The 70,250-nt window shown below is 54.4% G+C and overlaps 2 protein-coding genes across 9 annotated transcripts in view; one reads left to right on the top strand and one right to left on the bottom strand.

Annotated features, from left to right (window-relative positions):
* The window catches only part of PPP2R2C (protein phosphatase 2 regulatory subunit Bgamma), a 244,447-nt gene extending 231,893 nt beyond the window's left edge, over positions 1-12,554 (top strand). For all 7 annotated transcript variants that reach the window (XM_032135887.2, XM_058429969.1, XM_032135886.2 and 4 more), the window contains 2 exons: positions 3,827-3,918; positions 9,542-12,554. In XM_032135887.2, the coding sequence (XP_031991778.1) occupies positions 3,827-3,918; positions 9,542-9,833 (384 nt within the window). In that variant the 3' untranslated portion in view covers positions 9,834-12,554. The remainder of the gene's footprint in view (positions 1-3,826; positions 3,919-9,541) is intronic.
* Positions 12,555-29,684: 17,130 nt separating this feature from the next.
* WFS1 (wolframin ER transmembrane glycoprotein) lies at positions 29,685-64,520 on the bottom strand. Of its 2 annotated transcripts, none has more exons than XM_032135883.2 (8): positions 64,356-64,520; positions 56,811-57,047; positions 45,917-45,999; positions 43,963-44,107; positions 41,683-41,853; positions 41,073-41,153; positions 37,830-37,978; positions 29,685-32,290 (listed from the first exon to the last, which is right to left on the bottom strand). In XM_032135883.2, the coding sequence occupies exons 2-8, from the start codon at positions 57,040-57,042 to the stop codon at positions 30,479-30,481; spliced, it is 2,673 nt and encodes an 890-aa protein (XP_031991774.1). In that variant the 5' UTR covers positions 57,043-57,047; positions 64,356-64,520; the 3' UTR covers positions 29,685-30,478. The 2 variants fall into 2 exon arrangements, with proteins under 2 accessions (XP_031991774.1, XP_031991776.1); XM_032135885.2 differs by having other exon boundaries at positions 56,811-57,043.
* Positions 64,521-70,250: the final 5,730 nt, after the last annotated feature.

The raw sequence follows: 70,250 nt of genomic DNA, 5'->3' as shown, positions 1-70,250 counted from the left end.
TGAGGAAATCCGGCAGCTCATCCCCACACGTAGCTTGGCAGAGGGCCGGAGCGCTCAGTCTTGCCTCACAGGCAGCTTCAGATGTCCCTGAACAAGGCCTGCGGTCCAGGGCCCAGGGGCCTCAATTCCAGGGTGGAGAGAGATGTGGGAACAGAGATGAGCATCAGGCTGGGCCCCAGTGGAGTGTGCAGACGATAGCTTCCCTCCCCACTTCCCGGGAGCCTGCATCGGAGCTGTACCATTAAAGTGGGTTAAGCGTTGCCCTCCCAGGGTGCATCCGTAAGCAGTGCACGCAGAGGGGAACTGAGCACCTGTTTCCTTCCCAGATCCTCAGCACAGGCCTGTAAGCCCGGAGTACAGGTGAAGCCCAGGCCCTTCTTGGACAGTATTATTTATTATCTTGCTATTATCATCCATTCAGATATGTTAGGGGGTAGACAACAAAACTCATGTGATGTTAAAATAAAATGTGGACTTGAAAGAAATGTGGGATGGCTTCAAAGCTGGTTCCAGTTAGGTGGGGAGATCAGGGAGGCTTGTTGGAGGAGGTGGCATTTGTGCTGGGCCTTGAAGGATGAGTAAGATCTGGCCGTGCAAACATGGGTGGGAAAACACCCCACCAGAAACCCCAGCTGTTTCCTCACCGTGTCATTCCTCACACACGGGGTGCCACGTGCTTGACATCTGTCACCTCCATTCCTTACTGCATGGTGACAAGGAGCCATCATCCTATTTGGTGGAAAGGGAAGCCGGGCGGCACAGGCCCCACTGGGAACAGGTGCAGAGCTCAGAGAGTGGGCTGCTCTGATCTGACCTGGGCCCCAGAGGAACAGCGCACGCTCCTGGAAGCCACACACCCACAACGACCACTATGGGGACCGCCCGTTTGTCAGCCACATGTGTTTACTTGAGTTCTTGCGACTGCCCCAGCTCCTCCATCAGGCCCCCTCCTCACACTGCACACCCCAGGCAGGACTCAGCCCTCCTCTGTCACTGTGGGAATGGCAGAGACCCCAGACTAGGAGAGGGACAGGATGAGCCCGGCTCAAGCCTGCAGGAGCAACTCTCTGGCTCCCTCTGGAGGCAGCTCCGGGAAATGAACATTTCCAACCCCCTCCGGCCCGTTGTCCGGTCACTTAACCTCCATCCCTGTGGTCAACGAAGGCCCATGAACCCCTGAAACTACATGGAATGTGTTCTATGGGCATTTTCAGGGGGAGGGGGACACAGCTTTCCGAAATTCTCATGAAGGACCCCACGAAGGAGGGGAATGACTGTTCTGGAGCGTGAGGCCCTAAGCTGGGCACTTGGCATCTGGCCCAGCTGACCTATTGATGCTAAAATAATAGCAATAACTACATAAAAGCAGCACAACAACCAACATTTTTTGGCTTATGATGTGCTAGAGATTGTGTGTAGCAGGACTGCGTTCGGCTGGTGTGCAGAGCTTAACAAATCGGGGCTGTTTTTCTCCCACCACAGGGAGTCTGGAGAGGGCAGTCCAGGAAGATGGGGGGGCTCCATGACCCCGGCAGCGCCACAGTGGTTCCTTCTGTGATCCAGTCCACCATCATTTGGGCGTTGGTTTTCCACCCTCACATGTGGTACCTCATGGTGGCAAAGTGGCTGCCATACCTCCGAGCACTTTGCCTACATTCCAGGCAGGAAATAGGAAATGCGCTAGATCTCACCCCTGGGGTCTGTTGCGTGTTTCACTGTGATTGTAAAATTTTCCCCAGAATGCTTCTCAGAAGACTTCTTACACCTCATTGTCTAGAATGGGTCCCTGGCAGCCACCACAGTGGCTGGGAAAATTAATAGTTTAACAGCCTCTGTGGTTGAAGAAGGCAAGGGTGAAGGGGCTGGGGACGGTTGTTGAATGAGCCACGCTGAGGTAAGTCCGTAGTATACTTTGCCTCATCTAAGCCTCCCAGCTGTCCTGGGAGGTGGGGCCGGTATTCTCCCCAACCCATTTTATTGGAAGGCAATTGAGTTAAATGGCAAATCTGTGACAGAGCCAGCAAGCAGCGGACCTTAGATTGACATTCAGTCTTTCTCCAGAGCTCTTCCTCACCCTGCCACTAGAGGGCAGAAGATGCTTAGTGCACGGGAGAGAGATCAGCATGCGCATTTGGACGCGTGCATCACCAAGGCTGCTGGGACTGAGTAAGGAGGACACACAAAAATGCAGAGCCGGGGGTGGGACATGAACACTAAAACCTGCTGCCATTCATCCCCCTTGATTTTAGTTGTTACACATACTGAGCCAGTACCCTGTGCCCAGCACAGTGCTAGACCCTGGGCCCAGAGATAAGGAAGAACCTTGGCCTCACCCTCAAGGGTCCCAGACAGACAGGAACACAGTGACCCTCAGCATGGGGGGGCTGCAGCCCAGGGGCCCAAGGGGAAGGCAAAGGTCACCAGGAGGACACGGGGGCTGGAGAGGGATGAGCAGGGCCCCAGGTGGGAGTCAGTTAGCCTTGTCTAACCATCCTGTCTGCAGTGAATAGCAGGCCCCTCCACCCAATCCTGCTTCCCCTAGTGCCACTCTGTTTTCCTGTGTAGCTCTTACCACCATATTAGTCAGATGGCTCAGAGAAACAGAACCAACAGGATGGGGATAGAGACCGAGAAAGAGAGGGAGATTTGAAGGAATGAGCTTACGTGGCATGTTCTAAATCTGCAGAGCAGGCCGGCAGGCTGGTGACCCAGGGGAGAGTGACTGTGCGAGCCCACAGGCATCTGTTGGCAGAATCCCCCGGTCCTCAGGGAGGTCTGTCTTTGTTCTATCAGGGCCTTCGACTGATTGGACGAGGCCCCCCACATGACGGAAGGCAGCCTGCTTTACTCAGTATATCAGCTTAAATGTTAACCTCCCCTACAAAATGTCTTCACAGAAACACCAAGTATCTGGGTACCATGGCCCAGCCAAGCTGACACACGAAATTGACGTTCACACCACCCTTCACATTTTCTCACATTTTCTGTGTTCATTGGAGTTGTTAATTTCAACTCCTGGGAGTTGAAACCAGGCTCCATGGCACCCAGTTACCTCCCCTTCCCCACCCAGAGGGCAGAGCTCATGCCCTGTTGTCCTGGCAGCTCCAGCCCCAGCAGAGGGCTGGCACTCATGAGGCCCTCCAGGTATAGGGCTTGTAGGACCTGCTGCAGTCAGGTGGATGCGGGTCATGGGGTGTCACCATCTCTCCTGTGGGGTACGGGAATCCTGGGGAAGGGTCCTGGTCAGCCTCTTAGAGGCTGTGTGACCCTGTGAGCTTCAGTGCCTCGTGCTGTGGATGGATGAGAAACCTGTGTGGGTTCCCTCTTCCCCTTTCGTGATGGCCGTCACCCTGTGTTCTCAGTGATCATTACCCTCAAAAGGCCTGCCCTGCACTTAATCCCAGAACCACTGTGAGGTTCGCCCTCTCATCACTTTAAGTTTGAAGAAACCGAGGCTCAGAGAGGTGAAGTCACTCGTCCAAGATCACACACCTGGGAGGGCAGACCCAGGATCTGGACCCCAGGCAGTCCTGGCCCCTGTGCTGTGGGTGTTCCGTTTGTCACAGTGTACTCTGTGCCCTGGTGCTGTTCCCATCTCGGACCACAGCTCGGAGGTCAGCCATGTGCCCGGTCGTGGGCCTCCCGATGAGATGAGCAGGGCTGTGTCGGGCTGTGTCAGAGCATTCAGACCCCCGATGAGATGAGCAGGGCTGTGTCGGGCTGTGTCAGGTCATGTAGACCCTCGCTGCTCTTTGCAACCCTTCTTGTGGAGGGGCTGGGACGGTCGGGGCTCCCCGTCCACTCACCTCATCCCTTCTCCCACCAGGTCCACGACTACCTTCGGAGCAAGCTCTGTTCCCTGTATGAGAACGACTGCATTTTCGACAAGTTTGAATGTGCCTGGAACGGGAGCGACAGGTAAGCCCTGACCTCAGCCCGCACCTCACCTCACCGTAGGGAGGGTTTCTCCCCTGCAGGAGTCTGGGCTGGGATCCCGGTGACCCGCAGCATGGGGCTACTCAGCCTCAATGGGTCCAGGTGTCTGGGTGAAGCCCACGCTCTCCAGAGCAGGTCCAACTCGCAGCGCTCAGATTCAAGCAGTGGGACATGAAACTTTTCTTCATCTTCTGTCACTGAACCTCACAGCCACGTTGGTGTCTGCCCTATGGGCAGTGGTGGGAACATATTTCGTTAATTCAGGGTCCCCAGTGATGTGCTCCCCTCTCCTAGCTTGTCAGGGGGGAGGGCTGTAGTCCAGCACCTGGTCACCATCATCCACCCACGCCTGCATGCCCTGAGACAGCCCTGCGCCCCTGTGGCTTTGACCATCGGTCTACTCACCCCTCCTCCCATCACCACTGCTGTCTCCCTCTCTGCCTGGTGACACCCCACTCAGGCCCGCTGAAGCTCGGGGGCTCCTCGGAGCTCCTGCACCCTCCAGGGCTTGTCACAATCCACAGGTCCAGCCGTCTCTCAACCCCACCTGCCTGGAAAGTGGCCCCCCAGTGCCAGAAGTGAGTTCCTGTGTCTCCCTAGCCTGGGCTCAGCCCAGGGCAGGCATGGACAAGGGGGCCGTGGCAGGGGCCCCTCACCTGACCTCTGTGTCTCTTCTCTGGGATTATTCCTCCATTCTGGAGGTGGGAAAATCCCTCTTCTGCCCTCCCAAATCACATCAGCTTTGTGCTCAGGGTCCTGCCGGGTGTAAGATTCTGAAATGGACAAGCCTACTCTCCATCTGTGCGTTTCGAGCTCAGAAGCTGAGAGGTGGCCTCTCAGTGTCTCCTACAGCTGCTTCCTCAAGGAGAAGATGCCTCCGAGTCCAGCTGCCCAGATCCAGAAGTGGGTCTCCAGGTGACAGACAGTGCGGAGATAAAGACCACATTGGCTGCTAGATCAGAATACCACCTGTCAGGAGCCTATGTACTGTCACCTCCTCCCCGCAGTCCTGCCCAGTGTGGTGGGCAAGGAGGGTGGAGTGAGAGCCAGCAGCCCTGACTCAGGTGTCAACTGGTAGGGGGGTGTCCACCCTGTGGATGGCATCAGTCACATGACAGGTCTGGGCTCTCCCAGACCTCTGAGGGTGGCCGGCACTATGGTGGTCATGTGAGAGCTGCCGCACTATGACTCCCTGTGGCTCTGGGCACAGCGCTGGGACCATCAGGGTTGGTGTGTGGGATAAGGGGAGGGCTGGACATGGCATGGACAGGACCAGGAGGGAGCCCCCTGGAAGCAGGGCTGGATCCAAGTGGGGGGCCAAGCCATTGTGTCCAGAGAAGGAGATTTCTGAGAGAGCTGCCAACATCCTGGAGCTCCCCCAGCCCTCAGGGGTCTCCGAGCAGAGCCCGAGCTCAGGCGAGGGGCCGGCATGGTGATCACAGGGGGCCACTAAAGGATGCTTAGAAAACCAGGATGGAGGCCTGGCCTGGGGCTGGGCTGGCACAGCTGGGTCAGCAGGACACAGGACCTTCTCTCTAGGTCCTGCCCCCAGATAGATCCCAGACACCCCCAGCAGACAGGGCTCCTCCCATGCTCCTGAGCTGCAGGCCCTGACACATTTGGGGTTCCCTGGTGCAGTGGGTCCCAAGAGGGTCTATCCAAATCGGACGAGAGGGACCTGCAGCTGTAAAAAGCTGATTCCAGCTTTTATGTGCGTTTTGCGGGGTAGGTCCCCGCTGGCTGCGACCCACTGCCCGTCCTTCCTTCAAGCTGCCACCAGGGGGCACCCGCAGCCAGGTGATGCCTGCTCCCAGGACTGGAGAAGCCACTGAACTCCCCTAGGCTGACAGTGGTGTCCAAGCCTGGGCTCTCCTGTCCTGCCTCCCACCCGCCACTTCCTGCGTGCATTTTACACGCCAGCCATGCCCTGTCCTAGTGGTCCCCCACCCGCCTCACTGTCTCTCGCTCCACACCTGGCTCTGCTCTGCCCGGCTGGAACCTCTGTCCTTGTTTGCCTCCCACAATGGGTGGGGTGCCCTGGGGGGCTACTATGACTCAACCTGTTCTGAGCCCTTCACTGGGGACCTCAGGTGTGTCCAGTGGCTGTGGATGTTTCTAGAAGGCATAGAGGTGTGCCATCTCCCACTTCACTTTGAGCACTGTTCTGAGAACAACATGCCCCATGGTCAGGGGTCCCAAGATAAACAGACCCTAGGTCCTGCCTTCCAGGGGCTCAGAGGCTCAGGAGACAAGCAAGGATTCTCCCCAGGTTCCCACATCCTTGCAGACCAAAGCAGACTCGAATCCTCGCGGGCTCCCAGTTGCTGCCCTCGTATTCCTGGTGACCCCCTCTGACAGTTGGCCCGGCCCACAGAGTGCCGCTGCTGCCGCACGCACAGTGGCTGCCCGATGGCCCCTGCCGTAGGGCTTCCTAGCACCGGCAGAACGCGGATGGGCAGCGCGCTGTGGAGAGGCAGCACCTCTCCTGCTGGACTCTCTCAGTTTCTGGTCCACATTCTACCCCTCTCCACTGTGTGCTTGAGGAAGCCCTTAAGTCAGCTCAGCTGGAAAGTGGTTCTAGGAAACTGTGGCTTTCGTGGCCACTTTGGGGATGAGACCATGTGTGATGCCTTCAGCAAGATCCCAGTTCGTAGGGGCAGGGGTGCCGCAGTGATCCTGCGTGGACTATCCTATTGGCAGGCCTGCCCTTCCCCTGGTTACCCACCTGGAGGAGTCCCTCAGACCCTCCCACAACCGGCTTCAACGCCCCCTCCTCCATGAAGTTCTCCTTGATTTGTCCTGCCTCGGGGGAGGGATTTGTGCCAGCCGAGCGTGCTCGGGTGCAGGAGTCAAACACACCTACACTTGCTCTGAGAAGTCCCGGGCAAGGCTCCCCCAGGGGCTCATGCTGTATCCCTAGGGCTGTTTTTTTCTTTCCGGCCGTTTTCTTCTCTCCATGCTTCCCCACCTCGGCACCTCCCTGCTTCTTCTTACACACTGGCCTCTTCCTCTCCCTCTTCTGAGATGACCCCCAAATCATTCCCCTTTTCATTTTCCTCAGCCAGCCAACCCCTCCCAGGGACTGTGTAAAACTCTCATGGAAGGATTTGATTGGCTCTGTGTGGGTCACTTGCCCACTTTTTGGACCAATCAGCATGGACAGGAATATCACATGCCCCAGTTGGCCAGGCCAGGGGGCAGGGAGAGCACTGTGATTGACAGCTCACAGGGACAGGGAGTGCAGTGGCGCGATCTCGGCTCACTGCAACCTCTGCCTCCTGGAGTCAAGCACTTCTCCTGCCTCAGCCTCCCAAGTACCTGGGATTACAGGCGCCGTGGGTGGCAGGGGCAGGAGCCTTTCTTTCCCCAAAGGAAAGAGGAGTGGAGCACTGGGGCTGAAAGCAGCTGGCATTGTGGTCCCACATGCAGATGAGGCTAGGAGAGGTGAAGCAGCTCACCTGCCCTTTTCCCTGTTAAGGGAACCTTCTGGAATTTAAGAAACCTGCATGAATGTGAGGAATGACTCTCATGGTGCTGGGGCCTGGTGTTCTAGGATGAGAGGGGCCCCTCCCTCTCCCCCAGAGCACGTGTCAGCTGAATTCCACACCCGAACAGGGGGAGGATCAGGAACTGTGTGGGTTGCAAATGACTTTAATTATGTCGCTCTCCTTCCGCTAAATGGATCAGAAGAGCCAGCATTGTGTGAAATCACCCAGGTTCATTCTGTGAACTGTTCCCTGAAGAACAAAGGGGGCTGCCTCCTCCCTGTGTCGGCGCGGGGAGTGTGGCCTCCCCCAGTCAGCCTGTGGCGCCTGGGCAGGGCCCTTCTGTGGGACTCGTGCACCTGGCCCCCTCGCATGCCGCTTCCCTTGTCCCAGGCTCTGAGTCACATATAAAGCGGGTGCGGCTTTGGTCACATGGACAATTAGGATCGAGGAGTACCTGGTAAATAACAAGAGGCAAAGTGCCTCAAGCCCAGCACAGTGCGGGGTGTTCAGCCTACGTCCCCTGATTCACGCTCACCAGGGGCTGCATTCCCTTGCTGACCCCAGTTTTTATAGAAAATTAAGATAGTGCGCTTGTCAGGGTAGGGCAGAGCTGGGATCCGGACCCAGGTGGACCCTCCTGACCGCAGTGCCTGAGCTCACGTGTGAGCTTTTGTCCTCTGTGCATAACCCCTGGAGACCCAGGGATCCGCCTGGTTCTGTCACAGAGCAGGGTCACCCTCAGGAAGCCCAGCTCAGCTTCCAAAAGGAAACAGGATTTCTTCTCTGAAGAGCCTTCAGCAGAACAACTTCTTTATGGTCGCTTTTCGGAACACCCTCTTCCTCCCCAGTTACCTCACACCCCACAGCTGCTCCAGGGCCCTGCAGAGGCCAAACCCCAAAACCCTCCCTCTGGGCGCAGGCCCACAGAGCTGTGCTTTCTCTCCTGCCTCTTACTATGTGGATGAACTTATCCTTCCTCCCACCGGCAGGAACCCCTTCTCCTTAGGAGCAGGGAGAGCAGAGAAATGGTGTGGAATTCTCTTTAGCGGGACGGTGAGGGCAGTGAGCCCCTGCACATCAGCGCTGCTCGCCCCGCCCCTCATGGCAATGCATGTTTGTTTATTCACCCAACTCCTCGGGACAGGCGGGCCCCTGGAGGGAAGCAGGGCCTGGTGGTTTTCTGTCCCAGCTGCTTCCGTGTCTACCTCCTGCTGTGGTCGCACAGTCCGTTTGGAAGGCCAGAGCTTTCTCTCCTGGACTAACAGAAATTACAGGAGGGTATTTTCTTTTCTTTTTTTTTCGAGACGGAGTTTTGCTCTTATTGCCCAGGCTGGAGTGCAGTGGCGCGATCTTGGCTCACTACAACCTTGCCTCCTGGATTCAAGCAACTCTCCTGCCTCAGCCTCCTGAGTAGCTGGTATTACAGGTGCCCACCACCATGTCCAGCTAATTTTTGTATTTTTAGTAGAGACACGGTTTCATCATGTTGGCCAGGCTGGTCTCAAACTCCTGACCTCAGGTGATCTGCCTGCCTTGGCCTCCCAAAGTGCTGGGATTACAGGTGTGAGCCACCACGCCTGGCCAGGAGGGTATTTTCATGATGATTGGGGCAGAGCATAAAAAGGATCTTAGCTCCTGGCCCCAAAGTCTGCGTGTTGGTGGCCGCTGACATGTGAGGGGGTATAAGAGACCCCAAGAGACAGGGGAATAGAGGCAGCTATGGGTTCCCTTTCCAGGGAGTGATGGCCCTGTAGGCTCTGGGATTGCTTTCTTTTTCATTTGTTTGTTGTTTTGAGACAGAGTTTTACTCTGTTACCCAGGCTAGACTGCAGTGGTAAATCACAGCTCACTGCAGTCTCTGCCTCCCCAGGCTCAGGTGATCCTCCTGCCTCAACCTCCCAAATAGCTGGGACTACAGTCATTTTTAATTTTTTTTTTGTAGAGGTGGAGTCTCGCTGTGTTGTCCAGGCTGGTCTTGAACTCCTAGGCTGAAGCGATCTTCCCACCGGGGCCTCTGAAAGTCCTGGGATTGTAGGCATGAGCCCCCACACCTGGGCTTATTTCTTGAGAAGAGGCTTGTGTTTCTCCTCACCTGACGCCTCTCCTTCTCCCACCAGCGTCATCATGACCGGGGCCTACAACAACTTCTTCCGCATGTTCGACCGGAACACCAAGCGGGACGTGACCCTGGAGGCCTCGAGGGAAAGCAGCAAGCCCCGGGCTGTGCTCAAGCCACGGCGCGTGTGCGTCGGGGGCAAGCGCCGGCGTGATGACATCAGTGTGGACAGCTTGGACTTCACCAAGAAGATCCTGCACACGGCCTGGCACCCGGCTGAGAACATCATTGCCATCGCCGCCACCAACAACCTGTACATCTTCCAGGACAAGGTAAACTCTGACATGCACTAGGTATGTGCAGATCCCGGCCCCTGCCACCCAGCCTCATGCAAGTCATCCCCGACATGACCTTCACGACAGCAATGCAAGGAGGGGAAGAAAGTCACGGCACTGACGAGGACAGCTGCAGAGGTGGCAGTGTGTGGACACAGGAAGCTTGGGCCCCCATCCCTGCCCCAGCTTCCCTGGGCCAGAATTGTGTTTGGCAGTAATTGTCTGTTTAAAAAAATAAAAAGGAAAGGAAGCGTTCACCGCCACAAATCATAAAATGGACATGACTGTGGAGTCTTACAGTTCAGGGTTCTTTCATTCACGTCCCTTCCCGTCTCGGTCTGCGGTCTTTACCACATCAATAGGACTTTTTATGCGTCCGGGTTAATATTTCACTCCAGTGCGTCCTGTTGCGGGGGCCGGAGCTGATGGGAGCTGCTTCTCCCCCATGCCTCACTGGTCCCAGATCAGGGTTCCAGCGACAGATGATGAATCTCAAACGAGCCGGCCAGGGGTTCTTTTGGTTATAAATGGGGCAATTCGCCCTGTCTCAGAGCTGATGATCTCGCCTTTGTTTTTTGGATGGTGAATTCGTGCTGAGAATTTGCAGATGCAAGCTCCTCTCCTAGGTCTTCTGAACGTCTTGAAACATCCCAGGTCCCAGGTCTGGTGCGGTTTCCCGAGAGGAATGGAGTGGGGTTTGTCTTCTGTGTGCCTGTGTCTTCATCTGATTCACCTGCCATTTGCTGAGCTTCTGCTGTGTGCCGGCCGTGGTGCTCAGCCCTAGAGGCAGTTGACTTACCCCCTGCAGCCCTCCCTGCAGCCTCACCCTTCAGCATTCACTGGGCACCTTCCCGGAGCGGACACTGACTCCCATGCACGATTTTTTGGAATCTTCCTCCTGACTGTGAGGTGGGTGTTCATTCATTTCCTCCATAAACACCAACTTCTTGAAGCGTGCCAGGCTCTGGGCTGGATGCTGGGGATAAGCGGGAACCCTTAGGATCCCCTCTGTCCACGAGAAGAAACTGAGGCTCTGAGCAGATGCACAGGTCACCCATGGCAGATGCCATGCAGTGGTGTCAGGAACCCATCCGGGTCTTCGCACAAGGTTCTCTCCAGTCCATCTCCTGGGTGGCTCGTGTTAAAGCGACATTCGAATGGAAGGTTTCGAAAGGAATGCCTCTTTGTCTTGTGAAGTAGGACATGGGAGACTTGGAGATGACAAGGGTCCGGGAGAACTTAGATGCAGTATGGAAGATGGAGAAGACCCCCCGGAGCTCCTCGCTCTGCTTGGTGGCTTCAGGAGTGTGGCCCTCCCCAGGGCTCCACTTCGCCCTGGGCTTGCACCCTCCTTGAGCCAATGCACTGAACTGCCTTTGAAAGGAAATTGCATGTTCTGACCATTTTAGGATACCTTTACTTTAAGGACCACACAGCCCCAGAGGACACGTCCCTCGGGAGCTCTGCCCCTCTGACAATGAGGGCCACAGAGACGGTGGTGTTTCCATGGTAAATGCTCCTGTTCTGGTGATACCAAACCTGCCCACCCCCCTGAGTCGTCTTTGCTCATGGACTCGCGGCAGAACCACGTAGTTTGGCATTTTGATTCAGAAAGCGGGGAGCAGAGACCCAGCCAAATCCAACCTTTTTTTTTTTGGTTTTGTTTTGTTTTTTACAAGATATAACCCAGGAAACAGACGCAGCTGAGGTTATTCTCAGTGGATTACAGTATACTTTTGTGTGTGTAAAAGCACAAAGTGCATGTGTACTCACTTCTGGCCATATAACATTTACACAGGGAAATGGATCATTGATTTTTTTTTAATCAACGTGAATGAAGAATGTTTGTTTATAGATCACTATAAAATCCAGTTGACCTGGACAGTATTATATGTACATATCTATTCTAATTAAATTTAACAATCAAAGGATTGGATTACTTTTTTCCCCCTTGTAAAGAGGTTCGAGAATGTGGTCAATTGTATAGATAGCGTGTTAAAGCCAAAACCCAGCTCTGAGGGCCTTACCCATTACTTGGATATTTGCTACGATCCATCTCCCTTTGTGAGTCAAATGTTAAGAGAAGAAACTTGTATTTGCAGCTAGAGGTTACTGTCACAACGTAGATCTAACATTTACCATCTTCAAAGTACGAATCTTACATGTTCTTCAAAAGGAGGTCTTAATACGGTTCCTAGTTCCTCACTTCTGTTTTAAACTTTGGGTACCAAACCAAAAAGGAGAAAAAAAGAAAGGAAAAGATCTTCTTTGAAGAAAAGTGTGTCTCTGGATCCCTGGAAGATAATGATGTCCAAAGCAAACTGTGAAGATAAAATGTGTGTTAAGGAAAGGTGTCGGGGGGAGGGACAAAACCAGAAACGGTGGAAGGACCAGCGTAATAGTCACAGACTTGCATCCTGGCTCTGCTTACATTTCCTGGTATTCTCGAATGTACGGGCGTTCACATAGTCATTGTGAAGTTGTTGGAGTTTCTTTGGTTTTGTTTTTAATTTAGCTCTTCTCTGAGGACGAAGCTCTTGGTGGTGGTGGTGGTGGTGGGGGTGGTGGTGTGGGATACATGGTGGTCAAGTTGTCAGCTCTCATCAATTTGGACTCTGTAACTCATAGGTGCATTCTTTTTTTCTTTGGTGTCTCACAAATTACCCAATTGTTGAATAAAACTATAAATATGTTAATACCAGCTTTTTCCAATAAAATAACAAATGTTACATCAAAAACGAGGCCCAGAATGCTGTTTGTTTTTAGTGAGTCCAACCTCATGGAGGTGGAGCCCATCAGGAGGCAATACAGTCGGTGGGGATGCCCATGGGCTTTGCACTGGGAAGCTGGGTTCGCATCAAGGGTTTGCTTCCTCTAGCTCCTAATGCAGCTCTTAACTTTCCCTAGCTCTGAATTCATCACTGAGGAAATGGAGCTAATAAGACTGCCTATCTTGTAGGTTTGTGGTGGGAGAGGAAGGGCAAGATTAACTTGGATAGTGCAAAACACAGTGCTTGGCACATGACACTCCGTAATGATAGTTGTCTTGTTTTGTCTTGCAGCAGGTGTGCATAGCCCATCATCATCTCCACACACACTCACACTCTCCATGAGAATATGATACAGATGAGGAAACGGATTCAAAGAGGTTAAAGAATTAGCTCACAATCACACAGGTAGCATATAACTCCTCATCCAGTGCTCCCCCACAGACATGCCTGAGGGTCCCAGAGAATGGAAGCCTGGGGGGAGAGAAACCACAGGGTACCTGGATTCTGCAGGAAGCCAGAGAGGCCCCGCCCCACCTGCCACAAAGGCTGAGCTAAACAGGGTAAGTGGGTAAGTGCCCCACGCATGCCTGGGTTTTCCTGCACTCTGCCCGGAGCCAGGCCCTGCCTCTGGCTTTCAAGAGGGAATTCTGGGCTTCAGGCTCAGCAGGAGGAAGGCAGGTGCTATTCTGTGGGTCTGCTGGCAGGGGCTTCATTGGCGCTCAGTTCCACAGCTCCAGGACAGAGCACAGGGAGGAGGTGGCCGCTTCCTGGCTGTGTGTCACTGGCCACTCACTAACCTCTCTGACCGTGTGTGTACATAGAGGGAGCGCATGCCGCTCCTCCTTAGCACTGTGGGGTGACTCGACTGAACCCCGCAGTCCTGCTGTGCTGGAGGTCACCCGGCCCCTACAGGGAAGGGATGTCTCGTTGAGGCTGCACGCTTTCCTTTCTGCAGAGCATGGGGGTTGCTATTGTTATACCCATTGTACACATGGAGAACAGGAGGCCTGGAGAGATGAGGTAATTTAACTGATACCCAAGTTAGTAGAATTAATAAGTGGAGGGGTCAGGATTCAAACCCCAGGGGTGGAAGTGGCAGGCATGTGCGGAGGCCCCGGGTGGTGATGGATCCTGCAGCCTCAGCCTCCCCAAACCCAACTTCAGCCAACATTGACTGATTGCCAGCTCTGGGATCTTGCAGATGTGATTAAGGTCATGGACCTGAAGATGGAGTTTAGCCTGGATTATCCACGTAGGACCCATCTAATCACCCAAGTCCGTGAAAGTGTAGAACCGTTCCTGGTTGTATTGGAGATAGCTGTAGCAACAGAAAAAGGCTCAGAAAGGCATGACATGAAGACTCGACCAGCGGTGCTGGATGTGAAGATGGAGGAGGGGGCCACCAGCCTAGGAACACAGGCAGCTTCTAGAAGCTGGAAAAGGCAAGGAAACAGATCCTCCTGGGACCCTCCGGAAGGAACCAGCCCTGCCCACACCTTGGTTTCAGCCCAGTGAGGCCTGTGTCAGACCTCTGACCTCCAGACTGGAAGAGAATAAATATGCTCTTTTAAGCCTCTCAGTTTGCGGTCATTTGTCATGGCAGTGCCAGGGACCCCATATCCCTGGGCACCTTCGTCCTGGTGACAAAGCCACCCCTTTAGGTAGGGATTTTCCCTGCTCACAGGCAAGGGCCCTCGGGAGGTCCACAGCATGCAGGGAAGCAGCAAAGCAGGGCCTGTAGCCCTGGTGGCACCTCATTGCCTTTCTTGAGCAGGGCAAGGGTAGGGCTCTTTCCTGGGGGGCTTCTGGTGATGGTTTATGGGGCTGCAAGGGACAGAGGGGCAGCCAGATGGTGGCAGAGGTAGTGAGCAGGGCTTCTAGAGGGCCAGGTGTGTGAGGGCTGGAGCCTGTGGAGTGGTGGGGAGCTGGCCCCTGGCCAGGGGCAGCTTGGCCTGCTCCAGTGGGGTCTGCACACATGGATGGGCTTCCACTCCACACCAGACCCTGTGCTCAGAGCTGTGGCAGGCAGAGGTGGCCTTGAGAGGGCTGGGAGAAATGATGCTCAATGCTCTTCCTCCTTGGACATCTCCGGAGCTCGTCTCTCCCCAGCCCTGCAGGTACTGAGGTTCCCGACACCCACTGGGCTAGGTCCGGGGCTTGGCGGGGCACCCCTGAGTGACCTGCCCTCCTGCCTGACCTGCCCCCCATGTCATTCCTAGTATTCACAGGGGACACACCAGGCTGTATACGGAGGCTCATCCATCCACACAGCCACCTGGTCAAGAGGATTCTGTGATTTTTCCACACATTTTATAAATAAGGAAACTGAAGCATGAAGAGGTGGGTGACTCCCTCATGGCCACAAACTGTGAGTGTTGGGGCCAGGGTCTGACCGCGGGCAGCGTGTCCACAGAGCCCCAAGGTCTTAATTACTAAACTGTGTCCTGGACCTTCTGGCTACCTGGGGGGCTTCAGGTCTCGGAAGGTGACATTCTGGTGTGTGTTTTCCCAGCCGCTGCTCACACCTTTCCCCTCCTGAAACCAACTGTGCGCCCTTTGCTCCTGAAAAGCCTCCTGAGCTGGGAGCCTCAATTCCTCCTGGCCCCACAGCCCTCGCTCCTCTCCATCACAGCCCGGGCCCCCTGGCACTGGCACGGAGCACGGACACGGATGTGAAGCCAGAGACCATCATTCACTCACTACCGTGTCCCTGGTGCCCTGCACAGTCCTTAGGGACTACTTACTGAGCGAGGTGTATGTGGGCTCAACCCTGGGTCCCCTGCAGCAGCCCAGAGAACCCTGCTCAACACTGCAGATCGAACACCCTCACTCCCACAGGCTCGAGAGTCAAAGAAGGGATCGAAACAAAGAGAATAGGAGCCGGACCGTGGCCTTGAAGATGGGAAGCAAGAAGGCACGTGGGGGAGTGGAAATGGCTTAGAGACTCAGAGAGCAGAGCCCAAGCCTGCGGTGGGGGCATCCACAAGGCAACTGGTTTGCATCATAGAACCCCAGAAAGGCTCTGGGCCTGGAGGCACCAGGGACCTCTGAGGGTGGGGAGCAAATTGAGGTTTTCCGAATGTCTTCCTCAGCAAGCATCCCTCTCCCACCCCTGCAGAAGGTGGGAGGTTCATTCCCCAGCGATTGTGCCAGAGGCTGCTGGGACCAGGACCCCAGGAAGACCTGGCGGCAGGCAGCCAACTGAGAACGGGTCACACCCAACCCACCCACACCCCGGGGAAGGTTAAAGGCCCCCTCACTGGGAAACTGGCCAGCTGGAGAGAAAACACCTAGGTTTGGACACTTGGAGGTCCCTTGAGATACTGCTCCATTGGCCAGACACGGTGTCTTACCCCTGTAATCCCAGCACTTTGGGAGACCAAGGCAGGCGAATTACCAGTGGTCAGGAGTTTGAGACCAGCCTGGCCAACACGGCAAAACCCTGTCCCTGCTAAGAACACAAAAATTATCCAGGCATGGTGGCATGAACCTAGAATCCCAGCTACTCGGGAGGCTGAGAGGGAGGAGAATGGCTTGAACATGGGAGGTGGAGGTTGCAGTAAGCCAAGATTACGCCACTGCACTCCAGCCTGGGTGACAGTGAGACTCCATCTCAAAAAAAGAAAAAAAAAAAGGTACTGCTCCACCAAAGCCTCCAACTGGGAAGCTGGCAGTTTGACACGCATCCCCACTCTGCCACAGGCACACAGAGATTCCAGGCAGCTGCTGAGATAGAAGCAGACAGCCCAGAATGCCAGACACTCAAGGACAGCCCTGCTGTGGAAAACACCAAGACGAAAACAAGCAAACAAGCAAAGAGGAAGGAAAAGAAGCTGCAACCTTCAGCTACAGTGCCAAGTGGAATACAGTTTTCAAAACTCTGATAATGGATATCTGCATAGAGATAAGAGAATATGGAAAACGTAGCCAAGGAAATACGTGAAGACTCTAAGGAGACAACCATGGAAATTAGAAGCATGATTGCAAAAATAAAGATCTCTGCAAAGATTGGAAGATACGGTTGAGGAAATTTCTCAGGAAGTAGAACAACAACAACAAAAAAAATCAAAGAGAATCCCAAAGAAAATAGGTGAGAAAAAGAGATAACCTCGGCTGGGTGTGGTGGCTCACACCTGTTAATCCCAGCACTTTGGGAGGCCAAGGCAGGCTGATCACTCGAGGTCAGGAGTTTGAGACCAAGCTGGCCAACATGGTGAAACCCGTCTCTACTAAAAATACAAAAATTAGCCGGGCGTGGTGACGTGCACCTGTAATCCCAGCTACTCGGGAGGCTGAGGCAGGAGAATCACTTGAACCCGGGAGGAGGAGCTTGTAGTGAGCCGAGATAGCGCCACTGCACTCCAGCCTGGGTGACAGAGTGAGACTCCATCTCAAAATAAATAAATAAATAAACAAAGCTAACCTCCTCAAAGAGGCCTCAGCACACAGATAGGAGTTCAACAAAGAAAATGGAGGAAAGAAAATATTCAAAATTTTTCTGACCTGAAGAATCAAACTTTGCAGATGGAAAGAAACTACAGTGCCCGGCACAATGGTGGAAAGCCTACCCACTTCCAGGGTCATCGTTTTGAGGATCAGAACTCAGGGAGACTGAGAACACTGTAAACAATGGCTTAGGAGAATCAGAATACGTCTTCAGGCTTCCCAGCAGCAATAAGGGGAGGGAGTGCTGCTTTCAAACTCTGAGAAGAAATTCTTGGACCTCGAATGCTGGCTATGACCCTTCAAACTATTGATTACACCTGAGAGGGAAATGAAGACTTTTTACCCACGCAAGGTTTTGTACCAGTTAGCTTTTGGTGTGTAATGAAACACCCCAGAATTTAGTGTCTTCAAAGAAAAAAAGAGTAAACATTGACTATTTCTTACAATTTCGCCTGTGGGCTGGGAGGCAGAGCTGAGGATGAATGTTTTAGAACGGCCTCACTCACAGGTTTGCTGATTGGCTCAGGGCAACACAGATGCTATCAGCAGGCATCTCTCTCACCCAGCGGGCTCTCCCAGGCCAGCCCTGTGATCACCCCAGTTGTTACCAGAAAGCGGTCTCAATCCAGACTCAAGAGAGGGTTTTTGGTTCTTGCACAAGAAGGAATTCCAGATGAGTCCACAGAATAAAGTGAAAGCAAGTTTATTAAGAGAGTAAAGGCAAGAAGGGATTGCTACTCCACAGGCAGAGCAGGGTGTTCCCAAGAGCAAGAGGAGGAACGCATGTGCCTTAGGTACAGTGCTTGTTTATATATAAGACAACAAAGCCACAAAATCCTGGGAGAGGTGTGCTCTGCTACTAGGGCTGGTGACTAAGGATTGTTCATCTTTGTGCAACTACTGCCTTCTGCAAGAATCTTTAAAGCAAATTTTTTTTTTTTTTGGACGGAGTCTTGCTCTGTAACCCAGTCTGGAGTGCTGGAGTGCAATGGTGCGATCTCCACTCACTGCAACCTCCGCCTCCCAGGTTCAAGCACTTCTCCTGCCTCAGCCTCCCAAATAGCTGGGATTACAGGTGCCAACAACCATACCTTGCTAATTTTTTGTATTTTTAATAGAGATGCATTTCACCATGTTGGCTAGGCTGGTCTTGAACCCCTGACCTCAGGTGATCTGCCCACCTCAGCCTCCCAAAGTGCTGGGATTACAGGTGTGAGCCACCGTGCCCAGCCACCAAACTTATTTTTAAACTAAGAATGCTTTTGTTCTTAAGGTATCAGGACATCAGGACATTTCCTGGGTCTGTTAAGTCCGGGGTCTGTTGGGTAAACATTGTTCACTTGTTTCCCATCTGTAAATCTCCTGTTGACTAAGAATGCCTAACCTCCTGGGAATGCAGCCCAGCGGGTCTCAGCCTCATTTTCCCAGCCCCTATTCAAGATGGAGTCACTCTGGTCAAAGTCTCTGACACTGGAGCCCCCAAGGTCAGTAAGATAAGCCCCAAGGCACACTCGCTTCTCAAGTCTCTGCTTGTGTCACATTTCCTGTCGTCCCATGGGCCAAAACAAGTCACAGGACCAAGCCCAGGTCACCGTGAGGGGAGATGACCCAAAGGTATGGACCTATGGTGGGAAGTTTTCAAACTGGCTCCCATTCACGTAAAGGCAATTTCTCAGGAAGTCGCTGGAGGGTGTGCGCCACTAACACGAAACCAGGAAAGAAGGAAACACATGAGGCAGGGACTCCTGGTTGTCCCTGACATCTGACCTTCCCTTCGTACGTCGCATTGGAGTTGTTATCTGGACACAGGGTCATCCCTCAGAGCCAGGTGGGGCCAACAGCGAGGACACGGAAGTGATCTGCTCCAGGCACTGCTGTAAGAGGGGAGAAGCCTGTCTTTCACCTGCCCTCCCATCCTAAAGGCTGGCCCGACTGTAGACACAGTGCTGGAAGTGTAACCACCCAGTGGGTTCACCTTGCCCACTACCTGGACAGAACCGATTTATCAAGACAGGAGAATTGCAGTGGAGAAAGTAATTTAGGCAGAGCCGGCTGTGAGGGAGACTGGAGTTTTATTATTACTCAAATCAGTCTCCCCAAGCATTCGGGGATCAGAGTGTTAATTTTAATTATAATTAATTAATTTGGAGACAGAGTCTCTCTCTGTCGCCCAGGCTGGAGTGCAGTGGCATGATCTTGGCTCACTGCAACCTCCACCTCCTGGGTTCAGGCGATTCTCCTGCCTCAGCCTCCCGAGTAGCTGGGATTACAGGCACCCACAACCATGACCGGCTAATTTTTGTATTTTTAGTAGAGACGGGGTTTCACCGCCTTGGCCAGGCTGGTCTCGAACTCCTGACCTCAAGTGATCTGCTCATCTTGGCCTCCCAAAGTGCTGGGATTACAGGTGTGAGCTAACGCGCCCGGCCGGGATCACAGTTTTTAAAGACAATTTGGTGGGTAGGGGCTTGGGAAGTGGGGAGTGCTGATTGGTCAGGTTGGAGATGGAATCATAGTGGGTTGAAGTGAGGTTTTCTTAATGTCTTATCTTCCTAGGTGCAATGGTAGAACTGGTTGAGCCAGATTACTGGTCTGGGTGGTGTTGGCTAATCCATCCAGCGCAGGGTCTGCAAAATATCTCAAGCACTGATCTTAGGTTTTACAATAATGATGTTATCCCCAGGAGCAATTTGGGGAGGTTCAGACTCTTGGAGCCAGAGGCTGCATGACCTCTGAACTGTGATTCTAATCTTGTAGCTAATTTGTTAGTCCTGCAAAGGCAGACTGGACCCTAGGCAAGAAGGGGGGTCTTTTTGGGAAAGGGCTGTTACCAATTTTGTTTCAGTCAAACCATGAACTGAATTCCTTCCCAAAGTTAGTTTGGCCTATGTCCAGGAATGAACAGGGACAGCTTAAAGGTTAGAAGGAAGATGGAGTCTGTTAGGTCTGATTTTTTTCACTGTCATAATTTCCTCGGTTATAATTTTGCAAAGGTGGTTTCAGAAGCTGGAGCAACTAGTTTAGATCTCAAGATAGAAAATGTGGGTCAAAAGAGAGAGAGAGTGACAAGAGAGAAGAAACCTGCCTGGAACCAGCACACTAGCCTAGGCCACCTACTCAGATGGTGACCTGAGAGAGAAATACAATTCTGTTTTGCATAAACTGCTGTACTGGGGGGTCTCTTTGTTATAGCAGCCTAGCCTGTTTCCTAGCTAATCCATCTGGGATCCCAGAAACAGGGATACCACGGAGGAGAGACACAAAAGGACCCCCCCAGGTGACAGTGAGGGAGTCCCCAGGGTGACGGCTGGGTGGTGGGCCTAGAGAGTGAACAGTCCAGATTGACACAAGAAGATGGAAATTTCCAAACAATAAATCTACGGGGCTGGGGAAGCAGAAATTGAGAGCTTATCTGATAGTTTTAACACATTGAGAAGAATTTTCTATTTTTCACAAATGAATTAGTGATCAATGTGGAAAAAAACTAGACAAACAAAAAACTAGATAATTATTAGGCACAGCGTAAACAAAAAGTAATCATAAGCCGGCCGCGGTGGCTCACATCTGTGATCCCAGCACTTGGGGAGGCCAAGGTGGCTGGATCACCTGAGGTCAGGAGTTCGTGACCAGCCTGGCTAACACGATGAAACCCTGTCTCTGTGGTGGCGTGTGCCTGTAATCCCAGCTACTTGGAAGGCCGAGGTATGAGAATCGCTTGAACCCGGGAGGCGGAGGTTGCAGTGAGCCGAGATCATGCTACTGCACTCCAGCCTGGGAGACAGAGTGAGACTCGGTCTTCAAAAAAAAAAAAGAAAAAGAAAAGAAAGAAAGAAATGTAATCATAGTGCCTTCCGTGGCCCAGCTGTGAATCCTATTCACACAGCATAGAAATGATGGACACTGATTTAACAGGACACAGTGAGATGGTGATACTGGGAAGGTGGCTTGTCCATTAAAGTCTCGTCGAAGGAGGCCAGAGGGGCCATATGAGAGATGATTTTTCTTTCATGGTGTCTACACATATTATCTCAAACTGGAAAATCAGAAATAGCATATGAACATGTTATTCCAAAACATGGAGGTAATTAGCAGAAGAAACAGCCGAAAGGGGTGGAGGCCGTTCCTCTGAGGCATGGCAACTAGGGGTGAGAGCAAAGGGATAGGGGCTTTAAAAACCATGAGCATTTAATTTAATTTAAAGAGACAGGAAGCGAAGATGTTGCCGGAAAGGGGTCCCAATCCAGACCCCAAGAGAGGGTTCTTGGATCTCGCGGAAGAAAGAATTCAGGGCGGAGTCCATGGAGAAAAGTGAAAGCAAGTTTATTAGGAAAGTAAAGGAAGAAAAGAATGGCTACTCCATGGACAGAGCAGCCCAAGGGCTGCTGGTTGCCCATTTTTATGGTTATTTCTTGATGATATGCTAAACAAGGGGTGGATTATTCATGCCTCCCCTTTCTAGACCATATAGGGTAACTTCCTGACATTGCCACTGCATTTGTAAACTGTCATGGCGCTGATGGGAGTGTGGCAGCAAAGACGACCAGAGGTCACTCTCACGGCCATCTTGGTTTTGGTGGATTTTGGCTGGCTTCTTTAATGCAAACTGTTTTATCAGCAAGGTCTGTATGACTTGCATTTTGTGCCAACCTCCTATCTCATCCTGTGACTTAGATGCCTTAACCATCTGGGAATGCAGCCCAGTAGGTTTTAGCCTCATTTTACCCAGCTCCTATTCAAGATGGAGTCGCTCTGGTTCACACACCTCTGACAGCCCTGCCGTATGACCCCACCCTGGTGGGTGGGGTGGAGAGTGTGAGAAGGGTTCAGGGACCGGCAGAACCTGAGCTGCGCTGGCAGGAGATGGAGATGCCTCCAAACCAAGGGGTTCCTGGGTGGAACATGCTCTGCTCTGTCTCCATTCTGGAGCAGGGTTTGCTGATGACAGTCCCTGCACTTCCTCAGGCCCCTGCTTACCTAGCTGCCCACTGGAAGGGAGCGTGTCTTGGCCATGCCCAGCACAGGAGCCTTGAGAACTGGAGAATGAATGGATGATGGACTAAATCCATAAATTCATGAATGATTGAAGGAATGAATGGCTCCATGAATGAATGATTGTGTAAATGATGGTGTGATACTTTATTTCTCAACAAATCATAGCCGTCCTGAAAAGCAGATCTTTATAATCCTGATCTCACAGAGGAGGCAACTGAGGCTGGAAAAGTTAGGAGGTGTGCCCAAGGCTCATCCTATACGACAGTGACCAGTGTGACCACTGATTGAGACCTACTGCGTGCTGGGCCTTGTGTCGCACACTTTGCACTCTATTGTATTCTACATAAACCCGTGAGGCAGGTCCTATTATTGCTCCTGTTCTAGAGGTAAGGACCTTGAGTTTCAGAGAGGTTAGGGAACCTGCCCAGGGCCACACAGTAAAGGCAGAGGCCAGGCTGGAAGACGGGTCTCTGAAACCTACGCGGTCACAGGTTCTGGAGCTGGGGTCTGGCCCCATTCAGTCTTGACCCCAGTGCCTCTGTTCTTCCTCCACTGATATCGCGAGGCAAAGGGTGGTGAACTCCACGCAGCCCGCAGAATCTAGGGAAAGTTGTAAGGTTCCTATTGGTACCTATATTAGGGTTCTCCGGAGGGACAGAACTATAGGATCTATGTGTCTACGAAAGGGGGTTTATCAGAGAGAATTGACTCACACGATCACAAAGCAAAGTTTCATGATAGGCTGTCTGCAAGCTGGCGAAGAAGGAAGCCAGTAGTGGCTCAGCCCAAGTCCAAAAGCCTCAAAGGTAGGGAAGCCGACAGTGCAGCCTTCAATCTGCGGCTGAAAGCACAGATTTCGGCAAACCACTGGTGTAAGTCCCAGAGTCCAAAGGCCGAAGAACCTGGAGTCTGATGTCCAAGGGCAGGAGGAGTGGAAGGAAGCATCCAGCATGTGAGGAAGATGAAGGTGGAAGACTCAGCAAGCCAGCTTCTCCCACCTTCTTCCGCCTGCTTAGTTGGAGCCTCGCTGGCAGCGGATTGGATGGTGCCCACCCACATGGAGGGTGGGTCTGCCTCTCCCAGTCCACTGACTCAAATGTCAGTCTCCTCTGGCAACACCCCCACAGACACACCCAGAAACAATGTTTCACTAGCTATCTAGGCATCTCTCACTCCAATCCAGTTGACACCTAACAGTAACCATCACAGTACCTATCAGGACTCATTCTTTATATGCTACAAAAAGTTCCTGCGTAATAACTTCTGCTACTTTTGCTGAAAGAAATCCAAACAGCCTCGAAAAGGGGACAGTATCCTTGACTTAAACTAAACACAAAGCCCTCCTTGGTTTGGAAATACCTGGAGAAACTTGCCCCTTGGGTCTGAGCAGCCGTAGAGCAAAAGCAAGGGCAGTGATGGTGAGAGGTGACAGCATACTGGCAGCCCTTGCTCGCTCTCGGCGCCTCCTCAACCTCAGCGCCCCCTCTGGCCGCGCTTGAGGGGCCCTTCAGCCCGCCGCTGCACCGTGTTAGCCCCCTCTCTGGGCTGGCCGAGGCCGGAGCCGGCTCCCTCAGCTTGGGGGTAGGTGTGGAGGGAGAGGCGCGGGCGGGAACCTGGGCTGCGCGCTGCGCTTGCGGGCCAGCGCGAGTTCCGGGCGGGCGGGGGCTCGGCGGGCCCCGCTCTCGGAGCAGCAGCCCAGCGCCGCCAGCCCCGGGCAGTGAGGGGCTTAGCACCCGGGCCAGCAGCTGTGGAGGGTGCCCCGGGTCCCCCAGCAGTGCCGGCCCGCCGGCACTGCGCTCGAATTCTCGCCGGGCCTCAGCTGCCTCCCCGCAGGGCAGGGCTCCGGACCTGCAGCCCACCATGCCCGAGCCTCCCATCGGCCGTGGGCTCCTGCGCGGCCGAGCCTCCCGGACAAGCACCGCCCCCTGCTCCGCGGCGCCGGGTCCCATCGACCGCCCAAGGGCTGAGGAGTGCGGGCAGACGGCGCCGGATTGGCGGGCAGCTCCACCTGCTTCTTCTATGCAGGATCCACTAGGTGAAGCCAGCTGGGCTCCTGAGTTTAGTGGGGAGTTGGAGAACCTTTATGTCTAGCTAAGGGACTGTAAATACACCAATCAGCACTCGTGTCTAGCTCAAGGTTTGTAAATGCACCAATCAACACTCAGCACCCTGTGTCTAGCTCAAGGTTTGTAAATGCACCAATCAGTGCTCTGTGTCTAGCTAATCCAGTGGGGACTTGGAGAACTTTTGTGTCTAGCTCAGGGATTGTAAACGCACCAATCAGCACCCTGTCAAAATGGACCAATCAGCTCTCTGTAAAACAGACCAGTCAGCCCTCTGCAAAATGGACCAATTAGCAAGATGTGGGTGGGGCCAGATAAGAGAATAAAAGCAGGCTGCTGGCGCCGGAAGTGGTAACACGGTGGGGGTTCTCTTCCATGGTATGGGAGTTTGTTCTTTCACTCTTTGTGGTAGCTCTCACTGCTGCTTACTCTTTGGGTGTGTGCTGCGTTTATGAGCTGTAACGCTTGCCGTGAAGGTCTGCAGCTTCACTCCTGAGCCAGCGAGACGAGGAACCCACCAGAAGGAAGAAAACTCGGAACACATCCGAACATCAGAAGGAACAAAGTCCAGACACGCTACCTTTAAGAACTGTAACAGTTGCCGCAAGGGTCCGTGGCTTCATTCTTGAAGTCAGGGAGACCAAGAACCCACGAATTTCAGACACAATGGGGGGCGCGAGCCCTGCTGCAGGGCCATACATTTTTTTTAATTTCCTCCCGTCTTCCCCCCGGTTCTGAGAGGAAGGTGCTTTCACCTGCACTGTTCCCATGAGGAAACGAGGCTTCAGGAATCTGACAAAACTTCCAAAGTTCCATGGCCGCAGGAACCAAGGTTTCGATAGCCAGACTTCTCAGCCCCCTAGGTGGAGAAGCAGGAGGCATGACAGATGAGGGTGAGAGTGCATGCCAGGTCAAGCCGAAAATGCGACAATGCCACATGGTCTTTTCCACTTAGCTTAGCTCCAGGATGCCTTTGAACAGTGTTGCAGCCCCGTGGGCAGAAAATTGCACTTGCCTCAAGCCTCATTAAAGCAAATCGAGTCAGAAGGGATTGAAACACCTGGAAGAAATAACGATGGATTCAAACAAGGAAAAGGTGTGGGTCCGTCCCTTTTCCTGGCAAATCCAGCGGCCTAGGAGACGTCACAAAAACATTCCAAGGCTTCTGAACTTTTAAAGAGGCTAAGGATGGGGCCTGCCAGGTACAGGATGGCCCATGCAGGTGGAGACGCAGCCACAGGATACCTGGGTTTCATCGCAGCCTCGTCACCTACCAGTGTTGGGACTGTATCAGTTATCCCGAATTTAACAGGCTAAAGCCACATTCATCATCTTATACTTGTGGGGGTCAGGAACCCAGGAGTGGATTCACCAGGAGGTTCTGGCTGGGGAGTGTGGGCAGTGGCAGCCATCCCTGTTTCCAAGTGCACCGTGTGGCAGCTGGCTTGGGGCTCCAGGTCCTCGAGGTGCGGGCTTCCCCACCCAGAGTGACGGATCCGAGAGAGAGCAGCCGAACTGAAAGCCACAGCCTTTTGTAAACAAACCTCAGAAGTGACATCTCGTCACTTCTGCCATATTTACTGGTCACACAGACCCATCCTGCTACATGAAAGGAGCAGCAGGAAGGTGGCGGGGACTACTGGGACCATCTTGGAGGCTGCCACAGACATCCAAGGTGAGTTACCGCCCTGCTTCGTGCCCGGGTCCCCCTGGATAAAGTGGGGACAATAACATCACCCTCACCAGGTTTTCGAAAGCATGTCCACAAAGCAGCCACCAGTGTCTGGCAGGCGGTAGGTGTTCTGCAGGGAGTAGTCGGCTGCCCCACCCAGCTCTGGGCCCCAGCTCCCTCCTCTGATGGGGCTGGTGTCCTTGGGGCTCTTCCAGCTCCAGCAGAAATGGGGAGCGGGGTACCGGGTCACCTCACTGCCTGGCTTGCTGGGCCAGGCGCTCGGCCCTCAGCCCCAGTTATACGCTTGGTCTCAGCCGGGGCTACCCAAAACGCAGCACCCGAGTTCTTCCCATCTTTGGGGGTGGGATTCAGCACAGGACCCTCACTGTCCTAAAGAGACAGGTTATTCTGTGACTAAAATAGGAAGAAAAGGGCCTTTCTGGCTAACGGCAGGAAAAAAACACATCTAGTTAGAGGAAAGCTAGATAGCTGACTGATTTGATCACTTCTGGAAGGAAAGAAAAGGGAACCCGAGTCTTTTCTGTTTTGTTTGTTTGTTTTGTTTTGTTTTGTTCCCCAGGCTACTTTCCAAAGTCACTGTAGAAGTTCAACACTTTAGGAACAACAATGGTTTGCCAGCCTCCAAGGTGTGGTTTCCTAGCAACTGGGAAGCTTTTGGGCTCCAAATGATTGATCAAGTTATGAGTGACTCAAGCAACAGCAAAGTCCATTTAGAAAAACAACAAAGCACCTTTATCTTTACCTGGGTGCTGTTAGAATTACGCGTGGGGCCCACACAGTCAGATGACATCATGAACCTCAGACAAACTGCAACAGGCAGCAGCATTCAGGGATAACAGGCAGGGAGCAGGAACCCAAAGATTTTCCAGGAGACATCTCAGAGAGGGGCTCAGGAGCCATGCAGAGGGGTGGGGGCGTGGGAATCTGGGACGCTAGAGCCCTGTCAGTGGCCCAGTCTGACGCTGTCACTCCAGCTGTGTCTCTCTGGAGGCTGCAGGCGAGAACCATCTCCTCACCTTTTCCAGCGTGAGAGATGCCCATGTTCCTTGGTTCATGGCCCCTTCTCCCATCTTGAAGCCTGCAGGGTGGCATCTTCCAATCTCTCACCCTTACTCTCCAGCCTCCCTCTTACAAGGACACTTGAAATTACTTTGGGCTCTTCTGGATAGGAAAGTCCAGAATCATCTCCCCAGTAGCAAGGTCTTTAACTGAATCCCATCTGCAGTGTCCCTCTTGCCATGCAAGGGGACACACGAACAAGATTTGGGGATTAGGACCTGGATATCTTTGGGGGCTGCGATTCTACCACCCACAGTCTTCACGATGGACATGTCTATTTTGCAACAGCCGCCAGGATGAGAGAATGCATGGTATGTGTCCAGCATATGGTGGGTGCTCCATTAATGTTGGTGAAACTGGGCAGAGCATCACAGCGCTCACGGTAGATGACTAGCATTTTTCTCTACCTGCCATTGTGCTTTATTCACTGACTGGTACCTGGTTCATCTCCCCACAAACACCCCTCCCAGTGGGGCAGGGGCTCTGTTCATTGCTGCATCCTCTGTGCCAGGAAAGAGTGAAGCACACAGCAGGTGCTGAATGTTTTGAGTGAATGAGTGTTCATTTTCTTTGTCATGAAGAGGAAGCACTATTTATCGGATAGGGTCCTGGCTGTCAAAGTGTGCCTTCCGGAAACCGAGCTGCCGGATGAGATGTGTTGGGCCACGTGGCTGTTTAGTAGCCCTGACACCCCATCCTGCTGATGGGGAGCTGGGGTGTTTACAGGATTCTATCCTCAGGTGGCAGACTCGAGAGAGACAGGTCCTGCTTCATGGGCGTCTGCAGAAATGTGGGTTTTTGTCACCTCACTTGGGAGTGCACTTGCATGATGTAGGATTAAAAAAAAAAAAAAAAGGAAAAGAGCATTTGAATAATTAGACTGTGAATGACTGGTCTTTAACAGCATATCCAAAGGACGCAGAGAGGTCTTTCTGATGGCTTCACTACCCAAGAATGGACAGTGAAGGCCCCCTGAAAGAACACCCTTGGGGAGCTGGGCTTCCGGAGGGCTTGGAAACTGGTGCCAAACCCTCTCCTGGCACTTGAGATGGCACCACCCAATTGGGTCTTTCCTGACTCATTCTCTCAAATGCTACTACCTTGTGGAAGCAAAGTGAGACCCTGCCCCCGGTCCCTCCCTGGGTGTCCTACAGCTCCATGGGGTGATGGCCCAGACCAGAGCAGGTGGCCGGGACGGGGTGTTAAATAACGGCTGTTCCTGCAGATGGCAGGTTCTTTCCTGGGTGGGGTGGTTGGGGGGGCCTGGGGAGCCTCTGTAAAACCCAGAACAAATGTGGAGGCTGCAGTGAGCCGAGATAGCACCGCTACACTCCAGCCTGGGTGACAAAGTGAGACCCTATTTCAAACAAACAAACAAAAACGGTGTTGCTAAGAAGTTTTGAAAACCACTAACCTAGCCCAGACTTTCCATTTTACAGATAGGGACACTGAGGCCTGGGGACAGGTGTTAAATGGTGCCTGGTGGCACAGGGGTTTGTGGCAGAATGAGTGGAACCCGGGACCATGCCCATTCTGGACTCTGCCCAAAAGACAGCACCACTTCTTCTCCAAGCTGCGCGCCTCTGCTGGTTGGTTAGAAACTAGTTGTGGGTGCTGAGTGGCAGCATAGTGGCCCAGGGGAAGGGGACAGGCAGAGCTCCGTCCCTCCTGCTCTGCTATGTGCCATGTGATAATGTGCTAATGGGCTATGGCCTCCACTCTGAACCTCGGTGTCTTCTGTAGATGGGGCATGTTGGAGCATCGTCCTCATCCAGGTGTTGTGAGGGAGATGCTGTGTTGTCATCTTTGTCCTCTCGGAAAGCATCAGGCGACCTCCCTCCTCTGCACAGTCAGTGGGGATCCTGGGGGCAGAGTCACAGGGCGAGGGCCTTCCATGGCCTCACAAATCCACTGGATGGGGAGAGGAAATGGGGCTGAACTCCAACCTCATCTCACTGCCTGGGAAAGAAACCCAGGGGCGAGCACATGGCTCGGAGTGATGACACCTCCTGAGCCTCTCGTGTGGTTTCACCCAGCCCCTCCAGGCAGGACAAACCAGGATGAGAGGACAGTGTCGGGGTGTAGCTGCCACCACCCAGTGTCGTCCGAGGAAAATGGAGCAGCCACATCCTGCACGGCAACACCAGGTGACCAAGCCAGAGCGTGTGACCGCTCAACGCTTCCCACCCACAGCAGAGGTGAGGCCTGGTGCCCAGCAGAGAGCAGCCCAGCCTACGGGGGACAGGAGCAGGTACAGGCCATGTCCTCAACCTCAGGGAAGACAGCAAAGACCCAAGGGGCTGGGACAGACACAGGCTGCCCAAGAGGGGTGAGGTTTGCTGAGGGGCCCGCAGCTGCTCGGGTACCCCCACATGACTAAAAGTTCTGATTATAATCCCATGGGGTCATCACTGCAGGTTAGGGAACACAGGAGGTGGTTTCACAACACACTCCCGCATGGGCAGCAGCCCCCACGCCATCAATCACCTGTAGGCTCCACTTCATGGGTAACTGGAATTCAAAGATAATTATGACTGTGCACTTTCCGCTCAGTAAGATGTGAGGATGGCTGGGCTGACACTCCATGGTCACCTTCAGCACAGGTGTCTCTGCACAGGCAGCCCATGCCCAGGCCACCCCACAGTTACGGCAGATGCCCCAGGGGCCCCTCCAGCTGGAGGTGAAGCCAGGGTCTGGCTTTGGCAGGAAGCCGTCAACTGTGAAATGTCAACCTTGCTCTTTTATAACTCAAATTGCACTTGCATTTCATTCAACAGGAGTGCAGGCTCTACTGATGCTCACGCACGTACAAGAAAGACTTCAGTAAAGAAAGGAAGGAAAGCACTGCAGGTTCCACCAGAGGATTTTATTTCAGCCACTCGGGACCCTGGCTTTCTGCTCCACGGCACTGAACACAGGTTCTTCTGAGCACTAGCAGGTACCTCCCCACCGCCGCCCCCACAGGGTTCTCTGTTTCCCAAGTCCTGATGGATTCAGACAAGACCCTCACAAATTCACCCACTACCTGCTGGACAAGGAGGGTCAGGAGGCAGCCTGTGGTGCTGAGCTCAGTGTGACACTGCCAGTGCGCCGCCTCCCCCAGCCTCTGATGGGGCCGGGCCTTGACCATGTGACAGGCTCAAGCTGCCGTGCACATCCCCCAGGAAAGGGGAAGAGCTGCTAAGGTTCAGCAGTGACCAAAGAAATAAGAATGCTACTGTGGAGTTGACACAGATGCTTATCTGGTTCTTCAACCAACAAATCCAACCCGAAAGTAAGAAAGAGGCAACAGGGTGCTTGAAGGTGGGGGAGGAGAGGGAATCTCATCTGTAAAGTGCTTTTTGAGACACCGGAACCTCCTAGTCTAGCCTGGCACACCCACATCACTCGGAAAGGTCGGGCTCGGGGTGGAGATGGCATGCAATTCCCAACACACTTGGCATTCACGGTGGACAGAGCTACACAGCAGCCTCCCCTTTGTCGGGGTCCACGCAATCTACACATGGACACAAGGTCTCTGCAGCCACGGTCTGCACACGTGGGCACACATGGCACTGGTGCACGCCTGTCGGGCTGGGGCCACACTGGGGAAGGGCCTCACGGCAACATGCACTGGAAGCTCCTCGTGGCGGACCTTCCTCAGGCCGCCGACAGGAACGGGAAGAAGAAGAAGTCGAAGGCGAACTTCACGGCGCCATGCACGGTGCTGCGCCAGTCGTGCTCGATCTTCACGTGCCGCCTGGTGGGCGAGAGCTGGGCCATGCAGTTGAGGCAGCTGATGGCCTTGAGCTCGAAGACAGGCCACTTGCTGCCCAGGCGGCCCTCCAGGATGGTGCTGAACTCGATGAGGCTGCCCTGGCGCAGGCTGAGCAGCACGCTCTTGAACTCGCTGCTGGCCCGCAGCACGATGTCCTTGGTGACGTCGTCCTCCTCGCGGCTGCGCGAGCCGTCGGCACCGCTGCTGAACGGCATGCCCACGGTGATCTCAAACTTGTAGCGGTCGAACTTCTTGATGTGGCAGGGGTGCTTGGCCAGCAGCTTAAGGCGACAGAGCTCCTCCTCGGCCGTGGAGGTGTTGCCAGGGCTGCAGGCAGGGTAGGCCTCGCCGTAGAGGCAGCGCATCCAGTCGCCGATGAAGAACGGGAGCATGTTGATAGCAGACTCGGCGCTGTTGTCGATGTCAGTCACGCGGACGTACTTGAAGCGGCCGGTCCACGTGACCCTGTGGCCCTCCAGGTGGCTGCAGAGGATCTGGGTGCGCGCCATGTTGGTCTCCTTCCAGGCGCGTGGCCCGCACAGCACACCATACTGCTGCCAGGTCAGTGTGGAGTTGTAGACCTTCATGCCCTCTGAGCGGTACACGTAGAACCAGCAGAACAGCACGATGGCCGTGAGCCACACCAGGATGAGCTTGACCATGGAGCTCCGCGTCAGGGACTTCACCATCCCCACCACAGAGAAGCTGGCCTTGGTCCACCAGCGCAACAGCAGGGGCACACTGCAGACCGCCACGGTGACTGCGATCTTGGTGAGCTCCAGAGACACGAACCACCGGGCGAACTGCAGCACGCCCACCAGGGCCAGGCCGGCCACCAGGATGGGCAGGGCAAAGAGGAAAAGGAAGTAGCCGATGGAGGCGCGGAGCAGCCCCAGGCCTGTGGACTCCAGCAGGATGACCACCGAGAGCTCACACCACATGAAGCACACCAGGTAGGGCACCAGGTAGCAGTAGGTGCCCTTGAAATTCCTCAGCTGCGCCATGCGGAAGAAGAGGTAGAGCAGGTAGACGTAGAGCAGGCAGGGGACGCTGACGTTGAGGACGACCAGGTGGCCGACAGGCACGGTGATGAAGGTCTGGCCAAGGACCTTCATGTAGGGCCAATTCAGGGGCATGGAGGGCAGCAGCGACAGCAGACCGGCGGTGACCTCGGTGGCCAGGGCCCTGCGTGTGTAGGGCTCCGCGTGGGTGCTCAGGCTCAGGTAGCTGGTCACAGTAAAGAAGCCGGCGATGACAGCCAGCTCCGAGCAGGGAATGCAGTCCTTGCTGGCGATGGGGAAGGAAAAGATGACAAAGAAGACAGAGAGCAGGAAGTGGGCATAGGGCTCCAGGTGGTTCCAGCCGAAGTTGACCTCGGCCTGCTCCACATCCAGGTTGGGCTCGAAGCGCAGCAGCAGGTCAGTGAGGGTGCGGAAGTTCTCCCAGGCCTTGCTGTCCTGGAACACCTTGAGGGTGCAGATCACCATGGAGGTGAAGGACAGGTAGAAGATGACCAGCGGGATGAAGAAGGCGAAGAAGTCGATGGTGAGGTTGCTGATGATGAAGAAGAAGATGAGGGCGTTGATGTGGTGCGTGGGGATGATGGTGGACAGCCAGTGCATACCCGCCCTGGAGGCCATGTCAATCAGGTACTCCTTGATCTCCATGATGGCGTGCAGGGGGTACTTGACTACCTGGGGGAAAGATGGTACATGGGAACCAGGCTGGGACAGGACCCCCACTGCTCCCATCTCACGCCTCCCTCTGACCACCCTGCCTCTGGACAAAAGGAACACGCACCCCTGCGTTTTCCCATTACCAGCCCCATCCTAGTGGCCCTCCCCACGCTCACGGTCCCTGTAGGCCCTCCCTCTTCTGGTCCTGGAGCCCCCGCTCTGCCCCATGCCTGGCTCCCCACCTTCTACCAGCATGACTAGATGCATGGGTGCTTCTCTCCCTGCAAGACCTCCAGCACCTGGAGGGACCCACGGGGCTCCCCACTTCCCTCCCCTCAGGGTCACCCACATGAAGAGATGACAGAGCTCTGAGGTGCCTGTCTGGGAACTGGTTTGTGACCCAGCTCTGCCCTGCAGCAAGGACGTCACCTCCCTGAGCCTCCATGAAGGGAAATGGCGATTTTTATGAGGCTGGGCTGTAGGAGGGGAAGCCGCAGGCAGGCCCGGGAGGGGCGGCAGAGCAAGCGTTAGGGAAAAGGAGTTCAGTGCAGACACAGGCAGAGGGGCCAGCACCCCTTTCCCAGCAAACACACCATTCAGCTGCATGGGGTGGCCGGGTGAGCTGCCCTCCCTGTGGCAGGAGACCCTGAGAAGCAGCTTCCAGGCCACCTTCTGCCCCTACACACACGTGCACACTCACACAACCCACCCCTACACACATGCATACATTCACACAACCCACCCCTATACACACACATTCACACACACAACCCACCCCTACACACATGCATACATTCACACAAACAACCTACCCCTATACACCACCCCTACACACACCACACATTCACACACACACAACCCCCCTATACACACATATTCACACACACAACCCACTACACACACATATTCACACACCATGCAACCCACCCCTACACACATGCATACATTCACACACACAACCCACCCCTATACACACATATTCACACACACACACAACCCACCCCTACACACATGCATTCACACACACGCATTCACACAACCCACCCCTACACATTCACACATGCAACCCACCCCTACACACATGCAACCCACCCCTACACACATGCAACCCACCCCTACACACATGCATACTCACCCCTACACTCATGCACACAGTCCTACATGTGCACCCACACACGCACACCCACCCCTGCACAGTGCACACTCAAGGGCACACCCACTCCTACAGTGCACACCCACCCCCACATGTGCACCCTCACACATGCACACCCACCTCTACACATGTGCACACCTACCCTACACGTGTGCACCTACACATACACACCAGCGCACCCCCGCCCCCCATAGTGCTTACAATAGGCACACAATCCCACACAGTCACGGCCAAAGGCTGCCTTCCCTCGACCTGTGGGTCTTGCTCCCCTGCTCTACATGCAGTGCTAAGGTCAGAAAGAGCTCTTGGCCTTCACCACAGCCAAGAGGAGCAGAGGGCTGAGGGAGGCACGCTGGGAGCAGCCTCAGGATGGGGTGACGCAGCACTGCCACCCAGGCCCGGCCCCCATGCCTGCCTGGTCTGTGCAGAACTCAGAGGCCCTGAGCCCTGCCAGAACACAGGGCAGCCAGGCAGAGGGCCTGCCGGGGATGGGGGAGAAAGTGGCCATGGTGCCAGTGCTCACGCAGCATGGCGTGGCATACAAAGCGAGGTCTTGTGCATCTTCAGAAGTGCCAGGGGCCTGGACCAACACCTGGAAGTGGACGCCTAGGGGGCGGCCCCACATGGGGGTAGGGAAGCCTGGCTGCGTGTCCAGAGCCCACTGAGGGGCTACATGACACAGCCAGGCTGGAGCACCCCATCAGCTCAGGGCCTCGGGGCAGCACCAGACCCCACAAATCCCCTGGGGCAGGTTCTCTCCACCCGGCCCACCAGAAGGCCAAGGAGGGATCCCAGGTGAATGGCAACTAGGTGACAACACCAGAATGTGGCCCTCACCTGCCAAGAGCCTTGGCTGTCAGCTCTGGAGGACCAGAACACCTGGAAACAACCAGAAGACGGAGTCTTCCACAGCTGAGAGGGGCAGGCTCACAGAAGCAATGGAAGTGTTTAGGAGTGTGTGTGTGCACGTCTACACACACAGACTGAGTCTACAGATGAGAGGGGCAGGCTCATGGAGGAAACGAAGTGTTGAGGAGTGCGTGCATGCACGTCTACACGTGTGGGGGAACAGCTCTGCTGCTTCGTATGTATTTGTGACAGTCCACTTAATCTGTTTTATAACAAGCAAATAAATGATTAAAGCAGCCAACAGCTCCCCCAGCTCTCTCTGGAGTCAACAACCTTCTACACGAGCAGAGAGGCGCTCACACTGCCAGGAGATGGCCAGGGAAGACTAGGGAAGACCAGGCACTACAGGGTTTGAGGGCATTTCCAATGCTTGCCAGAGGGCATTTATGAAAACCAACCTACTCCAGGGTTTGTTTGGGGCGAGGCCCTGTACTATGACGCCAGCCCAGCTGGCTAAAATCAACAGCTACACGAGTCAACATGTGCGTCAGCCAGCAGGCTGCTCAGTTAATCCCCGTGTGGGGGCCTTGCTAACAGCAGGACAACTAAAGGTGGCCCGGCCCGCCACTGCTCACCACCACTGTCTCACGCACGACCGCCACAGTAGCGAGGGGGTGGCCTTGGTAAAAATTAACCTGAAATCCCGTCTTACTCAAAGCCATGCACATTCTTTTGCCTAGAGGAACACACACAACCACCTGGTTGAGAGGGCCTTTAAAAGACAAGGAAGATTCTAGAACATGTCAGATGGCGTCTAGCCTTTGCTCAGACAGTGTGGAAGAGCTGGTCCCCCACCTGAACTCAATGACCAGGGAACGATCCCCTTTTTAAAGCCCCAATTTCTGCTCCCTGCAGTGTCCACCCAAGACCTTCCTCTGACATGGGATTAAAAAGTTCAGTCTCCTTTTCTGCAGAGAAGGTCCAAATGAATTCAACTCCTGAGATGGAAAAAGAATGAAATTTAAAAAATATGAGTGAGGAGTCTGCCTCTATGAATAGAACACTGCAGAGCTCTCTGTCTGGGCCTGTGGTGATCGGCCCTTCTGCTGCCACGAGAAACCAGGAAGCAGCGTCACCACACAGGTGGCCGAGCGGACCCATGAAGAAGGCAGGCTGGGGAAGGGAGCCAAGATGAGATTCTGCTCAAACCTGTGGGCAAAAATGTTCCCGTGTCGGATCTTCCAATTATGTAATGTTAAAAATGTTAGGATTTTAAGATATTATTAAGTTTGTTTTCAGAGGATTTTATCTACGATGACAGCTTGCACCTCCAGGCTCCAGAAGAGAACTGTGTGGAGTCTGGAACATTCTTTGTGGGAGTAAGGCTGGCTCACAAAGAGGCGTCTGTCATTTTCACTTTGAAGACCTCTCCTTGTTCTGCAAAAGGCTACTAAAAGCTGGGACAGCTCTCAGCCCTGGGAGATGATTGTGAGGATTCATTACCTCCCTCACAAGAGACTTCTAAGAAGACAAACTGCGAAGGAATCAAAGTGCTCTGCCAGCATCAAAAACTGAAGGGAAACAGAGCCTTGTTTACTTCTTGCCAGAACAGTTTAAATCTCTCCCTTCTAAAAAGGACTTTCAGGCTGGATACAGTGTCTCATGCCTGAATCCCAGCAGTTTGGGAGGCCAAAGTGGGAGGTTCGCTTGACCCAGGAGTTTGAGGCCAGTGTAGATAACAATAGTGAGACCTCCATCGCTACAAAATGTTTTCAAAAAATCAGCTGGGTATGGTGGCACATGCCTATAGTCCAGCTATTTGGGAGGCTGAGGTGGGAGGATCACTTGAGTCTGGCACGTTGAGGCTGCAGTGAGCTGTGACCGTGCCACTGCACTCCAGCCTGGGCAACAGAACGAGACCCTGTCATTAAGTAACATAAATAGGACTTTCAGATGCTACACAACACTGGACTCACCATCCATAACTAGGTGACATAATTTTCCGAACAGGACGCATACACAAGGAGGCATTATTATAATAGTACTTACACTAGATGGCATAAACTGGGACACCTGGGCCATGGCCGCCTGGCCCAAGGGTCTTCTCCAAGTTACCCTTTCACCTGTGACCGTCACTCTCATTTCGGGAGTGTCTGCCAAAACCATGCCAGCACCCCAGCTTCCTCATCTCCCGTTAGTAAGGAGATGATGGCACCCAATCTGTGAATATGCTTGCCTAGGGCCAGCTCTGAGCAGACCATCAGTAAAAACCATGTGCTCCCTTGGTTCAAGTTCTTGGCCATCCTGGCCCATGTCTCAAAACCTCTGCAGACCAGTCGGTGTCATACCCTAGACATACAGCCTGTCCCAAGTGAGAGGAGCAGAGCCTTCCACCTGCCACCCTAAAGGACTCGCAGCTCTGGGCACTCGGGGGGCTCACACTCAGACCTGTCTGGCTCCGAGTCCCTGGAGCAGGGCTGCTCTGCCTGCTGCTCTTTGGGCTGAAGCTGCTCCTGCAGCACCTGGGTTCCTGCTCTTCCTCCCACCGGAGGATGGGCCTACTCTGACCCTCTCCCTGGCTCGAGGACGGTGACCTTTCAGCCTACTGCCTGCCTGACAGTTGGTGGCCCAACCATCTCCTCGTCCTGGCCCTGACTCACGCGCCCATCTGAATACAATGATGGCAGTTCCTCCAGGTTCTCAGTCAGTTCAGAAGACAGAACCTGTCTGCATGATACTGCCCGCAGGCTCTGACAATCATCTGCTGGGGCCCCTTGTGCTGGCCTCAGCTTGGGGATCCTGAGTCAGGAGGCCAAGCTTCTGGAAATCCTGGTGTTCTCTGCAGAGTGAGACAGGCGCACATCTAATTCAACCATGCGAGCTGAACCGTGGGCAACTCTGAGAGGCCATAGGGCCACATGGCCAAGAAAACAAGCTGTCAGGCCAGGAGTAGGGGCCACACTGCTGGGCTTCCCATTCCCTGCTTTCCTCCTGCCGCCCAAGCTGCTCATGTCCTCCAGGTGTGCCCAATGGCCCCCTGCACAAGTGCCGCCCACCACGCTCCCACACTGGCCTCGCTCCGAGCCCTTGCAGATCCAGGGGCAGTAGCGCCTCTGCACGTCCTCCCTGGCTTGACGGACACGGGCACTTTGTTTTCGGGGAAGGCATCTTCAAGGCACTGGCCTCCACTCTGGACCATACACGGAGAAATCTGCTAAGTGATGAAGTCTAGATGGAAATCGGCCTCCAGCCTGCCCCACTGCCCCCTACACTCTGCACGGAAAGACCCGAGGGCCCCTTGCTTGCCATCCCAGCACTCCTGCCCAACACCGCCCCTGGTTTCTGAGCCTGACGGCGCAGAAAAGAAAGGGCTGTCTCCCGAGGACACATCCTCATGAGGATAGATGATGCCCCAAGATACCAGCGGCGTGGCTGTGAGACACTTTGTGTTAGGGGAGAATCTCCCCACCTGCAGCTTTCTGGAAGGTGCCCCGCCTAAGGTGGGCGACTCCCTGGGAGGCAGGCTCCGGCCTGGCCGGGGTCTTGGTCACTCACCTTCAGGCGCAGCGGCAGGTCCTCAGGGCTCTTCCCCGCCAGCTCGTCGTCATCTTCGTCGTCCTGCAGGAACAGGCTGCTGGGGATGACGCCCTTGGCATACTTCTTAGTGATCTCCACAAAGTCATCCAGCGCAATGTAGTTCTTGGCTGAAGCATGAGAGAAAACAGCATGGGCACCCCACACTGGAGCCCCACTGCTGCCCTCACACAGAGCAATGGGCTGGGGACGGTGGCGTGGGGCCAAGCTAAGAAAGGAGCTGAGTGGGTTCAGGTGGAGGAAACCCTTCCCTGGGCAGCCTGAGGGTTGAGGACCAGGCTGGGTGAGGAGGAAGGGGACAGGTTTGCCGAGTGCCAGCCTCCACTCCTGGCCCCCAGTCCCTGGGTGCACTGTCCCCCACCCCAAGTGTCCCTCTCTGCCTAGCTCCTCATGCCTGGGGCCACTCACCCACACCTTTCACCCAGCTCACCTGCCAAGCCTTACAACCTGCATCTCCAGTGCATGCTGACACCCTCCTCTTCCGCCAGCCAGCATGGGGCTTCTCACAGCACAGGTGACAAGCCGCCCCGTAGGCCAGCACCCTGCCAACTGCTCCATCCAACATGATCTGCGCCCCCAACCCCTCCACTCAACATGATCCACCCAGGGCCTACTGTGCACCTGCTAACCGCTCCATCCAACATGATCTGTCACACACCTACTATGTGCCTGCTAATACCTCCATCCAACATGTGTCTGCCATGGGCCTACTTCATGCCTGCTAACCTGTCCATTCAACATGCGTCCTGCCATGGGCCGACTTACCCCCCGATCCAGCATCTTCCACCAAGAGCCTGCTACATGCCCACTGATCCCTCCATCCAACGTGATCCACGAGAGCTACATGCCCACTGACCCCTCTATCCAACAAGATCCCCTAGGAGGGAATGAGGCCCCTGAAGGACCCCAGCTGCCATGGTGAGATGGTGACCAGGAGGGCCTCCATAGGAAGGATGGGAAAGAAATGCCCCTGCTGGGGCAGGGCAGAGGGAGACAAGCCAGGGTGCTGCAGAAACCCTAGGGAGGAGACAGGCTGCATCCAAGATGGCAGCCGTGAGAGTGGGCGCTGACAGACCTCCTAATGGATCAGCTGTGTGTGCAAGAGGAGAGGAGTCGGGGCAGCACCCACATGTAGTGGCAGCAAAGAGAGATGAGGCAGCCTTGGGGGGGCCCACACAGGTGGCATGTGGCACAGGCCTCGGCAGCTCACTGTAGACTGAGCTGTGAGCTGACCATAGGACAGCCAGGTACAGGAGATGAGGAAGGAGCACAGGCTGGATGCAGCCTGGGCGGGCAGGGTGCTTGCAGGTTGAGGACAGCGTCTGACACACGAGAGTGATCACCAACGCTACCCACATCTCCCTACCAGGGCACAGTCCCTACGGGAAGACCCTGGTCCCCACAAGACAGGCCCCTGTCCTCATGGGGACGAATACCTTGGGCAGGACAGGACATCAGTCTAGGAACCCCAAGAAAGAGCAGCCAGTGTGGCAGCAAGGGCCCCGGGCCTGGTGGGGGAGAGGGCTTAAGAAGAAGAGCAGTCATCTCTGCCCACGCTGCTGACGGATCAAGTCAGACAAGGACAAGAAGTGACCGAGCAAGGGGGTCACTGATGGCCTAGACAAGCCGCTTTGGTGGAATAACGTAGGAGAGGCCTGAGAGCAAAGGAGGGGGGACGAGAGAAGGGGACGACAGAGACCCGTTTCTGGAAGTTCTGTTGGAAAAGCAGGCAGAGAAACATGATGCCTGATGGGAACGTTCTGATGGAGGGGAAACAATGGGGGTGCTGGGGCCCTGTCCTTGAGGGCCTGGCGGAGGGGACCACAGGCTGGTGGCACTGACTCCTAACTCGCCCCCAGCAACAGCGACTGGGCCTAGCAGCAGGTGTGCCCAGCTCATCACAAACCCCTGTGGGACTGGGAAGTGAGGTTGGGGTCCAGACTCTGCAGCGCTCCCAGGATGGAGACCCAGGCTGGGCTGCTCCTGCCCAGAGGCGCCTCACTTCAGGACAGCAGGCACCATGCCACCTCGGTGGCATGACACTGTCACAGCCTCTCTGGTCCTCGGGCTTCCGAGAGTCACAGATTTCTTCCCATTTCCATGTGAGGCGTTTGTCTCCCCCAAATGGAGCAGGAAAACAGCAGCACAAGCACCCATGTCCGCCCACGCAGAGGTGAGGGCTCTGACCACACCCTCTGGACGGTTTCCTCAGGGGCCCAGTGGGAAGGAGGGATCTGTGCTCCCACCCGTACTCTGCCCTACACGCCACAGAGGCTCCTAGGACAGGCGAGGTCCTTCAGTCCCCTAGTCTGATCATCTCGCTGTTCAGAAGGGGAAACTGACACCCAGAAAGAAAAATGAGACCTGCCCATGTCACAAGAAGAGTCTGTGGCAGACCTGGGTCTTGGCCCAGCCCCCCATTGATACTGAGCCCCCGAGCCCCCTGCCTGTCTGTCTTCTCCAGGACAGGAGCTCCCAGTGCCTCAGACTGCAGAGTCTACCCCACGTGGATGGAAGACCCTGAGGTTGGCCAGCTGCACGTGGAGGATGTGAAGTCTTTTCTCATTTTTTGACCACAAACATGCCAGAGGCACCCCCAGCTCAGTGTGCCCCAGAGACTCTATCCCCCCGCCTAGGCTCTGCCCGCTCCATTCCCTGCCTATCTACAATGGGCCTATGCTGGGGCAGAGCCCCTTCCACACCCTGCTGGGTCTCCTGGGCCTTTGCTCATGCTGTTCCCTCTGCCCAGAGCCCCCGTCCCCTAACGCCCTCCTCATCCTTCCCCACTCAGGACTCCCCCGCCAGTCCCCACCCCCAGTATTTCCCTGTCCAAGAGGAACTGGCACATCATGATTTCTGTCCTGTGTCTGCCTTCCCTCCAGTGCGTGTGCTCCAGGTGTGCAGGGTCCACTCCCAGCGTCCAGAACACTGACCCCCAAACAGACTGCCTGAGATCCTAGCAGGGCCAGGATGGGGTCGCACAGGAAGGAGAGGTCGCCCTGCAGGTGCAGGCTGGGAGGCATGGGTGAGACGGGGCAGGGCCAGGATGGGGTCGCACAGGAAGGAGAGGTCGCCCTGCAGGTGCAGGCTGGGAGGCATGGGTGAGACGGGGTAGGGCCAGGATGGGGTCGCGCAGGAAGGAGAGGTCACCCTGCAGGTGCAGGCTGGGAGGCATGGGTGAGACGGGGCAGGGGCTGCACTCACACTCACTGCTGACCAGGCGCTCCAGCATCCGCCTCTGCTTCTGCAAGGACTTGGGCACGGGGCCTGGCTGCGCCCCTCCGTCTGCAGGGTACAGGGTGGATTAACAGACAGGTTGACTATCCCCTCATGCCCTGCAGCCCATCAGAAACTGGCACACTGTTCCTAGGGCACGCCAGTTCCAGGGGCATCCTACGTTCTGGGGATCACAGGGCCCCCAGGGCAGGCAGTGCAGGGCCCACCACACCTCTGCACCTCCAGCTGCTAGGGTGGACTCAGCGCCCTGTAGCATGCTCCCACTTGGTGATGGGCACAGTCCGTCCCATTGTTAGATGTGGTCACAGAGCACTGGGCAGAATACCCGCTGGCTTGTTCAATGAATGAGTACTTGAGCCAGGGCAGATGCTGTCAAAATGCCACCCACACACCTCGCCACTAGGGCACGGTCTCTACAGGAAGGTTCTGGTCCCCTGGTCCCTGTAAGAAAGGCGTCTGTCCTCACAGGGAAGGTCCCGGCTCCTGTGGGAAGACCCAGCCCCTGAGGGAAGGTCCCAGCCCCTATGGGAAGGTCCTGGCCTGTGGGAAGGCTGATGCCCAGGGTGAATCCTCGCACCGTGCTCGTTGACCTGGCCGACGTTCTCCAGGAGCTCCGCCACGGCCACCTGCTTCTTCTTCTTGGGGTTGAGCTTCCAGTACATGACCAGGGCTGCCTTGCGCACAGCCCTCTCCAGGTCGGTCTCAGAGGAGAGCTGCCTCACCTCCCATTCGTTCTCGGACGTGATGCCTGAGGGACAGGATGTGGTCAAGGCCTTGTGTGCCCTGCCTAGAGCTTTCAGTGCTGCTCTGACCCCGCCAACTCTGCCTGGAAGGCTTTCGAGGGAGACTCATACAAGGTGTCAGGACTTGGTTACCAGGGAAGGATGGATGGACACCTTACCCAAGAGGACATCGTGCCATGCCCCTGCCATGCCCACTCTCCAGCTGGGAGGCCAGGCTGGTCTCGCACCAGACGCCCCCAAGTGCCCCCTACGTGCTGGCGGGAAGAAGGCAGCCTCTTCCTGTTCCTCCTGCTCATTTCACCCTCCCAGCCGGTGCCGCTATCCCCCTCTCAGAGGTGCAGACACCGAGGCACAGGCCTGTGTTCTGGCTCACCCAAGGTCACACAGAAAGAGGCAGAGCTGTCCTGAACCCAGGGTGGACTCACTGCAGTCACCAGCCTGGGTGCACTGGCAGGGCCACCCCTGTGTCCACAGAGCTTTCTTCTGTCTCACACACGGCCCAGCCCTTTCTAAGGAAGGCTTGGACAGTGGGGAGAGGGAGAGCAGGTTTTACCACTGGTCAGCAGCTGCCTTCCTCCCTTTACCCTCAACGTCCTGGGACACTGGCACAACCAAGCAGAGAGCAGGAGGACTCGCGTGGAGGTCTGGATGTTTTTCTCCTTTTGAACATTTCCCAAATTTTCCACGTGAGCATGTATTTCTTTTCAAATCAGAAAGCACAACTGCACATCAGAAGGTGCGTGCAGCTGGGGGAACATGGGGGGACAACCAGCCTCTTCCCTTCCACGCTCTGCCCCAGCAGCCTCTGGGCTATCCCTGGCTCCCGACAATGAGCCCTGTGGGCCGCCGGAGCCCCCTCCAGGTCATTCCACCTGCTCTGGAATCAGCAGGCTGAGTTGGTGAGAAATTCTGGCTAACAATGCCACTGTTAGTTTTTTCAAAATCATCAGTTTAATTTTCAAAGAAAGACTCTGTATAATAAATGTAACTTTTAAAATATTATGATACAAGCAGGGCGCGGTGGCTCACGCCTGTACTCTCATCACTTTGGGAGGCCAAGGCAGGTGGATCACCTGAGGTCAGGAGTTTGTGACCAGCCTGGCCAACATGATGAAACCCCGTTTCTACTAAAAATACAAAAATTAGCTGGGTGTGGTAATGCACGCCTGTAATCTCAGCTTCTCAAAAGGCTGAGGCAGGAGAATTGCTTGAACCAGGGAGGTGGAGGTTACAGTGAGCTGAGATCGCGCCACTGCAGTCTAGCCTGGGGGACAGAGTGAGACTCCATCTCAAAAACAACAACAACAACAAAAACCAGAAGGAAATACACCAAAACATGGGGAGCTGCTTCTGAGCTTCAAGGTTATGAGTAATTTGTATCTTTATGTTTTCTACATAGTCCGAGTTTTCTATAAGCATAAAATACTTCTACAATCTGAAAAAAGAGGTGTCATTAGAAAAAACACCTTTGTGACACCCACTTTCATCTTTCCCTGAGGCGTAGAACCTTCGGGAAGCACGCTGCCCCACGGCACCAGGGACAGCCACTTCCCTTGCGCAGGACAACGTCCTAACTGACCACCCGTGGCCTGAGCTGCATCCCTTTCTTCCCCTGCCTCTCTGAAAGAGATTGTCTATGAAGGGTCAGCCTGCCTCCTCCCAAAGTGAGCACACCTGCCCAGGTCTGCACTGGCCCACAGCCCCTCAGCTGGTCCGCCCAGACTGGATGGACATCAGCTCAGGGGCATGGTCCGCTCTGACTGCAGGCCACATCACAGTCTCCAGCTTTGCCTCAGGGAAGCTGCCTTGCAGCTACACCCAGGATCGATGTCTCAGTTTGGATCAGAACCCAGCAGGAAAGCAGGATGTATAGTTACCACTTGGAGACACCAACACAAGCCAAAGAGAATGAAAATGGCTTGGTCTGTTAAATATCCCATGTTAGGTCCAGAAACAGTGTCTAAAATGACAAGGCCACCAGCAAAACAGAAACTGAAATTTCCCAACAGCATCACCACCATTAGGTTTGGTAAGATTTTAGTTGTTCAGTTAGCAAGCAGCATTGCAAGCTGCTCGACCCTCCAGAGGCTGTTCTAAGCCTCATGCAGACCCACCTTTTCTGTCCGCCAAGCACCGGCGAAGCAGCTTCACAGCTTCCCGACGGCCCTGCTTTGCGGCGAGGACCAGCCAGTCCACAGCGGTGCAGCTGTTGAGTTCTTCATCCGTGTCGCTGGCCAACTGCAGGTAGTGCTTCCCCACCTGCAAGCCAGGCACCAGTCAGCCTCCAGCTTCTCAGACTCTCTCCCACCCCACGCTCCCAGCCAGCCCACCTCCTTTTACCTACTTCCCTTTGTCACCCAGGCCAGGAAGGAAGGGGCGGAAATGGGGTCACACCAGGCATGTCCACTAGGCTAGGCCCTACTGAGCCTCCAGCCACTCACTCCTCCTCAAAACACGGTGAGGAAGGTGTGGCCACCCCATCCACACAGGGAGGAAGTCATGGGCTCTGACTGGTACAGGTTCTGTTCCTTGAGTTGCTCCTGCCTGCCAAGCCTCACCATCAGTGCATGGAAATCAGAACCATGACTGGGTCCTTTACACCTCTCAAAACAGTCAGGGGACCACAGAAAGCCAGGGCTGGAGAGAGGCCAGCTAACCAGGGGCTGGCACTGGCCCACTGCCTGTTTTTGCAAATAAAGTTTTATTGAAATACAACCATAATCATTCATTTACATGTTGTCCATGCTGCTTTTATGTGCTCCACAGCAAAGCTGAGCAACACGGCAGAGATTACGCGGAGTCCAGAATATTCACTATCTGGCCCTTTGCAAAAAAAAAAAATCCCTGCTGAAATGGTCCAGTCTTCTCATTCTACAGATGGAAAAAGTGAGGCCCAGGGCACAGAGAGCCCATAAAAGGGCTCACTATGCTCCCCCAGCCTCCAAATGCCTGGGCAAAAGGATGTGGGAGGAACTTTAAAGCACAATATGGCTGTGAGGTCAGGAAAGAAATTTTTTTTTTTTTTTTTTGAGATGGAGTCTCGCTCTGTCGCCCAGGTGGAGTGCAGTGGTATGATCTCGGCTCACTGCAACCTCCACCTCCTGGGTTCAAGTGATTTTCCTGTCTCAGCCTCCCAAGTAGCTGGGATTACAGGCATGCACCACCACGTCTGGCTAATTTTTGTATTTGTAGTAGAGACATGGTTTCACCATGTTGGCCAGGCTGGTCACGAACTCCTGACCTCAGGTGATCCACTTGTCTCGGCCTCCCAAAGTGCTGGGATTACAGGCGTGAGCCACCACACCCGGCCAGAAATCCTTAATTTATGGTTTTGCATGGAAGCTTGTCTCCTCTTTGGGGAGAAGAGGGGGCGGGAAACTGCTCAGGATAACTGTGGTCACTTGCTGGAGCCCTGTGCAAGGGGGCAGAGTGAGGTGGTGAGCACTTGCCTCCACAGAGGACACAGGACCCCTGGCCACCTCCCGTCTCAGCGTTCTGCTGGCTTCTCCCCTCACCAGAATTCAAAATCATTGTATTTCTGTGTCTGTCTACTTGGGTTTTTTGGGTCTGCTTCTTCCACTAACCTGTCACCCATGACGAGAGGGCCACATCACGTCCCCAGCACTGGCACAAAGCCCAGCCCATGGCTGACGCCCGAGTGAATGGTCACCGCTCTGAGGGCCCCGTGCACACAGCTAACAGCCAGGTGAAAGGCCAGTCAGGGAGACAAGAGTGTGCAGCATACACAGTGTATGTTGAGGGGTGGCACTGAGCAGACAGCTGCAGGAAGCCAGGAGGTCATCCTGGAGGAGGTGATGCCCAAGATGAGGTGTGAGCTGGACAAAAGGGGGATGACCGCTGCTCCCCAGAGGGGTGCCAGGAGGAAAACTGGCACAGTGAACATGGGCACCCTACCAACATGGGGCTCAAGTGGGATAGGGTGCAGCATGCTGGCTCCTGACCCCGATCTCAGGCACCAACACTTCCCTGTGGGCTGTGGAGCTCGTGGCGAGGCCCATTGTGCTGGGGGCCGCGTCCCGAAGTCCCCGCCGGCACCACAGTCCTCACCTCAGTCTGTGCCTTGGGGTCTCCGGCCTTGGCCCTCTCCAGGACTTCTTCAAAGGGGATTTCCATGTCTCCCTTTGTAGGCCCTTTAACACAGAACAAACAAACACACACGTCACAAAGCCAGACTTTGTCACTTGCCATAAGGACGGAGGGGACAAGGCAGGAGGGTCTTCAGATCTGCTGCTGCTTGTCACTTTCAAATCCAGGCCAGGAGTATAGAGAGACACAGACACAGACAGGGAAGATGCCCAGAAAGCCACCGTTTGCCTTCCGATCACAAGCAGCCCCAGAGCAAGATGAGCAAACTCGACGCGGGTGGGGTGATTCAACAGCAATTCAAAGCTCTCAGGGTGAGAGGCATGGGAAGGAGGGGAGCACAGAGCCAAGTCCCACCATCACGCCCCCTGGCTTAGGCCTGCTCTAGCTGGGGCTCTAGAAAGATCCAAGGACTCAAGTTTGACAGCTCATGACCTAAATAATACAAAGAACCTGCACCCAAAGCCCAGAACCCCAACAAATCAAGTTCATGTTTTCCATGATTGTACCAACAAAAAACATTTTGGAGATTATAATCAGTGTATATATATCTTGATATTACCTTTTCCTTAAGAGTGAATGCCTTAGTCTGTTCGAGCTGTTATAACAAAAATATTAACACCATAGACCAACCTGGTGGCTTACAAACATCAGAAATGTATTTCTTTTGATTCTGGAGACTGGGAAGTCCAATCATGGCGTTGCAGACTCCGTGTCTACTGAGGGCCTGCTTTTTGGTTCAGGTCTTCTGGCTGCGTCCTCGCAGGGTGGAAGGGGCAAGGGAGCTCTCTGAGGTTTCTTTTATAGGGGCGCTAATTCCACCGTACAGCCATCACTCATGATTCATCACCTCCAAAGGCCCCACCTCCTAATACCATCGGACTGGGGGTGAGGATCTCAGCACATGAATCTGGGAGACACACAAACTTTCAGTCCACAGCAGGGGATTGTTCTCTGGTTTCCCACAATGCGCTGCAGTCAGCTTACCATTTTGGTGGCTCCTAGATCCGTCAAGGAGACACAGTCAGGTGACTGGGCCTCTCCTCTCCTCTCCATCAGGTCTGTAGGTTGCTTCCAATAACCTCTTGTTTTCTACAATGGTGCCATGAACCGTTTCTTCTCTTTTAGGAAGTCATTTTCCTAGCACAGATTCTCCAGTTGAATTATTAGACCAAGGGTCCAAACATCAACTATAGTTCGTGCTGTATTTTACTTCCTAAGAAGTTATCTGAATTTACAAAAGCATCATGCAGTCTTACCCATTTCACCCAAGCCTGGCTGACGATGGGACAGGTTGCATGGTTCCCAGTAACACCACAATGAGGACCAGCCTTTCTGGTCCAATTCACCCAGGGCTTTTCCAGAACCATCCCATGCCAGGCTCTGAACCGGCTCTGCAGCACCAAATGCTGCCTGGCCACTGCCTTCAGATGACCCAGGTGTATGGGAGACAGGACTCCAGTGGAAGACAGCATGGGACGTGGCCAGGTGCAAAGGCAGAGAGAAGGGGTCACACCCAGTTTGGAGAGGGCAGAGGGAGGCTGGGACAACTCAAAGTTGCAGGCAGCAGGTGAGGCCCTCACAGGTGAGGCTGTGTGGGTGAGGCATGCATTTGGAGAAGGGAAGAATTAGATGGATTCTTCACAAGCTTTCGTGGTGAGGCACACGCACTCCAGCCCTATGGATGGACAATTCGCCAACACAAAGGCCCCTCTCCCTGGATGCCCCCCTCCCTGGACGCCCCCATCCCTGGACACCCCTCTCCCTTGATGCTGCTTTCCCTGAACACCACCCTCCCTGGAAGCCCACCTCTCTGGATGTACCCCTCCCTAGAGGCTCCTCTCCCTGGGCGCCCCTCTCCCTGGATGCCCCCTCCCTGGATCCCCCCATCCCTGGGCGCCCCTCTCCCTGGATGCCCCCTCCCTGGATCCCCCCATCCCTGGAGGCCCCCCTCCCTGGAGGCCCCCCTCCCTGGATGTCCCTCTCCCTGGATGTCCCTCTCCCTGGACGCCCCTCTCCCTGGACGTAACTCTCCCCGGATGTAACTCTCCCTGGACGAAACTCTTACACAGAGTTTCGGGCTCTGCTTCCTTGCCGGGGTCCTCAAGGACGTTGCTCAGAGATGGCATCAGGTCCCGCGGGGCAGCCTTTTTGGACACCCACCCTCCCCAGAGCCCCCAGACCTTAGTGCTCCCTGAACCCATCAAGGACAGTTCTCCCTCCTTGCTGCTGTTGCCTTGCCAGCCCCCCAGCGTGCTTTCTGGCTGCGGGCTCAGCAGCAGACTCACTATCCCTAGAGGAACTGCAGACACAGAGCCTGCAGGCACCAAGGCCATGGGCCCACAGAGCAGCGCAGGCGATCACAATGACACAGATGCACGTGTGGATCCACGCTCCACAGTAAGGCGCTGTGTGACCTGCTGCAGGTCACATCACTGCTCCAAAGCAGCTTCAATCTGATCGTTAACATCAATCTGATAGGATGGTTTATGATGAAAAGTGCTTTGTAGTGAGTGGTCCAAAGTTGCCGTTCACAAGAGGAGGCTTTCTCTTCCCTCTCCACTTCCCCAGGAGACCCCAGGGCTGTTGCTGTACTTTCCACCACAACGCCAGCACCTCTAGTGAATTCAAGTCTCTTTACTTGACTAAGTTCACAAGTCATATTATTATTCCCTTTTTGAAAAAAAATCAAAACATGGAAGGTCCAAGTCTATATGGTGGTCTAAAAAGATTCTTCCAGTCCATAATTAATTTTTCACAGAAGTTATTCACAGCCTGACATTTCAAGGCATCTCCCCAATATACAGAATCTCTCTTTTTTCATTATTTTTTTTGAGACAGAGTTTCGCTCTCATCGCCCAAGCTGGAATGCAATGACAAAATCTTGGCTCACCGCAACCTCTGCCTCTTGGGTTCAAGCGATTCTTCTGCCTCAGCCTCCTGAGTAGCTGGGAATACAGGCGGCCGCCACCATGCCCGGCTAAGTTTTTTTGTATTTTTAGTAGAGACAGGGTTTCATCATGTTGGCCAGGCTGGTCTCGAACCCCTGACCTCAGGTGATCCGCCTTCCTCAGCCTCCCAAAGTGCTGGGATTACAGGCGCGAGCCACTGCACCCACCCAGAATCTCTTTGAGATGGACACACACCCTCTTCATTATTCCAGCTTCCATATGGCAGTGGTGGGCTTGTCCTGCAGAACAATTAGCTTAGTCCATGAAGCAGGAGCCTTCATGGGCTCAAAGGCAAATCCCAGCATGCTCACTGCTCAGTGCCAGAAAGATCACCCCCAGAAGCCAGTTGCATCAGTGTGGACCACCAAGAACCATCAAACACACATGTTTTTTGTGTGCTCCACCTCTGTTCCTTGCTTTTTCTGATGACTGCACCTTGATGCCCCTTTTGGGGAACTCCCCCAACTCTCAGTCCTCGCGGTCTGGGTGGCACTGCCCCCTCCCCTGTGCTGCACAGAAGGCCTGCACCCCCACCTGGCCAATCAGAGTTGCCAGGTCATCTCCCTGACTACAGCACCTGGTTCAGGGATGGACACAGCCCAGCGGGGTTTGTGCTAGAACTGCTGGGAAATGGGCTTTCACCTTCTGCTGATCTTGGCACGTGGATGCCGGCTTGAACTGTGGAGGGTCACCCTGTGGGCAGAGCCCCTGAGACAGGCAGCACAGGAAAGCAGAGTGGAATGGGGGCAGGGGAGTACTTCCTGATGACATCATCTGAGCCCCTGGATCCAGCAGTGCCTGAAGCAAACTACTCTAGGCTCTACAGATCTATGGACTCATCAATCCCTTGCCCCTCTACTTTTTTGGCTTGTGTCAATTTATATTGAGATTTTGTCACTTGCAACTAAAAGGGTCCCGAATCTAACTCATTCTTTGAAAGTCTGCCTATCAATCACAAAATAGCAGTGTGATCAGAGCTGGATACCACGGGTAGGTCTCCTTCCCTCTGTGAGGGTCCACGGAGAACACCCTTCATCTTTTTAATTATTTGTCATGCACGGGCCCTATGGATTTGAGAAATTCATGGATGCCACGCGGAATCAGTCAATGACCCTCACTTTCTCAGGCACTGCCTAGGGCCTCCTCCAGGATGCGCCCCTTCCCGACACAACCCACGGCCATTTCTTTCTTTTTTTTTTTTTTTAATACTTTAGGTTTTAGGGTACATGTGCACAATGTGCAGGTTTGTTACATATGTATCCATGTGCCATGTTGTTTTGCTGCACCCATTAACTCATCATTTAGCATTAGGTATATCTCCTAATGCTGTCCCTCCCTGCTCCCCCCACCCCACAACAGTCCCTGGAGTGTGATGTTCCCCTTCCTGTGTCCATGTGTTCTCATTGTTCAATTCCCACCTATGAGTGAGAACATGCGGTGTTTGGTTTTTTTTCCTTGCGATAGTTTACTGAGAATGATGGTTTCCAGCTTCATCCATGTCCCTACAAAGGACATGAACTCATCATTTTTTATGGCTCATGGGTTGGAAGAATCAGTATCATGAAAATGGCCATACTGCCCAAGGTAATTTATAGATTCAATGCCATCCCCATCAAGCTACCAATGACTTTCTTCACAGAATTGGAAAAAACTACTTTAAAGTTCATATGGAACCAAAAAAGAGCCCGCATTGCCAAGTCAATCCTAAGCCAAAAGAACAAAGCTGGAGGCATCACGCTACCTGACTTTAAACTATACTACAAGGCTACAGTAACCAAAACAGCATGGTACTGGTACCACAACAGAGACATACATCAATGGAACAGAACAGAGCCCTCAGAAATAATGCCACATATCTACAACTATCTCATCTTTGACAAACCTGACAAAAACAAGAAATGGGGAAAGGATTCCCTATTTAATAAATGGTGCTGGGAAAACTGGCTAGCCATATGTAGAAAGCTGAAACTGGATCCCTTCCTTACACCTTATACAAAAATTAATTCAAGATGGATTAAAGACTTAAATGTTAGACCTAAAACCATTAAAATCCTACAAGAAAACCTAGGCAATACCATTCAGGACATAGGCGTGGGCAAGGACTTCATGTCTAAAACACCAAAAGCAATGGCAACAAAAGCCAAAATTGACAAATGGGATCTAATTAAACTAAAGAGCTTCTGCACAGCAAAAGAAACTACCATCAGAGTGAACAGACAACCTACAGAATGGGAGAAAATTTTTGCAACCTACTCATCTGACAAAGGGCTAATATCCAGAATCGACAATGAACTCAAACAAATTTACAAGAAAAAAACAAACAACCCCATCAAAAAGTGGGCGAAGGACATGAACAGACACTTCTCAAAAGAAGATATTTATGCAGCCAAAAAACACATGAAAAAATGCTCATCATCACTGGCCATCAGAGAAATGCAAATCAAAACCACAGTGAGATACCATCTCACACCAGTTAGAATGGTGATCATTAAAAAGTCAGGAAACAACAGGTGCTGGAGAGGATGTGGAGAAATGGGAACACTTTTACACTGTTGGTGGGACTGTAAACTAGTTCAACCATTGTGGAAGTCGGTGTGGCGATTCCTCAGGGATCTAGAACTAGAAATACCCACTGCCATTTCTTGCTGGAACCTGGGACATTGTCCATCGTCTATCACAGGCTCCGCCAGCCTTCGTGGATGCCATCTATGCCCATGGGTCTCACCCATCTCACCCCCAGCTTCCACTATGATGCTGGACAGTACACAGTGAGCAGATGTGGGGAGGAACAACGGGGATCCCAGGAGGGAGCCACTACAAACAGGGCCTGCAGCTGCCCTCTCTCCTCCCGAAATCCTAGCATAGTCCAGGACACAGCACCTGCCTGGCTGAGCAGCTGAACTGCCAAGCTCATCTCCCTGACTGAGCAGATATTCTGCAGAAATGGAAAAGGATGGAGAGTAGGCTTCTTCCCACACAAAGAACATCAAACCCACCTGAGGGGCAATGGCTGGGGCCTCCCTTCCCAAACAGCTGGCTCCAAACATGCACAAAATTCTCCCAAAGTGGGCTGGGAGCAGGGCAGCTGGCTTCCACTTTCACATTACTGATGCATCCAGACATGCTTCCATAGCGTTTAAAAAATTTTGGATGTATGTCAAACGCCCTTAAGAGTGTCATCTTAGGCATGTAGTAAATAAATATGATGCAATTCTCCCGTGTCCAAGGGTGCTGCTGCCCTCTCCCTCCCTCCCTCACTGGTCCTGGGCAAGCCCTTGACCTCCACGATCTCTCTGCGCCTCTCGTGACACCCACAGGGGGCTGTGCCAAAGGGAAAGGTAGAAAAGAGGATGTGCTGCATGCTGTCATCATCCCTGTGCCAGAGACAGGGCATAAGGTGGTGGTCTCGCACCACCGGCGCATCCCCCACATGGGGAAGCTGGGGTCACCCTGCACCACAGGCATCCCATCAGCCTCTGTGACACTGACAATGGTTCTCGTGAATGAACAGGCTGAATGGTCCTCAGCCCTCTCTTTCTATGGCTGGCTGAACTCTGAGGCGGGAACAGGGCAGACAGTGGCCTGGAGGCCCTGGCAGGGAGGGCACCCTTCTAACATGCCCTGCGTAGCCGAGGGCACCAAACTGAGAGTCAGGACCCCTGAGTTCTCCACGGCCCGCCCTGGGCCAGGCGAGAACGAGCACGTCCACCCGTGAGGGCTGGGGCTGTGTAGGTGACTGTAGACACCACCCGCGGTGGGAGGCTTCCTGGAGGTGACGTCCGAGGCTTGGAGCGCAAGTAGGACAGGCACACTGCCAAGTTCCCAGAAGACTGAGCCCCACCAGATCCTGTGGCCAGTCCTCACAGTGTGGTGTGGGGGGCTCAGCAGGAGCACAGCAATCAGATGGGCCAGGTCAGGATAAAGAACAGGCGTGACAGCTGCTTCCTAAATAATCAACGGCGGGTGCCCCGAGCAGCACCTCCTGCTGTGCCTGTCCCCAGGGCAGCGGGGGCTGGGTGCACTCCCACATCTGCATCAGAGCCCCAGCCCCTCCTGGACCCCCCGTACCCTCTATCTAAGACTAAGCTCGGACCCCGCTGGGAACCACCCCCAGAACCCTACCTCAGGCTGTGCCACCACCGTACACCCGGCAGCCGCAGCCAGAAACCTGGAGGCCACCCTGGCTTTCTCCCTCCCTGTCTAACTGTTCCTCAGCCTTCTTGTGGCCTGGCTACTCCTCTCTCTGCTCTGCCTCCTGGCTGGCCTTTAATGTAAACAATCCATCTAACAGCTGAGCCCCACTCACAACAATGCCCTCTCCTTTCCCTGACCCTCAGGGTCCTGCTTGGCCTGGCTGACCTCTTGACACCACAGCCAATTCCTCATGGGTCTTGGGTGCCCCCCACTGGGCTCGCTCTCTGCCCAGGGTGTCCTCAGTGTAGGAGCTGGGGTGCCTGCTTTCCCCACACCCAAAGGCCCTTCTTTGTCCCTCGCCCAGCGGCTCTGACTGGCAGTGCAGCCTCAGTCAGCATTGGTGGGTGCTTCCTGGTGGGGTGCACCTCCTCCCCAGGGCTCCTGCTCCTGTCCGCATCTGTGTCCCTGTGGCTGCCAAAGCAATCCCCCTACCCCCAGTGGCTGGGAGGCCTGGCAGATTCAGCAGTCGTGTGGGCTGGCCGCCCACTGGGGTCAACAGAAAGGGCAGTCACTGCCCCAGAGTCTCACAGTGAGCTGGGCCACCTCACAGTAGGGTGAGCCCCTGGTGGAGGTGGTGGCAGCACTGCTGTAGAGACTTGTAGAGATGACAGTGCTGCTGCTCAGAGATGGAGTGGCGGGTACAACTCGGAGAGCTCCCGAATCTCGCCTCCTTCCTCCTCCACCAACCCCGGGCCGTGTCTTACCGGTAGACCCGTGAATGACCGAGGCAGCAGGAGAGCTCAGGGCCGCACAGTGGGAAGGGGTGGGGCCTCGGCTGGTGCCCAGGAGGCCTGAGTGCCTGCCAGAGCCACATGCTTAGCACACACTTAGCACCGGCTAAGCACATGATAGCCACAGCACACCCAGCCCGAAGCTGAGACGATGAAACGGTCTGCTTTCCTTCCACCTGCACCAGGCCTGTCCCTCTGTGCATCTGAGCCCGCCCTTTAGCCCCAGGGCTAAACAGAACAGGCCCAGAACAGGCTCTCTGCCAGGGCGTGGACTCGCACAGCAGTGTCATGGTGGCTGAGTGGGGCTTGGCGTCAACTCTACCTCTCTGTGCCTGCTGGGTCACCTAGGACCAGGTGTGACGAGCTCAGCTTTCTTTTCTTGTTGAGTAGAACAACAGATCCCCCCAGGGCTGAAGACAACACTGAGGTGATCACAGGACTCCCCACAGCTACCTGTGTAGAAACGGCCCCCGCCCATCAGCCCTGGGGCAGCCATGGACAGGCAGGTGCTGGCCCTGGCCCACTGGCACATCACTTGGGCTGCTGTCAAAAATCACAACAGACAACACCTCTCAGCACATGGGCATCCACACTCCACACAGGACGCAGTTTCCCCTCTCAGGGCTGCTATGAGGAGTCCCGCCCTGGCACAGGGACGCCCAAGAGCCTCACAACTCCCTGCGGTCTCCTTTCTAGCCTGAGTCACTGTTTTCTTTACCTGTCTGGGCCCAGGAGCCCCTGAGTTTCCAAGCCCTGACCCATCGGCAGTGGTTCCCCAGGTGGCAGGTGACTTGCCAAGGCCACAGAGCCAGGATGGGAAGGAAGTGTGGGGCTCCAGCCCAGTGAAGTTTCTGAAGCAGCCCCTGCCCAACCTTGCTGAATGGAGGGCTGAAAAGGGGGTCAGTTCCTCAGGGAGGCAACCAGAGAAGGGCGACCCAAGGCTGCTCTTCTCCTGTTTCCCAAGTGTACAGGCCAAGCAGCAGCTCAGAGGGGGCTCTGACGGTGCCTCCTCCAGGCAGTCCTCCTGATGCCCTGAAGAGTGCCCAGGCTCTCCTGGGGGGCCCCTAGGGGACTGCAATGTGGGTTGTCCCCCGCGCTACATGAGCCCCCAGAATATAGTTCCTTGTTCACTCCTGTCTCCCATATTGCTCAGAGCTCCTGGAGGGCAGGCCTCAGCCTTCACTCCTGTCACCAGGACCTGGCCAGGCATTGATCTAGGGACAGGCCAACCTGCTCTGTGCACTTCTCTGAGTCTGGGACATGGGGAGCCCTGGGCACAGCTGACCTGAGGCCCGTAGTGAGCACAGGCTCCAGGTATGTTCAAATCTCCCCTCCACCCTTCACCAACCATGGGACGCTGGGTCATCTACTTAAGCCCTCTATCCCTCGGTTTCCCATCTGAAAAACGGGGCAGCAGCAGAGCCTGCCTCCCAGGGCTGTTAAAGAAGCAAGTGGGCTAATGCCCTAAAAAGATACCTGGCTCGGGGAAGTATGAGCTAAATAGCTACCCTTGTTGTTACCTATTGGTATTTTAATTGATGCTTACCCACCTATGTTGGCAGGACGGGGGAGCTAAATAACAGACTCTTGCAGCAGCTGCTACTGGCAGGGACCCTGGGCCCTGCCCTCCCTGCGGCCATTGGGCATGCAGGGCCAGGCCTGCTGTGGCCACATCAGTGACCAGTGACTGGGAGACGGGATGCCCACTGCCCCCAGCTGCAGGCCCAGTGTTGGGGGCTGGGCTGTCAGGCGGCACCCAGGGCTTGCTCTTCACCACCCCCACATTGGAGACCAAAGCCAAACAAACCACAGCTGCTTCCTGACTCTTCTTATCTGAAACACACAGTCTTGGACTCTGTCCTTTGCGGGCTGTTCTCATTACCCAGATTGAAACCAAGCTTCCGAGCCCTGGTCTTTGTTCCCCTGAAGCCGTGAGGCTGGGCCCAAGTCCCGGGGTCAGACCCTCGTCTGCCCAGAGGGCTCCAAAACAAAGCACAGGAGCACAGTGATCTTTTAAGGAGATGCAAAGACAAACAGGGCCCAGGGCTGCGGTGAGTTTCCGAGGGCCCGCCCAGCATAAGTGGTACATGGGAGCCTCAGCACGCTGCGACCACAGCAGGGAGGCCCCACGGCCCTGCCAGTGAGGTGACTGGGACAAGAAGGAAACCTGGGCCACTCCAGCACTTCGTCTCTCACCCGCTGGGTCTCTTGGGCAAGTCACCTAGACTCAGTGCCTCAGTTTCCCCTCTCAGGACTGCCATGAGGAGTCCCGCCCTGGCACATGGACAAGGCTGGTGTACACAGCAGGCACTCACCATAGGTCTGGGGCTTCTGCATGGGCAGGAGGGGCAGTGATGAGCTGGGACTGAGCCTCCCTAGCAGCGGCCTCTCTAGCGAAAGTGAAGGCTGACCGAGGCCTGAGTCAGCTGGAGAAGGTGCCCAGGGGCTGGACTCCCCTGATCACACCCACCACCCTCACACCACCACCCGGGAACCAACAAGCCTGTCAGCTCTGCCTTTGAACACCAAGGGCCTCGGTCAGCTCTGCCTGTGAACACCCAGGGCCTCAGCTCGGCCTTTGAACACCAAGGGCCTCGGTCAGCTCTGCCTTTGAACACCAAGGGCCTCGGTCAGCTCTGCCTGTGAACACCCAGGGCCTCGGTCAGCGTGAATTTACTCCACACGTTTGGATGCTGTTGCAAACGAAAGCTGTGAAGTGCTGCAGAGGCCCTGGGAAGAGAAGGACTGCAGAGGAGTGGGGGCACCAGCACCACCTCGAGTGGGTGCCACACAGGTGGCAGGTGCAAGGCTCTGAGGAGGTGGGTAGCCCCAGTGGATGGACGCCTGTGCACAGTATGGGAGCTGCACAATGCTGAACTGCAGAGGACCTGGCGGGGGGACCCTCCAGGGGTGGCTGAACCCCGTTCCAACCCAGCTATCCCTGAACATGCCCCGCCTGGGCTTCCCAGCCTGCCCCCTTACCGGTGCTGTCTGCTCTTTCCCGGCTCCTGGTGTGCTGGGCCTGGGGCTCAGCGGGGGCTGCTGTGTCTCTAACACCAGGGCCAGGGCCAGCCTGGGGTCCGGGTGCTCGGGGCCTTTCGCTCCTCTCCTGCTCCAACGAGGCTGTGGCATTGAGTCGGGAACGCGCCTGGGGCTGCGGTGCTGGCGGGGGCTGTGGGCAGGAGGGGCCCAGCGGAGCAGTGTTGGAGTCCATCCTGCCTGGAAGAAAAGTCAAGGTCAGGCACACGCAGCACGGCAGAGCCCGCTCTGGCACTTAGTGTCTGCTGGAGACAGAAAAGCAGAGGGAGGCAGGTGGGAGCTGCCAGACACTCCATACAGGATCTCGCTAACACTTAGCACTGTGCCCATGGGCCAGCCCCGCTTCCAGGGAGGAAACCATGGGAGGACACTCACCCACGTGACTCTACAGATGGCACGGCACTTACCGTCTCAGACCTGCACACGCCGAGGCCTGGAGTCCCTGCCTCACTGGGCATGAGCCACGCAACCCTGGCCTTCCCTCATCCAAGAAACGGGGATGATGGCAGCAACACCCAGAGCCCACCCATGTGAAGCCCGGCTGCAGGGGGCTGAATTGGGCCCCACATCATGTGCCCACCAATGTCTGTGAACGTGCCCTTATTTGGAAAAACAGGTCTTTGAAGATGTATTTAAGGATCTTGAAATGAGATCAGCCTGGAGTAGGGAAGCCCTGGCTCCAATAGCTAATGGCCTATAGGAAGAGGAGGGTAACAGAGCCAACGCGGACACGGGTGACAGCAGCCAAGGAGCAGGAGGACCACTGGCCACTGCCAGAAGCTGGACGGAAGCGAGGAACTGAGCCTCCCTCAGAGCCTCCAGGAGGGACCCACCCTGCCCAAACCTTGACTTCAGACTTCTGCCCCCAGAACCATCAGAGAACAAACCTCTGTTGTTTTAAGCCACCAAGTTTCCAGTAGTTTCTTACAGAAGCCCTAGAAAACTAATACGCTGGTACTGAGTAAAGTTAAGTAAATATGAGAGGGGAAGGGAGCTGGGGAGGGTGGAAGAGGGCAGGGGAGAGAAGAGGGGGAGCCAAATGGGTGGAGCCGGGATTCATACCCAGACCTGCCGCTCCACAGCCCCTACCCCAGGCCCAAGCCACAGCACCGAAGTCACAGGAATGATGCCCCAGAAATCAACACACATAGTAAAAAGCAAACTAAGGCAAACAGTGCGGTGGGGGCATCAGAAGAGACTAGAGTGCGCAGAGATCCCGTGACCCGTGTCACGCTGGAGCAAGTGCTTTATTTTATTCAACAGAGGCCCTCACATGCTGCTTAGCAACATGGAAAAACACCACCATCCCTGTAATGAAGGACAACCACCGGCCACAGACACAGAGCTGAAAGCGCTGCAGGATCCTGAGCCCCAGACCCGGATGGGCCCTGGATGAGCGGTGTTAGGGGTGGGATGCAAACCCCTGGCGCTGCTGAACCTTGAACCTGCTGCTGTGAGGCTGTGGAAACTTTCCCTCAGATTCCCAAATGACCATCCCAAGCTCAGGGTCCACAGCCATCCTCTGAGGCACAGAGCAGGGAGAGGCTGGTAACAGAGAGTCTCGCTCCCAGCCCCAAGCTGCCGCTGTGCTCCTGGCTCTGTGCCCACCAGCTGTGTGGTCCTGAGCAGCCCACATCCCTCCCTGCACCTCAGCCTCCTCATCTGAAAATGGGGACGGGGCAACTGTGAGGACTAGTGAGACCAGACACCGTGGGCAGCACGAGGAGTCCCCTGGCTGCCTCTGAACACCCAGTGCGTGGCACGGAGCCAGATCCGAGTAGGTGCCCAGAGGTCACCTTTGGGGACAGCTGTGACTGGAAGAGTCAGGAGTGGCCCCAGCCTCCACACACAACAATTTCTGCTCCATTCCCAGCTGCAAATGGGTCCTAAAGATCAGATCGGTGCCGCTCAAGAACTCTGCAGATTTCAATCCACACGTTCCTCCCTCAGAGGGACTGAACCCTTAGTTTAAAACATCCCCCAGGTGCAAAGAATGCATGGTCAAGCTTGGGAGCCTGCTCCATCCTGTTTCCAAGTTCCAAGCTCCCGGGAACTGGCACCTTCCACAAAAGCAGCCATTTAACTGCACGTGCAGACCTAAGTGTCCCCTTAGTCAGCTGTGGCAGAGAAATACAGGATCGCACATAGAACCCACACAGGATCGCAAACAGAACCATGGTCCTGCAGGCCACCGGACCACCTGAGACGGTGAAAAGTCAGGTCTTCAAATGACATGTGGCCATGTCTACCTTCTCTTCCATGGTTCCCATTGCCCCCAAGTCAGGTGTCACTTTCTCAGACAGAGAGAGAGGGCACCTTCACTGAGGGCTGACCTACGCCAGAGCATCTCTGCTATCAAGACCAACAGCTCTGTTCTCGGTACTTGTCTTTTCTCATGAGTTTCTCGTATGGCCCTGGAAGGTAGGTCCTGTTGTCGTGAGTTCCTCGCATGGACCTGGAAGGTAGATCCCGTTGTCATCTCAGTGTTATAGATGGGGAAATGTTTTATCCTTCAACCTCACCCCACTTCACAGACAGGAACGCAGGTGCAGGGAGGGGAGGGACCTGCTCAAGGTCAAACAGCTCCAGATACCAGACCTGAAATTCAAATCCAGACCTGCCCAATTCTAACGCTTCTGCAAGCTCATTTCTGAAAAAGACGACTTTGAAATCCGACCGCCACTGCACCCCCTCTCCCAGGGCCCGTTCACTGCAAAACACTGGCTACCCTTCAACATCAGCACACAAACGCTGACCTCCACACTTCTGTTTCCATAGGGCCCTCTTCCCGGAATGCCTTCCTACCCTCCTCCCCCAGCCTAGACCCTAAGCACCCTTCAAGTCAAGAGCTCCAGCGATACCTCCTTTGTGGGAGCTTCCAAGCTATGTCTGTCCCGAGTCCTTGTCTTCCTCACCTGCCCAGGTAAACACACAGCACCTCTCCATCAGAGCCCTCCCTCTGCTAGAGGTTACAGCTGGAAGCAACATGGCATGGGGCATCAGTTTCAGTTACCCTTACTAGTGGCCATATGACCTCACTGTGTCTGTTTCCCCATATGTAAAATGGGGATAGCACCTCCCACATAGGGGTGCTGTGGGGATTACGTATGTGACAGAAGAGAAAGCAAACTATTGGGCATTAAAAAAAACCCTAAGCCGGCCGGGCGCAGTGGCTCATGCCTGTAAACCCAGCACTTTGGGAGGCCGAGGCGGGCGGATCACGAGGTCAGGAGATCAAGACCATCCTGGCTAACACAGTGAAACCCTGTCTCTATTAAAAATACAAAAAATTAGCCAGGCGTGGTGGTGGGCACCTGTAGTCCCAACTCCTCGGGAGGCTGAGGCAGGAGAACGGTGTGAACCCGGGAGACAAAGCTTGCAGTGAGCTGAGATCGCGCCACTGCACTCCAGCCTGGGTGACAAAGCGAGACTCCCGTCTCAAAAAAAAAAAAAAAAGAAAAACCCTAAGCCATTACTCCCAGGTGCTAAACAAAGGCATGTTCAGTTGGAAAACACTTCATAAAAGGAATTTCAGGGAAACATTCTAGCTGGCCTATGTACCATGTATGTCACACTGCAGTTAAAAAAAAAAAAAAACTGTTTAAAGTAAAATCTCTGGTTAGTAAGAATGGATGAATACAGGAGGATTAATTTTCAGGTTCTCTGAGGGTTGGCCAAGTCTGGTTTGGATCAAAGGGCTTGTTATTTCAAAACAAGCACAACAATTCCTGGTCACGTTGGTCACAGGAACAATGAAGATCAGAAAAGATCTCCTGGTGGAAGGACCTGCTGTCTGGTCCTTCCCTGAGTCTTCCTGCGTGTGACAGCCACTGTCAGCCCTGAGGGCAGGGGCTGCAGCTTATCCACTCAAAGACCTGCTGCCTTGCCAGGAATACGTTAAGCACTTAATGCACGTGGGCAGAAGCTTGAGGCAGCCTGGCCTAGGGCAGGAGCACCATCCAGGCAATAATGCTGTGGGATCTTAGCAAGTCCCTCCCCCAAACCCCAGCATCCAGGCATCTTCAGCTGCATCCACTCTGCACCCTCAGATCCCTACCTGCACGGTGGGGCACTCAGCCCCAACTCCCTACTGGTGACCAGAGCAATGGCTTAGAAGCCGTCACTGTATAAGATCCACAAAAGCAAAGTTGCTAGCATTCTTTCCCCATGAGCACTGAGGCGTATTTTTATCCCATCCAAACACAAACACCGGCACCAGGGAGTTCAGCTGAGAGGCCGCCACCTAGAGAGGGCTGCAGGCACCATGCATCCACTCAGACCCACAGCAGAATGACCACATGTGGCCTTCTGCCCTAAGGGCTCTGGCCCTCACCCAGGCCGCCCCCATTCTGTTCTCTCTGTGGGGGCAACCCCACCTCCCAAGCCAGCGCCTCAGAAACAGCCCCCTTGGGAAGCCGAGATGATGTTCACACTCTCTCTGATCAGTGCCTCTGCCTCCAGGATGCCAGTCCAGGGGAGTCACTGGAGATGCCCTTGGGGCTCACACACAATGTCTGTCCCATGGCACTTTCAGCAATGTCCAGAAAGGGGCTGGCTATAAAGCCTACACCCCTCCATATGGTGCAACGCTGTACAGCTGGTAAACGTGACCTCGTACATGAACGTTTCGAGACAAGGAAAAGGTGGGCATGACACTGTTAAGGCAGGATTTAAAGCAGCAGAAGATATTAGCCGGAGTCTGTCTAGGATGAAAACAAAATTTATCTGCCAAAAAATGGAAGAAAACGCCCCCTAAAAAAGATACTTGCTGTCTCTGGGGATAAGGCTTATGGCGCGGTTTCATTTTATTCTTCTTTTAAACATATTTCCCTAGTTTTCTATAATGAATGTGTAATGTTTTTGAAATTAAAGCAAATATTATTTTAAAACCCATCTGTGAGCAAGCCCTAAGGGAGCAGGCCCAGGAGGTCCTGGCCCTGGGATGTCTGCTCTGGCCTGGCCTGACCCAGCCCCCTGGCACAGGGCTGCTCCTCAAGGCAAGGGCACAAAGCCCTTGATGGATCCCAGGTACCTATTTTTGCTCAGAGCATTAAGGGACAAACCAAGGAACATTCCAGCTCTATCCAATGTGGCACATTCACAGGAACAGAGGGATTTGAATTGGGACTGCCCCAAGCAGCAGTCATGACAGCCATAGTGGCCAAGCCCCCACCACACACCTGGCACCTGCTCCAGGCCTCGCCTGGGTGGGCAGCAGGTGTGGACTGAGGGTAGGTCCATCTTGTGCCAAGCGCTGTGCTGGGCCCCCTGCCCTAGAGAAGTCTTGTCCAGGGCCAGCGTTGGAGCAGCTTCATCTAGATGGGAAGGTTAACACCTAAACAGACACCCACAAAGATGGCACAGAAGGGGGCCCTCACTCCACTGTGGGAAGAGGCAGGCCAGTAATCCTGCATGAGGCCTTGACTAAGCCTTCTGGACGAGCAGGCAGGAGCCAGGCAAGGTGGGAGGTGGCTGGGCATTCCAGCAGGGGTTGTGCCCAGAAGAGGAGGCAGCAGAGGGACAGTGAGCCAGCCTTGTGGCCAGGAACACACAGGTGGCTGGGAGGTGACTGCTGGGGAGAGGACACAGGAGGGAGAGGCTGAGTGAGCAGTGAGGCGAGGCGGGTCCCTGAGGGCCCGAAGGAATGCCGGCTCAGGAGGCGGACCTGACCCGATAGCCCAGAGGGAAGTGGCAGCTGAAGAACAGCAGGACTGTGTGCAGCCAGGCCCGGATCAGGACCAGGGAGGAGCCTGGAGGCCGTTCAGGGAGAGGAAAGGGTCCTGAACCAGGGCAGGTATCCCAGTGAGGCTCAGGAGCCAGGAGAGACAGGAGAGAACCAACTGGGAGTGAGGAATGAAGGGCACAGGGGGTGGTCTGGTTTGTGGCTGGGGCTGGCTGGCTGTAGTGGTACCACTTCCGGAGGTAGGGAAGTGGGAGGGGAGGGGAGCCGTGTAGACATAAAGCTCCCGACCTATTATAATTCTTATTGCCACCGTCAAGGACGGGTGTTTCGGGTCTGTCCGGCAGTGCAGACATCTCTGGGGGTTGAGACTGAGCTGAGGTCCCCTCTGTGACCAGCCCCAGAAGCCTGTCCAGCCCTGGTCCGGGATGGGCAGGGGAGGCCTAAGTCAGAGATGCCCTCCATGCTCTTCCATCCTGGGCAAGAAGGTGAGATGGCGTCTCCCAGCCAACTTTTCCTGTGTCTGCGAAGGGAGGAGGACAAACCAGCAGTCAGGGAGAAGAGGCTGAAATGTGGAGGAGCCTCCCTCTAAATCCCTGGTTGGATACAGTGGAGACCCCATGGGAATCACAGACCCTTGGAGACAGAAGTAAACAGGTGGGGACAGTGGCAAAGGTGGCCTCTGGGCTTCCCGTGGGCTCCCTCCCCTGCTGCAGAGAACAGGCAGCCAGCACATGGGGTACCCAGGGCACAGCTCTTTGAGTGATGGATGCTGGCAGAAGAGAAAGCCCTTTACAAACTGCAAAGCCCTGGGCCAAATGCCAGGGGTCATTGTCCAAGGTGAGGAGAGGCGGGGCTGCTTCTGGAGACATGGGGCAGAGGCTTCACACAGGCTCTGCCCCGATCAGCTTCGTGGTCCTGGGCTGGCACCAAACCCTGCTGAGCCTCAGCTTCCTGGGGTGTCAAATGGGGACTATAACTTCTCCGCCTAAGGCTACTGAGAGGGTTAAATCTGGGTGGTGGGGGGATTGCACAAATGCGACTTCCTTGGAATTCATAACATCAACTACTAAGTGGGTGAGAGGCCAAGGCGCCATCACATCCAAAACAGCTGGGCAGGATTCTCCAGAAAGTTTTCGTTGATCAAACAAAAAGCTAATGATCCAGAGGGTGGAGTTCATACGAGGCAGGGTCCAGGTGCTGCCACTGAAACCTCTCAACTCTCTACTGAGGGGCCGGGAGAGGGAGAGGAACTGCCAAGGCGCTCCTAAGTGGGCTGTGGGGATTCAGAGTGTCCCCTAAGCTGTCCCTCGGGCGGGCCGGGTCCCCCTGGGGGACTGAACCCCCCTTCCCCCCACAACACCTCCCGGGGGCCCAGGCGCGTTCCAGCGGCCGGGCGAGCACCGAGGGCGGCCGTGGGTCCTGGGACCGCGGGGGAGGGGCATGACGGGGCAACTCGAGGGGGATGGTGCGGGGCGAGGGGAGGGGGCCTGCCCGCCGGCCGCTCCGCCTCTCGGGCCTGCTGTCCCGCCCGCGGCGGGGCTCCAGGCGACAGCGCACGGGGGACCGGGGAGCGCCCCCCGGGTGACTCGTTCGGGCCCGGGACAGGGGTCGCCTCGCGCGTTGCAGAGCGGGCGGGACCCCCGGCCCTCCAACTTCGGGGACCTTGCCGGGACTTTGGGGCCAGCCACCCATCAGCTCGGAAGGGGAAACTGAGGCCCGAGGCGGACAGTGCCTCAGGGCTCTTGCCCGCCTCCTGCGCGCTGCCCACAGCCACCGCGCCACTGCCGCAGCCCCGAAGTACTCACCAGCCCGTGAGTGGGCCGCACGCGGCGCTGCGACGCCCTGGGGCCTCTGGGCCGGCAGTAAAGTTGTTCGGGAGCAGCTGAACGCGGCGCAACCGGGAGATCCGCGACCGCGGGGGAGCAACCTGCACTGGCTGCTGAAGAGCCGGCTAGCGCGGCCTTCTGCACGAGGGGGCGGGGCAGGGGCGGGGCCTTCGGCCTTCCTCCACTCCAGACGCGGACCCCCGGATACGGCGCCAGCTCGGCCTGCTGAGTGGCCGGAGCAACCGCCAATCACTCCACACCTCCGCCAATCACGGTGCGCCTCGCCTAGCTGCGGCCCGGCACTCCCCATGCGCGGTTGGGCCCGAGGGGCCAGAGGGCGGTTCCGGCTCGCCCACAGCGAAAGTTTCCGAGCGGACTCGGGCCCCGGCCCCGCCCCGCCTGCAGAACGTCCAGTTGCTTAGCGAGGCCGCTCGCCTTCTCCTGTAACAGGTGGTTTGCATCCGTGGAAAAGGCTCCGGCCACCTTTCATCCACCACTCCGGCCTCAGCGGCCCCAACTGCAGATTCATTATATTTGCTGTTGCAATATTAACACACGTCTTGAGCGCCTATTCCAGCGCTGCAAGAGAGTCTAAGGGCTCCCCTAATAACAGCAGCAGAGATGGAAAAATGGGGCCTGTTTGGAACGAGTGTCTGCAGCCAAGTACTGCTTTCAGTGCCCAGAATCAAATGCAGTGTAGCAAGCTTTTCACACGGTGACTGTGGGATTCCTTTAAAGCGTGTGTTAGCCCAGGGAGTGAGCAAGGCTCAGGCAGTTTGGAGACTCTGTCGTTTGGTTCATGTCTGGGAAGCGTGGTTTGGAGATGAGGGCGAGGGTCTATCCTTGAGAGGCCCTCGGGAATGTGAGACCCTGCCTGCTCTGTCTCTGGTCCCCACAGCCAACCTGAGATACCTGTCCTAGTTATCACAGCAGAAACTGCGGCTCGGAGTGACTGTCAGAGATAATACTTACCAACGTGTTGGGAGCAAATATTCCAGATGGCTTTGGAGATGAGTTCTGAACACACTACTTCGGAGGACTTTTGTCAAAGCGGCGTAGTTCACGTCAGTCACCTCATTTGATTCTCCAGCTGCCCCCACTGCCCACCCCCGATCCCCAATGTTCACCTGTGACTCTGTGAGGCTCACAGAGGAAGGAAGAACACCTGCCATCAGCCTCGCCTGCTCTGTCCAGGTTGGCTTAGGGGCTTTCACAGCTTTCAAGGGCCCCCCTAGTGACCCAAGGAGGGAGGTGGCATTGGGCCCATTTTTTATTGATGTGAAAATTGAAGCTCAGACATAGTTATTTGCCCAAAGTCTTGAAGATGTCTTTCCACCTTATCATACACTAACTGTAGGAAATTTGGAGAATTACTAAAAGTAGGAAGGAGAAAAAAAATCACTCAAAGATGATCACTCTTCACATTTTGAGATATATGCACATTTAAGAAAATAGTAAATATTAATGTGAACACACAATCACAGAGAGGCTGAGGCACTTCACAAACCCTTTGCAGGGGCTCATTAAGCAGAGAGAAGAGGACAGATTGGAAAGTTCCTCCTGTGGAGGTCTAAGGGAAGAGAGAAAGTACAACAAAAATCTACAAGACGGCTTAAGGAGCCTCTATCAGAACACAGCAACGCTGAACATATTCTGTGGAGCTAAAAGACTGAAAAAGCAACAGGCAAATTCAGAAAGAGAAGAGTGGAGGTGAGGACAAATGAGCAAACTGGAAGATAATGTGGAGTAAATGCTGCATGATGTAGAGGAAAAGCACATGAAAATCATCGGGACAAAAAGCAGAGACTGGAAAGACAGTTCCAGGAAGTATATTGCGCAAAGGACAGGTACTCCAGGAAGAGCTGGAGGAGAAACAGAGGTTAGCAAAGTGCCAGGAGAAAGTGTCCCTGGGAATCCCAGATGCCAAGGATAAAGAGACGGTCTTGCAGAGTTCCAGAAAGAACAGGTCACATCTAAGGGGAGGAAAGTCGAAGTGGTTCCTAGGGGACTTTGGAGCAACGTCCAGGGACTCTGATGATAGGATCAAGGATCCTTACCATGGCTACCACAGGATTCATCTGTCTGGACAAAAGAGAGAAAATATCCAATGTGGTAAGACAGAGAAAGGACCCCAGCCATGTCCCCTTTCAGAGGAAGATATTCAGAGTTCCCCCATCACCGAGACAGTTCAATCACAGTAGAGATTTCAAGACAGAGCCAACGCTCAGAACAGGAAGTGGTATTGAGCAATGACCCTTGCAAAATATACAGTATGGCTAAGCCACATGTGCCTGTGATTTGGTACTAGCAATGCCACATAAGGATTCTTAGAACATAAGCTACATGCTGCAAGAGAAAGTTGTATCAGCCTGGAACTAAAAAAAAAATAGAATCTTATCACGGAGAAGTCAGAATATTTTAAGATCACATTTGGTTGAGGGGAGAAGGAGGAAGTAAAAGGATCTGATTTGGTGAGTGGGGAAGGAAAGCCTTATTGGTGGTAGGGAGGGGGGCTTCATTGCCATTTACTTTTAATACATTAGCAGGGAAAGACTGGTTTAATGATGACTCTCAGGAATTGGAAAGTAGCAACTCACGGGAAAGAAGCAGAGTAGAACTCCTGAATTACTAGGTAGAAGTTGGGGGAGGGGTGGAGGGAGAGTAAGGAAGCAAAATTAAGGGGGAAAAGTAAATAATAGCAAGAACAATAAGCTTAATAACAGTAAACATAAGATGAGATAAAATAAATAAAGCCATGGCTACCAGCCTTCATAACACAGATGAATGGGCTGAATTTCCCATCCAAAGTCTGTAAGATTGGCGCAAAAACCAAAGTCCAGTTAAGCGCTATTTACAAGAAAACACACCAAAAATATTGAGAAGTAGAAGCTCACAGCAGACATTTGAAAAATGGCAAATTACTACTGATAAGGAAGAACGCATGGTGGAAAGCATTCACGGGAACAGAGTGGTATTATGTAAGGGTGCCAGGCACAATCCACAAAGATTTCATTGTCGTGAATCTGAATGAGCCAGAAAATCTAGTAGCCACACACTTAAAGCAATAACTGCTAGAAATACTAGAACTTATTAAAACACACCTCTGGTGGAAGAAAGAGCCAGCTATTCAATGCTATCTCTTCTAGGACACCTGTCCTCATTTCCCCAAGAGCTGAGCTCTGCATGTTGCTATTGAGTATTGAATGAATGAATGAATGAATGAGTGGATGGATGGATGAGTCACCTATGCAAGGAATTCATATAAGCTCTTTCTTGCCCATAGGACAGTGTCCAAACTCTTTAACCTGACATCCAAATATGCCCCCCACAATTCAGTCCTTTGATGTCTGCCCATGATTTTCAGACTCCGCCTTCAAGTTCCTGCCCCACTTCCTTCCCTACACCCATTTAAAACCTACTTCCATTTACTCAACAAACATTTAGTGACTTTTGGCCGGGTGTGGTGGCTCACGCCTGTAATCCTAGCCCTTTGGGAGGTCGAGGTGGGTGGATCACTTGAGGTCAACAGTTCGAGACCAGCCTGGCCAACATGGTGAAACCCCATCTGTACCAAAAATACAAAAAAAATTAGCCGGGTGTCATGGCACATGCCTGTAATCCCAGCTACATGGGAGGCTGAGGCAGGAGAATCACTTGATCCCAGGAACTGGAGGTTGCAGTGAGCCGAGATCACGTCACTGCACTCCAGCCTGGGCGACAGAGTGAGACTCCATCTCAAAAATAATAACAATAATAATAAAATAAATAAAAATTAAAACATATAAACATTTAGTGACATCCTACCTGTTCCAGGCATTGGGCTACATGCCAAGTATTCAAAGAAAATGAAGACAGAGGCTTGGTGAGTTACCATCTGAAAGAGAGCAGAGTTTGGGGGTTTACAGGCTATTGCTGTACCAGGCCCCCAAAGAGATCACTTCCTGGAGCCTGTGAATGGTATCTTATTTAGAAAAGGGTTTTGCAGATGTGATTAAATAAGGATTTTGAGAAGGGGCCACTAGCCTGGCTTATCTCCTTGCAGGAGAGAGGCAGATAGAGATCTGACCACACACAGAGAAGTTGATGTGGACATAGAGCAGAGAGAGATTCCAAGACGCTGGCATTGAAGATAGGAATTATGTGGCCACAAGTGAAGGAATGCAGGCAGTCCCCAGAATCTGGAAGAGCGGGGAACAGATTCTCCTTGACTTTTGCCCAGTGTTACTGATTTCAGACTTCCGGCCTCCGTAACTGTGGCAGAATCCATTTCTGTGGTTTAAGCTACTGAGTGTGGCAATGAGTTTTTAGCCCACTGAGTTAATGAGATAAGAACACCATGGGCCAGGCATGGTGGCTCACGCCTGTGATCCCAGCACTTTGGGAGGCCTGGGGTGGGGGGGCATGGATCACCTGAGGTCGGGAGTTCGAGACCAGCCTGACCAACATGGTGAAACCCTGTCTCTACTAAAAATACAAAATTAGCCGGGCTTGATGGCACATACCCCTAATCCCAGCTACTCGGGAAGCTGAGGTTGCGGTGAGCCGAGATCACACCATTGCACTCTAGCCTGGGCAACAAGAGCGAAACTCCATCACACACAAACAACAAAACAAAAAAAAAACCAACATGTGGGGCTGCTTGGGCGTGGTGGCTCACACCTGTCATCCCAGCACTTCGGGAGGCCAAGCCAGGGGGATTGCTTGAGCCCAGAAGTTCAAGACCAGCCTAGGCAACATGGCAAAAACCCATCTCCACAAAAAAATTTAAAAATCAGTCAGACATGGTGGCACGTGCCTGTAGTCCCAGCTACTCAGGAAGCTGAAATGGGAGGATTGCTTGAACTGGGGAGTTTGAGGCTGCAGTGAGCCAAGATTGCACCACTGCACTCCAGCCTGGGCATCAGAGTGAGACCCTGTCTGAAAAGAAAAGAAAGGAAGGGAAGGGAAGGGGAGGGGGAGAGGAGGGGAGGGGAGGGGAGGGGAGGGAAGGGAAAAAGTAAAAGAGATACGAAAAGAAAGAACAGAACATGTTGAGACATATTGGCCACACATTGGACTTCTAGCACAGCAAAACCCTAGGACTACCCTTGTCGGCATCCCTGGGAGCCAGGCCCAGGAATCTGCATTTTACCAGGTTCCTGGGGGGTTTGTGAGACATAGGAGCATTTGAGACCCATGACTATAAAGCAGGGTGGTTCATAGTGTGGTGGGTCCACCAGACCAGCAACATCAGCATCCAGCATTCCTCAGTCACCTGGATGCCTGTTAACGAATGCAGAATCCCGCGCCAACCATGGACCTCCTCAGTCAGAATTTGCATTTTAAGAAGATGCCCTTGGGATTTGCATGCACATTAAGGTTGGAGCCAGTGGTGGCATATGCCTGTAGTTCCAGCTACTGGGGAGGCTTGGGCCGGAGGATTGCTTGAGCCTGGGAGTTCAAGACCACCCTGGATGACATAGTGAGACCCTGTTTCTAAATAAATAAATAAAGCAAGATAGAGAAGCCGTGCTCCAAGCCGGAGGTGCTTAGCTCAGGCTGTGCACATAGAGCCACCTGGAGAGCCCAGGCCAGCTGGACCAGAAGTCTGCATTCTATGGGGAGTCCTGGAGAGGGGTGCAGCAGAGGAGCCGCATGGGTGCCTTTCCAATTTAGCAAGGTCTGGAGCTCACTCAGGCCATGTGCCCCATCCACTGCCTCTTCCCTGAGGCCATCCCACCAGGCCTTGACCATGCCTAAGGTAGGAAGCTCTCTTTGCTGTTATACCCCGACAGATCTTCCTAACACAATGTGACACACAGGGCGGCCTCCCTCACTGTCCGAGGGTCTCAGGGTATGGAAGCTTCCCAGGATCACACACCCTGCAGCTGCTGG

Source organism: Hylobates moloch, unplaced genomic scaffold (assembly GCF_009828535.3).
Source record: "Hylobates moloch isolate HMO894 unplaced genomic scaffold, HMol_V3 SCAFFOLD_17, whole genome shotgun sequence".
Taxonomy (NCBI): domain Eukaryota; kingdom Metazoa; phylum Chordata; class Mammalia; order Primates; family Hylobatidae; genus Hylobates; species Hylobates moloch.
Note: the sequence above shows the minus strand (reverse complement) of the source record. Positions and strands in the feature narration are given on the sequence as shown.

Coding starts and splice junctions, on each gene's coding strand:
- WFS1 (XM_032135883.2), bottom strand. CDS start 57,042: ATGGACTCCAACACTGCTCCGCTGGGCCCCTCCTGCCCACAGCCCCCG. Junction 44,108..45,916: donor ACCCCAAGGCACAGACTGAG/GTGAGGACTGTG, acceptor CCTGGCTTGCAG/GTGGGGAAGCACTACCTGCA. Junction 32,291..37,829: donor ACCTGCCGCTGCGCCTGAAG/GTGAGTGACCAA, acceptor TCTTTCCCCCAG/GTAGTCAAGTACCCCCTGCA.